The sequence below is a fragment of the Protopterus annectens genome, chromosome 11.part0 (assembly GCF_019279795.1).
Source record: "Protopterus annectens isolate FY-2018-M chromosome 11.part0, PAN1.0, whole genome shotgun sequence".
Taxonomy (NCBI): domain Eukaryota; kingdom Metazoa; phylum Chordata; order Ceratodontiformes; family Protopteridae; genus Protopterus; species Protopterus annectens.
This window is the reverse complement of record NC_056745.1, coordinates 750,050,747-750,122,835: the sequence shown is the minus strand read 5'-3', so window position 1 is coordinate 750,122,835 and position 72,089 is coordinate 750,050,747.

The following is a 72,089-nucleotide window of genomic DNA, read 5'->3' as shown; positions in this document are numbered from 1 at the left end:
CAGCAGAATAATGTAGATCCAATTGTACCAAATCAAGTGTGTCAAGAAGATAAAGAGATTAATTGGAGAGTTCTGTATGGGTTGAGTTTTTTTTGTTACTTTCAAAGAGAGGAATGCTGGGGAGGGGGCTTAGGAATGTTTGGGTCAGGTAGGTAGGACAGGTGAGAAAGTAGGCATAGAAATGCAAGACATACAAGACAGACATGGACGGTGATGTTTCAGTCATCTTGTTTCTCACTGAAGATGAATGGGGGGGGGGGGTTGTTTATATGCTTTATTACAAAGAAACACATCAGGATCGATAGCAGCAGCCAGGACAAAATATAAGCAAACTGATTAACTGAAAGACTACACAGATATACATGTTTACATCTCAACAGCTTACTATAAAATGGCAGACAGGCTCACATGTGCTCACTATTTATACACTTTGTGCAAGCCCCTAGAAAGCTTCTTAAAGGTATACACACATATTGCTCTTCATCCTCCCTCTTTAATGAATTGCCCACAATGCAATACAATTTGAAAAGAAACATACAGTTGTACAGACAATAAGAAATAAACACAACATTCATGTCCAAGTTGCTGTGTATCTGGAACATGGTCTGGAAATGCAATCTGATCTAGTAATATAGCAATCAGAACTGGGTTTAGCAACAGGGACAGTCATTGGTGAACAACTTGCTTCAGGAGTTTTGGGATTCTTCTCAGAAACAGGGATATTTACTGGAACATCCTCTGGAACTGGAATGCTGGATAACTCAGTTCGAGCTATAGAGTCTGTCTCGCAGGTACTGCAATATAGGCTGAGACACTGGGATTAAATGTTTCCAATTTAACCTAATTTCTCCTCCTTGTGATTCCACAATGTACGATCTTGGCTCTGGACATACACTTTTCCTCACACCAATACGATCAAAACCTTTGGATGTCAGCATCCTCACTATCTCCCCTTCTCATAATGGATTGAGTGGTTTGCTGGTCTTATCAAAATTGGGCTTATGGGATATGCAATTCTTTAACAGATTGGCTTTCACTGATCTGTTGTTCTTAACACATGGAACCAATAATGAATTACTAATTGATAGTTCAGTTCTAGTTTGTCTTGACAGAAGTCTCTGTGCAGGTGAATCAAGATGTTTATCATGAGGAACATTTCTGAGATTCAACAGACTCAAGAAAACATCGCTGTCACCTCGTTTCAACTTTTCTAGTAATTGTTTCACACTTTGAACTGCACATTCTGCCAAATCATTTGACTGTGGGTACTCAGGGCTACTTGTGACATGAGTAAAGTCCCCCTCTTCAGCAAATCTTTTGAACTGTTGGCTTGTAAACTGTGTACCATTGTCAGAAATAACTTTCTGCTGACCACCATGGACTGTGTCGCTTATCCCTCTCTAACTTAAGATGACAAGCAGACGGGGAATTTTATTTAGATGCTTTAATGCATATTATACCATGACCCCCCCAAAACGTGCACGCTGATTGGCCAGCGTGCCCGTTGTAAATCGAGTTATACTAATGGAAAAAGGTCCGGTCGCCCGGACTTTTTTCCATTAGTATAACTCGGTTTTTTAAAACACTGTCTCGCTATGTTAAATGGGTTTAACATAGCGAGACAGCTTTAAAATAAGCAACGGAGATCTCCGTTGCTTATTTTAAAGCTGTCTCATATGTTAAACCCATTTAACATAGCGACAGTGTTTAAAAAGCGGAGAAAGCAAGATCTCCGTTGCTTTTATCTCGCTATGTTAAATGAGTTTAACATAGCGAGACAGTTAAAATAAGCAGCGGAGATGTCCGTTGCTTATTTTAAAACTGTCTCGCTATGTTAAACTCATTTAACATAGCGAACTCAAAAAAGCAACAGAGATCTTGCTTTCTCCGTTGCTTACAACTCTGATGTACTGCGCGGCGCCCAGTACATCAGAACTGCCGCGGATGCCAGACATCTGCGGAAGGGCAGTAAACAGGCATTATACTATGCCATTATTTAAGAAAAGTAATGGTTTCTTTTCTTAAATAATGTCATGGTATAATAGCAATAACCCACTTCTGGGTGTGGGTAATGCTAAATTTACCCATGGTTGGCTTTGTTTGGTCCCTCGGGCTTCGCCCTCGGGACCAAACCACGCCAACCGTGGGTAAATTTAGCATTACCCACACCCAGGCGTGGGTTATTGCTATAGAAACACATCAGGATGGACAGCAGCATCATAAAATATAAATTAATTAACAGACAGACCTTACATACATACATGCTTATATCTCAACAGCTAACTAGAAAATGGCAGTCAGACTTGCACATGCTCTGTATTTATACACTTGTGCAAGCCCTTGGATAGCTTCTTAAAGGTACATACACATGCATTGATCTACATCTTCTCTGTTAATAAGACTGCCCTTTGTAAAAACAATATTGGAGTTAGACATTCATTGTTACAGATGTTAGAAACAAAACACAATGTTCATGTCCAAGTTGCCATGTATCTGCTACATGGTTTAGACATACGACCAATTCTTATAACATAACAATCTGAACTAAATTTAGCAACAGGGACAGTCTTCTGTGAACGGCTCATATCAGGAACTTCTGGATTTATCACATGAATGGAAATATTCTCTGGAACTTATGTCTGTAATTAGAACACCGGACAACTCACTCTGAGATAAAGAGTCTTTTTCACAGGCTATGTGGTGTGGTATAAGCTCAGATACTGGTCTCAAATGTCTCCAATTTTGCCTAAACTCTGCTCCTTGTGATTCCACAATGTATGATCTCAGCTCTGGACAAATATTCTTCACACCACCAATCCAATCATAATCTTTGGATGTTTGCATCCTTACTGCTTTCTCTTCTCATAATGTATTGAGCTGTTTGCTGGTTTTACTGTAGTAGGACTTCTGGGTTAGGCATTTCTTCAACATATTGGCTTTCATTGATCTGTTGTTCTTGACACATGGAACCTACAATTGACTACTGATTCGTAATTTGCTTCTGGTTTGTCTCGACAGACGTATCTGAGCAGGTGAACCAAGATATTTATCACAAGGAACATTTTTGAGATTCAAGCGATTCAGGAAAACATCACTATTGTCCCATTTTGACTTCTCTTGTAACTGTTTTGCACTCTGAACTCCACTTTCTGCCAAACCATTTGACTGCAGGTACTCAGGGCTACTGGTGACATGAGTAAAGTCCCATTCTTCAGTAAATCTTATGAACTGTTGGCTTGTAAACTGAGTGCCATTGTCAGAAATAACTTTGTGCAGACTGCAAAATGACGTTTCATCTTAGTAATGACTGTACTGGATGCTAGGTTAGGAAGGAGGTCAATCTCGAAGCAATTGGAGTAAGAGTCTACTAACACAAAATAATATTGACCATTCCACTCAAAGATGTCAGTAGCTACTGTCGACCAAGGTAGTTCAGGAATCTGGTTTGGCTGAAGTGGTTCCTTCTGTTGATGTGGCTTTGTACTATTACACACAGAACAAGATAAAGTGCTCTCTCAGTATCTTGTGATATAGAAGGCCAAAATACTAGTCATCTTGGCCTTCTTTGGTTAGAGTCAGTACCTGGGTGACCATAATGCAAGATTATAATGTACTCTTGTTGCAAGCACTTTGTAACAATCACTTTTGGACTTTTCATAATGATAGCATTGTCAGACAAAATCTCATCTTTGTATGGAAAATAAGGTTGCACTTCTTGAGGAAATGAGATCGCTTTGATAGCTATCCTTGATTGATAAAGTGGTTGAGCCTTTGTAAAACTGGAACTATGACTATGAGATCTCTCAACTCCTTAAGACAGGTGGAAGAAAAATGTCTTACTTCCACAACTTCAAAATCAATGTTCTCATTCTCATGCTGTTCTGTGCTGTTTCTGGGTGATCTGGATAATGTATCTGCAAGATAAAGAAGTTTGCCTTTCTTGTAGACAAAAATAAAATTATACTTTTGCAGTCACAGCATCATGTGTTGCAGTCTGGCTGGAGCGGAATGCATAGGATTTCTCACGATAGTGAGTAAAGGTTGGTGGTCTGTTTCGATCTGGATAGTCCTACCATAAGCATAACCATGGAACTTTGAACATGCAAACAAAATTGCCAAAAGCTCTTTCTCAATCTGGTCATACTGCATTTCAGTTTGGGTAAGAGTTCTCGACACATAGGCAGCAGGGTGATCCTCTTGTAGAATGATTGTACCAAGACCAAATTTTGAAGCATCACACGTAAGAGTAACTGGCTTGTGAACATCATACTATCTGAGAGCTGGTGGATTAGCAATTCTCTGTTTCAGGACATCAAATGCTCTTTGGTGTTGCTCTAACCAAGACCATGATACAGCTTTACATGTCAGCTCTCTGAGTGGTGCTGATGGGTGACTCAAATCTGAAATGAACTTGTCTAGATAGTTAACCATTGAACGAAAAACAAAAAAAAAGACAAAGCCAAACTGAGAAGTGAGGTAGCTCAAAAACGCACAATAGCCAGAATGTAAAATCCTAAACTCAAGTTTATTCTATATAACACAATACGTTTTTGTTACTGTTGCAAATAGTAACTTCTTCGATTGTATAAAAACGAAAATTCAGTTATATAAAAAAAAAAACTCAAGTCAAAATAAAAAATACATGAAGGTACATAGTAATAATAGATGTCATCTCATTGTTATAAACATACATTGAGAAGAGTATTTAAAGTAACCTAGTCCAAATTAAGTATAAATAACAAAAATACACCAACATAAAAGTAGTTTTTATACAATTGAACTTTTGCTAATATTGATGACACAGTAATTGAGGTAACCACACCTACTTCAGTTTAAATTAGGCGCGTTTTTTATGTCTCTGTGTAAAAAGTGTTCCGTGTCCTTAAGAACGTACTTATTACTGTCTAAAACAAGTCTCAAGTGTTTCTCTTCAAAAATAGAGACTGGTTCAGTGCACCAACCTCTACTAGAGACAATGGGTCTCATTGGAGGGTTGACAGCTGATTTATGCACTTTTTAAGGGATTTATATGAGTTTGTTGAAGAGTATGATTCCAACATAATGTTTGTCACATTAGATGTCGTGTCCTTATTTACTGTCATTCCGAATCCAGTAGGATTGGCAGCGGTGAAGGACTTTTTAGAGGTGTATACGGAATATACACCAGAGAAGATAAGTTTGTTACTCACATTGTTGGGGTTGGTTTTAGAGCACAATTTATTTCTATTTGATGAGCAGTTCTACAGGCAATGCAGTGGCGTAGCTATGGGCACATCTTGTGCCAATAGCTACGCCAATGCAGTTATGGTCAAATGGGAAGATTCATATATTTTGAATGGTCCTTACATTCATTTACACCCTTTTTACCGTAGATTTGTAGATGATGTTTTTATTGTGTGGGGAGGCAATGAACAGCAGCTATCTGATTTTTTAGAATTTATAAACATGAGCACATTGTTTTTACAATTTACTCATAGGTCATCAAAAAATAACATGGATTTTTTGGATGTGGAGATAGTTAAAGGTATTGAAGGTGGTGTGTATACTAAACAATACAGGAAGGACTGCCATGTAAATCATTTATTGCATAGGAGCAGCGCACATCCACCACATATTTTTAAAAATGTAATAACCAATCAAGTGATGAGAGCCTCCAGGCTCAATGTGAGAGAATAGGACTTCAGCAAGGAAGTGGAGAAAGTGATGGTGTATTTGGGAGACAGGGGATACAATGATAACACTCTTAGGAAATATGTACCGCAAGCAGTAGGTAGGAGAAAAGATCAAGCCATGCCATTTTTTTCAAGGAAGTTTAATCATGGAAGTGAAAGACAAGAGGTGACCACCAATTATAAACTTAGGATGTCCTTGAAATATACTGCTGATGTACACAAGTACACTGAAATAGTTAAGAAACATTGGCAAATTTTGCTGACTGATCATGAGGTTGCTGGCCTGGTGGACACAGTACCCAGATTTAGTTTCAGGAACAATAGATCTCTGAAGAGGAGACTCTGTTATCCGAGAGATGGGCAGATGAGCAATGGTAGAGGAGGGACGAGACCTTGTGGCAGTTGCAATTGGTGCCAATATATAGACACTAGTGATCGCTTTTACCATCCAGATTTGGATCGAGATTTTCATTTTGATATTAGAGCTGATTGTCTGAGCCGACACGTAGTTTATTTAGCCAATTGCTGTGTATGTGCCAAATTCTATATTGGGAAGACAGATAGGAGTTTAAAGGAATGTATCAGAGAGCATGTATATAACATTAGGAAGGGTAATAATGTGAATGCTTTAGCCAGACATGTTATGAACACTGATATGACTTACATTTTTAGATTCAGAGTCATAGCCCTGTTGCAGGAGAATATAAGATGGGGAGATATCTGCAACAGGACAAAAAGTGTAGAAGCCATGTGGATAACTAAATTGATGGGTACAGAAGGACATGGCCTAAATGAATGCATTCCCCTGAGACCAAAACTTAAAATGAGGCCTCTTCGCAGATAAAGTTATATGTGTTTTTATATATAGAACTTTGACATATGAATTATTTATTTGTTTTTTGTAGGTTAGTAATTGGTTATTAAAATATATTATCTGTTGATATATAGTGTTCATATATTTATATGTATTTATTTAGGTAAGGATGACAGTATATTTTTATCATTGTCTTGTATAAATATTGTTTTTTATATCTAATTTAGGTAGAACACAATTCATGTTTATTCAGTTTTAAAGGATTTGCTTTAATGATGCTTAGTCATATGACTTCAGACGTGATATGCAGTGAGTATATAGGTGTGTCTGTTTTAAGTGCTTTGTTACACCTGAAGAAGCTAGATTGTGAAAGCGCTTGTGTTTTGCACTCAGTAAAGGCCTATCCTGGATTTTACAGCTGTCTGCGTCTCTGTTTTATTTTACATCATTTCTTAAAATGTTCCCTTTTAATAAAAGAATGTGGGCCTTTTGATTTACAAAACCTTTTGAAATCATTCCATTTATTGTATTTGTGACATTGATAACCAAAAGCTAGACATTTTGCCCATTTTGATTCATCACTTCCACCACAGTTAAAACAGTTGGCAATGAAACTAGGTTGGAGCACATGCTTTGAATTTGCTGACTCACTGTTACGCTTCACTGAGACTGTGCAAACTCTGGAATTTGCTAGAATGTTCTGGGGTTTACCAGTAAGTGCTGCAGGGCTACAGTTCCTGCCATGTGCTTGGGCCTGTTTCTTTTACCTACATGCTGCATACTATCAACATGAGCTTTATCACTGTGCCTTGTAGAGCTATTCTCATTTGTACACATATCTGTGTATTTTTCTCTGAGCTCATATATCTGACAAATGCCAATGGCCTTATTCAAAGTTAAAACAATGTCACAAAGTAAACTCTTTCTCACAGCATCTGCTTTAATACCACACATAAGTCTGTCCTTCATCAATTCATCCCTTAAATCGCCAACTCTGCATGTTTTAGCCTTATTTCTCATCAGTTATATATGCTGCAAATGTTTCACCAGGCTTTTGATCCCTTGTATAAAATACAGGCCTTTCCATTATAATATTTGTCTGGGTGTTGCACATTTTCTAAATTTACATTTTAAGCACTCGGGGTCCTCCCTTGACTCAGCCGGTACAACAATATGATGGTTTTCCCCTTCTGAATCTTTTGAACTGCTGGCTTGTAAGCTGTGTACCATTGTCAGAAATAACTTTGTGCAGGCTACCATGGACTGTGTCTCTTGTCCCTCTCTAACATAGATGACAAGCAGGTGGAGTATTTTGTTTAGATGCTTTAATACATAGAAACACATCAGGATGGATAGCAGCATCATAAAATATAAATGAATTAGTTAACAGACAGACCTTACATACATACATGCTTACATCTCAACAGCTAGCTACAATATAGCAGTCAGACTTGCATGTGCTGTGTATTTATACACGTGGGCAAGCCCTTGGATAGCTTCTTAAAGGTACATACACACACATTGATCTACAGACTGCAAAATTACACTTTAACTTAATAATGACAGTACTGGATGCTAGATTAGGAAGTAGGTAAATCTCAAACCAATATGAATAAGAGTCTACTAACAGCAAGTAATGTTGACCATTCCATTCGAAAATGTCTGCAGTTACTGACAACCAAGGTAGTCCAGGAATCTGGTTTAGCTGAAGTTGTTCTTTCTGTTGATGTGACTTTGTACTATTACATACAGAACAAGATGAAAGTACATTCTCAATATCCTGTGACATAGAAGGCCAATATACTAGTGCTCTCGCCCTTCTTTTGGTATAATCAGTTACTGGATGGCCACAATACAAGACAGTAATATACTCTTGTTGCAAGGACCTTGGAGCAATCACATTTGGACCTTTCATGATGATACCATTGTCAAAATTTCATCTCTGTAAGGGAAATATGGTTGCACTTCTACTGGTAAACAAGAATGCTTTGAAGGCTATCCTCAACTGAGAAGGTAGTTGAGCTTCTGAAGAACTGGATCTGTGGAGGTATGACTTTTAAACTCCTCAAGATGTGTGGAAGAAAATTTTTCACTTTCATGACTTCAAAATCAAGTTTCTCATTTTCATGCTGTTCAGTTGTATTTCTGGGTGATCTGGATAAAGTATCAGTATGATAAAGAAGTTTGCCTTGTGTGTAAACAAGATTGAAAATATAATTTTGCAACTTCAACGTCATGCATTGCAATCTGGCAGGAGCTGTATGCATAGGCTTTCTCAAAATAATGACTCAAGGTTGGTGGTCAGTTTCAATCTGGATAGGTCTACCATAAATATAATCATGGAACTTCAAACATGCAAACACAATTGTCAAGAGTTCTTTCTCTGTCTAAGCATATTGCATTTCAGTTTGGGTCAAAGTTCTGGATGCATAGGCTACTGGCCTACTCTCTTGAAGAATGACTGCATCAAGACAAAACTTTGAAATATAACAAGAAAGAGTAACTGTTTTTTGAATATCATAGTATCTGAGAGTTGGTGGACTGGCAGTTCTCTGTTTCAGGACATGAAATGCATGCTGGTGTTGTTCTAACCATGACCAAGATACATCTTTGCGTATCAGCTCTCTAAGCAGTGCCGATAGTTGGCTCAAGTCTCCATGCCAAGAAAACATTGTGAGGCTTGAACATTGTCTGTAGCTGGCATCTCGAGAATAGCTGTTTGCTTGGAAGGATCTGGTTGTAAGCCTAAACTGGTAAACAAATGACCAAGATAAGGAACTTCTTGTAGCCTGAATTTGTACTTCTAAGAATTCAGCTTAAGATTCACTAAATGTGCTCTTTCCAGAACTTTCTTGAGTTTTATGGCATGTTTTGCTTCACCATTACCTCCTACTAGAATATCATCTAGTATAATAGCACATAGATACTCAGAAAAAAAAAGTGCTCCTTTGCACACTGGAAGACTTCACTGGCAGAATTTATCCCAAATGGCATTCTCAAAAATCTGTACCTGCCAAATGGAGTACAGAAAGTGGTTAACAATGAGTTGTTTTGGTGAAACAAAATTAGCCAAAATGAACTCTTTGCATCTAAGACAGAAAAAAACAGTGGCATTTTGCATACGAGCAGTGACTTCTTCGACTGCGCACATTGGATGGTGAGGTCTTTTCAGTGCTTTGTTCAAACCTTATGGATCAATACATATTCTGATATCATCTAAGCTTTTTCTTATTAGCTACAACCATGGAAGAAACCCATTCAGTAGGTTCATCAACTGGCCAAATCACACCTTGCTACACCATTTTATCTAGCTTGGCTTTGTCTCTATTCTGCAAAGCTGATGGAACTTTCCAGGCTGGTCTGACAACTGGGCTAACTTCAGGGTCTAACTTCATGGAGTACACAACTGGGAGTTTACCTAGTTTGTCTTTGAAAAGATCAGCACAGGTAGAGAAAATAGACTGGGTGAAATTAGAACAGTGGTCTTTTAAGCTAAAATGATGGACTTCCTTATTAAATGAAACAAGTCCCATTTTCAAACCGTCTATGTGGCCTAATAATGACTGTATGTGCTTTTTGACCATGCAAAATTGCAAGTCATACCTGTTCCCAGGAGAGTAACAGGAAAGCATTTCAGAGCCTTTGGTTTGAATTTCTTCACCACCATAAACAACAAGCTTCGCACACTTTGCCAAATCAAGCTTCTCACCAGCACATACTCTAGCAAATGTTTCTGCTGACATAACATTGCACTTTGAATCTTTGTCAGCTTTGAGCTCTATGGGTCTTCCATTCATCCGAACAGTACAAAATACTTCATTCTTTACCCATAAATTTACTGCACTGACCATTTCATTAAGCACAGGCACACCATCAATATAAAAAGTAGGGTCACAGCTTTCTAACTGATTAACTTGTCTCTTAGAATGTGCTCTTTTAATAAAAGAATGCCCCTTATTTGATTTACAAAAGCTTTTGAAATGATTCCACTTATTGCATTTGTGGCATTGCTGACCAAAAGCTAAGCACTTTTCTCTTTTGGCCTCATGAGCTGCACCACAATTATGACAGTTGACTATAAAACTGGGAAAAGGCACATGGTTTGAGTTTGCTGACTCACTCCTGTGCTTCACTGAGACTGTGCACATTCTAGAATTTGCTAGAAAAGTAGAGGGTTTCCCAGTGAGTGTTGCAGCATTTACAGCTGCTGTCATGTTCTTGGGCCTGTTTCTTTTAACCATATGCTGCATACTATCAACATGACCACTAGAAGATACTGAAAGCATGCATTTCTCATTTGTAAGCATATTTGTATGCTTTTTTGTAAATTCATATATCTGACAAATCCCAATGGCCTTATTGAAAGTTAAATCACTGTCATGAAGCAAAATCTTTCTCACAGCATCATCTTTAATACCACACACAAATCCGTCTTTTATTAACTCATCCCTTAAATCATCAAACCTGCACATTTTAGCTTTGTTTCTCAAGTCAGTTGTGTATGCTGCAAAAGTTTCCCCAGGCTTTTGATCTCTTGTGTAAAATAAGTGCCTTTCCATTGTAATATTCATTTGCGGGTTACACATTTCCCTGAATTTACATTTTAAGCACTCAGGTTCTTCCCTTGACTCAGCTGATACCATTATATGGTGGTTTTCCCCTCCCCTGCAAACACAGCAGGTGCATACACAAATGAATGCTCTCTTTCTCTGGCTTCTGACCCAGCTAAATTAAGCAGAATAAATGCCTTTGTACAGTCATCTTTATCAGAAAATGCAGCTTGTATGAAAATATCTTACTCTTGCTCAAACACTGTCCAATTCTCTGCAATATTATTGACAAAGGCAAGTGGAGCTGGTTTGGGAAAGCTGTCTGCCATGCCAACAAAGTATGTCCAAACACACTGTAAAAATGGCCCTTGTAATTATGTACAAACATGCATGCATAGCCAGTACTTGTAATAGCATTCAAATGTACAATAAACTCTTTGAAATACTATACTTTATGAAATGTGCTTTCAAATAGCTGTATTTGGTGAAATAACTGCACTGTAATAATGCACAAACAAGCAAACTCAATATATACTTTGGGTATCTTGAACAGCTTTACAAAATGCAAAAAAAGTATGTGGTATGAGCGAGCTATATCTAAAAAAATCCAGTTGTTTGCCTTATTTTATTCATTTGAAGTGATTTGGAGTTTATTTCAAACATTTGTGTAGTTATTTGAATATTTTTTCAATGTCACAGTTTTGGACATTTCATTTACTTAAAAATTCATTTACAGTGTTCTGAGTGCTTTGTTTTGTATTTTGTGAATAAGAAATCATTTAAGTAAGCTTAGGTACCTGAAGTGCATTTCTGACCTGATTTTTGCGAGTTAAACGTGCAGTAGGGATGATCCATTTCTCTATATTCCTTCACTTTTAACTGAGTGCCTTCTCAGTCCTGAATCTACATTTCTGGATCCAATTCTGACACTGTCACTTGTCATGTTTGTCATTGAAGATGAACAGGCAGGGTAGTTCATTTACATGCGTTATTACAAAGAAACACATCAGGATGGATAGCAGCAGTACAAAATATAAACAAACTGATTAACTGACAGACTACACAGACATACATGCTTACATTTCAACAGCTTACTACAAAATGGCAGACAGGCTCACACGTGCTCAGTATTTATACACTTGTGCAAGCCTCGAGAAAGCTTCTTAAAAGCTATACATACATATTGATCTACATGATGGGCACAAAAGTTTTGGGGTTACCATGATTGGAGATAGGTACAGGACATCGGGGCACACCCACGTCAAGTCTGAGAACACTGAGAATCTAGTCCTCACCCTTAGAACTGTTATCATTGTCTCCTGTCTCGGTTTCCTGTATCAGTGCTTGACATGACATTGTCTTTACAATATGACAAAGCACCTTTTCTACATGACTAGTTTGGACACTGAGGCCCATTTCCATGATATCCTCCACTCACCTTGTCAGCTGTTGTCAAGAAACAAAAACATCACCTCCGGTACTAATACTATTACAACTACCAGAGAGTACTGGTGCACCAGCAGCTGGGGCAGATGGAGCAGGCAGGGCAGAGGTCGTGCAGGTGCTGGGTGTTGCTGCTGCAACTTATGGAAGGATGGCTGACCAATCTGCAGCAGTCGGTCTACATTTCTGTGTGCTGAGTGTCAGGTTTTATAAACAAAAATGTATGACAACAGGACATTTTTAAGCCATATAACATATTCAAAAAAGATTTTGAGAGAGATAGTTTGAGTGAGACAGAACAGAGAGAGAGAATTAAATCCATGGCATGTCACATGGCTATATAATTTCAGAAAAATACACATTTATGACTATTTAGTCTATATACCTTTGCAACATCCGGGTATGATGGGAAGGTCTTACTCGGTCATATCATTAATCAATTGCACTGCTATGATATCATATATATCACTATTTATTTCAGTATTGCCATACTGCATATAATTACAACAGTTATTAGGCTTACAGTATTATCTGATGCATATGTATCCAATATCTCTCTGAGGTGATTTATCCTCTCTTGTTGCACCTCCCTATTTGTTGCAATGTCTTCAGCAGATGTACAATAGAGAAGAATAAAAGAAGGGGCATGAAAGCATGATAAATACCAGACTTGCTTGTCTACTGCATTTTTTATAATTTTAATGCTGATGAGTCAGTATACTTACACAACTGAGGTGTATCAGCAGTTTTAAACTCATCCTCCCATTGGCTAAGGAGGTCCTTCTTTCACTGCTTAAGGTCACTGTAGTTGTGACAACATTGCTTCCTAGTGCATGGCTTAGCTGTTCTAATTCTCAGTCTTATACTGAGACTCAGTATAGTCCCCCTGCAGCAGCTTATTTCATTGGTTCATAAGGAGTGCCATACAAATCCTGTACTCCTCAACCCCCCATCCCCATACTCTAAAGTTAGCACCATAAGCTCCCATACCGGCTATGTCTGCAGAAGTTAAGCAACTAGTCTACCTCTGAATTGGTGCCATATTCCTATATCAAGTTTAACAGCCAATGTGCAAACATGCACACTCATGCTAAGTGCATTTATGTGATGAAAAGCAGAAAGATTCATTGCCAAACAAAGAGGCAGGGATTTTATCAAACAGCAATGAAGGTGTAAAATATGGCAGTGAGATTTGTCATATGTGATCTGCAACTTATTCACACTTTTTCCAGTGGTCAACACTGACATGCTTAATGGCTTGGCTTGCAAGCCTTGGTCTTTGGAAGGTTAAATAGGATAACTTGGAACACCATTTTTTGAGACTTGTACACTGTAAAAAGTTAGTTTTACAAGGTGGAAATCAAACATGTGGAATAAATAATGCATACATTTCAAGCAAAAACTCCTTTTCAACCATGGTCATTACAGATATACTGTATTCAGTATGAATGGATATATACTTCAGATAGGTTTATATGTGTGTTACTTTATGAAGTCCTAGGAACTGCATTCCCATGAATGAGGCAGTATTACGGTTTGTAAATATATGTTTATGTAAATATATGCTGGATTATCTTCATCTTTCCCTCAAGAGACTATAATTCTAGGAGACTTTAATATTGATTGGAAAATCTGCACACATAATCAGCCAACTTCACATATTAACCTACACGGATTTTCACAAATGATCAACTTCCCAATCAGAATTAACAAACCCAATAATAAAGAGAGTATATTAGATTGGATACTCATAAACAATCACCAACAAATGTATAAGGCTGGAACCCTTCCTGCAGATGTAAGTGACCACTCACTTATTTTTATCATTAGGCATAAAACAACTACTCCTAACACAACCACTCTTAGAACAATTAGAACCAATAAAAACTTTAATCCTGACTATTTCCAAAGTGAACTTAGAGCATGTGATTGGGCACCCATAAAACACCTCCCTCTAGACGATGCAGTGAATTACTTTAATTCAAACATCTTAACAATCCTAGACTATCATGCACCTAAGTGTACTATCAGAACTAAGTCTACGCCAGCCCCATGGCTCACTAAGGAAACCAGACAGAAAATCCTACTTAGAAACAAATTCTGGGCTCTATGGAGATCTAGTAAGCAACCCGCAGACCAACTTAAATTTAAACAAATGAGAAATGATACAAAAAAAGCTATTCTCTTGGACAAAAAAAAACTTTTACTGTCATCTCCAGCAAACAAATCAAAGGAATCCACAAAAGTTCTGGGCCAGCATTAACAAACTTCTTCACCCTGGTCACTCCACTACAACACCCCCCCTACAGGAGCCAACCCCAAAAATCCCAAACAAACAGCAAACGCCTTTAATACCTTCTTCACAGAGGCCATCCAATCACTGGCCAATCAAATAACAACTTAGGATTCTAGTCACCCAAATTCTGGAACAAATTCACTCCCTATATTTCACTGGCTGTCCCAACTCACCTTATCTGTAATCTTCTACAAAAACTTAAGCCATCAACCCCATCAGCCATAAACTACCAGCAGAATATCTCCAAAAAGCTGCCAAAGCTATAGCCTATCCAATATCAATCCTGATAAATAGAACCTTAAAAGAAGGAAATATTCCTGCCATTTGGAAAATCTTCCACTTCATCCCCCTACACAAAGGTGGCAATTCTAATCAATACTCTAACTACTGCCCAATAGCATTACTTTCTCCTTTAGCTAAAATAATGGAAAATGTATCCATAAACAGCTACTAGATCACTTACTGCAAAACAGTCTACTTGCAAATTGCCAACATGGCTTTAGACCATTTCATAGTACTACCACTGCTCTCCTATCCTTCTCTGATAGTATCAATCATAACAAAAATAACAACATCCTCTCCTCAGCACTCCTTAGTGACCTTTCCAAAGCTTTTGATATGGTCAACCACCATTTACTTATAAATGTATTAAGATCTCTTTCCCTAGATTCACTGGTTATTCAATGGTTCCAATCGTACCTTAACAACAGACAACAAGCTGTGCTTTGGGACAATAACCTATCTTCACATCTCCCCGTTACACTAGGTGTCCCTCAGGGCTCAATTCCTTGTCCCCTCCTATCAATCTATATAAATGACCTTCACCTAGCAATTACTCAAGCTACCTGTATTCAATATGCAGATGATTCTACAATCATCTGCTCAGCTAAATCCTCATCTGAACTACAGTCCTTAACCCAGAAAATGTTTACTATAGTAGAAAACTGGTTTTTACAACGATGCCTCCTCTTGAACCCCAAAAGACAAAACTATTGCTCTTAACACCCACCTGCAAGTCCAGCCCAATAAACTTCTCAGTCCTATCCAATAACGGTACCATTATATCTCCAGACCTAACCATTAAACTTCTAGGTATAACAATAGGTAACAACCTTACCTATGAAACTCACCTTAACAATACTATAAAAACTGTAAATAGGAAACTGGGCTCTCTTTATAGGATAAAGCCATTCCTTACTCCACAAGCCAGAACTTCTATTGCCCATACCCATGTAATCTCCACACTCTTCTATGCTTCATCCATATACACAAATCTGACTAAAAACAACCTCAACAAGCTGTCAAACTCTTATAATAACATAGCTAGATTTGCCACATCTTCCTCTTTCAGGACCCACCACTGTCATAATCTGAAACAACTAGGCTGGCTTGAGCTACAAAATCAACTCCATTATAACCAACTTACCATTGTCCATAAAACCCTCTTCCAACCAACTAGAACTCCAATACTACCAAACCTTTTTACCCCATATAAAAACCTTAATGCCTTACGCTCATCCAAGAAATTACTATTATCCACAAGTATATCCAACAATATCTCTGGTGACTCTGTTCTCTAATGCTGTTGGAAAATACTGGAACCAACTTCCAAATGAACTGACATCACTGTCCTCTTTATCACTATTTAAACAAAAATTGAAACTTTACCTGAAAACACACTGGTTATGCCCCTGTACAAACCCAGACTAATCGAAAATGGCATTGCTATCATCATCATCATCACTGCTGACCCAATATTTCTCAACCATTACTTTTACTTTCATGGACTAATCCATATCTGTTCCTTATTCTATCCACACAAAAAAAAAAAAAAAATTCCTTGAGAATAGAGTTTCTAGCAAATTTATCTAATGTCCTGTAATAATTTTTGTATTCAACAATTGAAATGTTATGTAATAATCTGCAAATCATTTCTGTACATGCATGTATATGCTAATCATTTTATGTTAATCTTTTTGTTAATCTTTTCAAGTGGAGCTTATCTCCCCGGGCCTCTGCTGAAAATGGACATGCATCCAGTTAGACTAGCCCAGTCAACAAATGTAAAATAAAATAATAAATAAATAAAATGTTAGATGGATAGACTTTCATGAGTTGAGTAATTCAGGTTGGGGTATGATACATACATACTTCACAACAAATACTGTCCTAAACATAGAGTTGGGCTATGTGAAGAGTCAAGATGATTTTAACTAAAGTAATGTGCCCATCATATATATATATGCACTTACATTTTAGATTGATTATTATAATTGTCAGGCTTTAACAATTTCACAGTCAATGGGTTTCAAAGTAAGTCATTAATGAGATATTCTACCTAGAAATGTATATTTATCAGACCAATACTGATACATTTCTTGCAATCAACTTATTTATGATACCCATTTGTATGTAGTTTTACCTTCTCAATCAAAGTGTTGTGAGAAATGGCATTCTTACAGCCTTTGTAAAAATAAGTGTTATCTGCATTTGAATGCTGGATTATCCATGCTCTGCTCTGTAAAGTCACTACACTTATACTCTGTGCCAAAGAAACAATTACAAAGCAAGTAAATGTTCTCCACTCAGTATTGTATAGAGTCCTGGTGTCCTCACATTGCTCCTAAGCCTGATTGCAATGCAGAATGCTGCCCAAATAAAAATGTTCACACTTATTCCTAAGCAGGTAGACTTGATTTCACACCATTCAGCAGCAAGCAAGTGCATAAGGCAAAAAACAGAAAAAAAAGAATCTGAAGTTGTAAATGCCCATTTTCAGTAATAATTTCAGCATTGCCTTCACACAGTATGGCTCTGAACACCACAGGAACTCTGTTATTTGTCCAAAGTCACTGATTTTTCAGCTTGTGCCAAAGACAGAGGTATATATCAAATGCACTTCACTCATTCAGTACAAATACTGTGCAACAGTGCCAGGAGTGCCCATGCTAATAAAAACTACAGAAATTAAGGCACATGCAGCATTTTCACATCTACTGCAAACATTACAGGCAGCCTGTAAGCTACACATCATCAGCATATCATGTAGTGCCAATGACTCAGAAAGGGGACATACACACAATGACTTGAGATCATGCTTGGCATACTACAACTAGTAAGGATGCAAAGTATGCCATTAAGAAATACTTCTTACTATGATGGGGCATGATTCTGAGAGTTTATACAGCATAAGTTACCAGTCTGTCCACAGTACCTGCGTTAATCCTTTTCTGTATAATACTTGACAAGCTGTCATTTGATACAACATTCCTTGCTACTGTTACAATTAACTCATTTACTCCAATGGAGCTTAGAAAGTTTGCACTGTAACTTCCAATGGACGGAGCCTAAGCCTTTTTGCACAATCAAATTATGTCTTCACATTTCAAGCAAATGTTCATATCTCTGGAACTGTACGGGTTATGAAAGAAGTATAAATGGCAAACTCTACAGCACAAGCTATTTTTATAGTGGTACTATTCTTTAGCTTATAGAGCTTAAACTGAATTTTATAAGTCACATTAAACACAGTAACTATTATATTTGTAGCATTTTGTAAACAATTTACAATATCTCAGCAACCATTCAAGTTACACACATACTGTTAGCAGCATTTTATTCATCCAGCTGAGAGCTTTCATATGAGGCTAATGAGTTCTGTCGGTATTACTTAGATGTTGAGATATTTAGAATGTGAGAATTATATATATATATATATATATATATATATATATATATATATATATATATATATGAATTAATATCATAAAAATAACAGTTGATATCTATTTAACTGCTCTAGACAGAGGTAAAATATTAATGCAGTTCACTTTGCTATTTCTAAGCTTTAATATGAAATATTTTTAAACCTTCTACATAGCACTTTTTTGTAATTATTGATGCAAATGTAAATAAGCAATATTTGACGCCTAGAGGCATCAGTAGGAGTTAAATGCAGATGCACCTGGAGGCTTCACTCGGATGTAATGAGTTAATAAGAACAACAGGTGCCTAGACTACAGCAACACCTTTGCAAACTCAACTCGCATTAACTACAGGTAAGATATGAAACTTTTATCACATATATTAGCATATGCATTTCATATACAACAAATTATTATTATATGGTTATTCTATATCTAGTTAGAAATCATCTTTCCTGTTTCTTTAAATTAATTGCATTTACATTGTGTGCTACAATGATACTGTGGCTAGATATAGAATGTATTCACTTACTGCTGTTCAGAGTGCTTATCAAAGTGCATCTCTGCCCCTCCAAAATGCGATAATGATGGCATTGTTTTCAGCCATTTTGATTGCAACAACACATATACAGAACCAGTACAGCTGTCTTCTGAAAGCAATTGCAGTGATTTTCATTTGCATTAATAGAGAACAATTTAGAAATGCAAGACATGTCTGATCCTTATACCTGGTAATCTTTTTGTTTTTTTTTTAATATTTTTTTTATTAATTTAACATATTAACAATATGTGCACAGAAAGAAAGAAAGAAATTCAGTTTCACATATTGTTATATAATGATATGAATAAACTGAATCATCAAGGTAATCTTATAAATTAACACATTAAGAATCTTGGCATTTCAATAGCATCATTTCTGGGTTATCCCAACCACAGTCTTAGTATGATTTAGAGATCTTACCCTGCTCACTTATTTTTCAGTTTTACATAGTATTGATGTTAAATTTAAAAATTCTTTGAATGTAGGAACTGAGTTTGATTTACCTTTCTTGTAATAACTTTTCTAGCAACTGCCAAGAGTGCCCAAACCATTGTCTTCTCTTTGGCTTTTACAGATACAGGAAGTGGAACATTCATTAGCATTTCTGATCTAATTAAAGAACAATTATCACACCATAAACCCTTAAAAACACAATTTCCCAATATACATTTAATTTTTCACAATCCATAAATATTCATCCAATCAGCTTTTACATATTTACTACATCTTCAACAAACCGAAGAAGTCACTTTACTAAACTCGGAGATTTTATAGGGAGTAACAAAAATTCTATTTATATATTTACACTTAAAAATTTCCATTATAAACTTGAAGAACTTTGACAAACTGATTTAAGTAACAAAGTTTTATTCTTGCCATCTATTGGGTCACACAATCCACTATTATCTAAAAAGTTCCAGAATTTTGCATAAAATTATTATTATTTATAATTAACTTATAGAGCTTGTACAAGCTTTCTTTGTATACCAATCTACCTTCCATAATAGCAGTCATATATTCGTATAATGGGGAATAGTGTTTTGTTCCTCTTCACTCATCCCACAAGTTAATTTAATTTCTTACTGATGGATACCATTAAGTGGTTAGCAGATTCATCCAAGTTATGTTCTTTTATTAAATAATGTAGGAACTTAGCTTTTCCTTTTTCAAACCAATCAGGCCATAATACTAATCCATTCCTTTTTAGTAAATTCATTTTAACATTGTCCATATTTCCATAAATCTAGAAGTTTGTGCAATGGGAAAGCACACTAATTTCCATTTTGATATTAATGGAGTTTTAAAAACATATTTCTTAACTGTTTTAAGAATTGATTTCATATATCCAGAGTCTAAAGATTGAAATCAATTTCCTACTAAGGTAAATTTGGTTAACCAGATGAAAAGATTTTTACATATTTCTAATGTATCATCTTTAATAAACTTATAATAATTTAGTATAATCTGATTCTGAATGGTTTTCCATTGACTAGTGTAAGTTGAGTCTATCCAGAGTATAATAGAGTTAAAACTTGCAACAATAGAATAAGATTCTACATCTGAGAACCTAATATCACCATACTCCCATAATCTTATATGATTTCTATAAGCAGTTCTCAGCTTTTTAGTAAACCATACAGATTAATTTAATGTTTTTTTTTTCCATTTCCTTTAAAAGTTTTTTTTGTCAGGTATTAAACTACTAATTGTAATATATATGGATCTAGGACTTTTGCACGAAAGTGCAAAAGCCCGAATGCATTATCATCGAACACACTTTAACGAAAGCGCTTTTCACCAAAAAGCGCTTTCATTAAAGTGGGTTAAAAAAAGAAAAAAAAATCTACGTTTATGCAGGGGGGCAAGCCCCACTGCACCCCCCATGTGGAGGGCTGTGCCCCCCACACCCCTACTTTAATAGTCTCACTCCGAGATCGCACTACAGTGGGGAAAAGGGAATTTTCCCTTACCCGCACTGTAGTACGATCACCGGAACAGGCATACTTATGTGAAAGTCCTTTTTTTGGTGAAAAGCACTTTCGCATAAATATGCCCCACCGATAATCATTCGGTGGAAAGTGCATTCGATGATCTGTACGGATCCCATATAAATATATATATATATATATATATATATATATATATATACTCTTGAATAATAAAGTGGAAAAAACATTCATTCATTTTTTTAATAAGAAGTAACACTTTTTCAATTGCTTTTTCAAAATAATTATGAATACTCTTACTTACACCTTGATAGATTTGATTCCTAAAAGTCTTCATTATTTTCCTTCCTAATTATATTTGTATTATATGTATAATATTAATTAGATTTACATTTATCTTTAACTTATGATCTAGTAATCAATTTAACACTAAAGTTTAAGTTATATTATTATTAAATTTCAGCAGCAATACTTCTTGAAACTTTTCAATTTCCTCATCTCTTGCTTCAATCGAATAATTAAAATCTCCCATAGTTAGTAAAATATCATCTGCAAAAAGCTATAGTTTAGATTTGGCAATCTCTATTAATTAAGAATCAATTAAATTTTTCATTGCTTCTTATACTATTAGATAAGGGTTTGATAATTAATGCAAATATTTGTTATGTGCCTTTTTTAAAGTGAATTCTTGAGAAATGTAAGATCCAATTTTAACATATGCTTTGGAGTCTCTATACATTTTTAATAATTACAAAAACAGCATGTGTTCATGCAGCAAATCAAACTACCAACCGAAAAACCAAGTGCTCACATAATGCTCCCACTAAATCAAGTAGAATTTGAAACCATAAAGGTTGCCTATTAAATACTTGCTGAGTTTTTTGGATGAAACCAGTAAAAACAAATACAAGAAACAGTTTACTGCTTCAAAAATATATATTGGTTAAGTGCTTTCATTATGTGTATATCTGGATTTCATCAGAACCATATCATTTTCAAAAATGTCTTCTAATAAAAGTTCATTTAGGTATCATATGCTAAAAATCATTCTATCACAACATTTTCATCATAATAACCATGCTGACAACCTATGTTAAATTAAACATTATTTACATATAATATTATATTAAATAGAGAACATTAAAAATATATCATAATTTTATAAAATATTGTAAAAAGCTTAAGAACTTAAATACATTTTCTGGTACACTATATCAGTGAAACATTATTTCATAAAAATAAGTCTTATCATTAACAAAACCTTTAGAAATGTCAAAGTTAAACAATGATACTTGTTGTACATATTAACACATATTAGAATTAGAGCAACTAAAACCAATAAAATTTAACCCAGAAAAAACATGTGAACATAAAAACAATGCAAAACCAAGTAATACTATCATAATTGTTAAACTTAAAGCTTGCCACTCTTTATTTTTAATGTAGGAGTAATAGAAATAAAGTCATTAAGTCTTGATGAAGTGCTGGCATTCAACTTTAACTGCCACTTAAGTTCTTTGTATTCAATAAGGTTTTCTCATTGCCCATCTATCATGAGAACTATTTCTAAAATTCCAAATAAAATATTTTGAAACCTACACGTCTAGAAATATTTATACACTGCATTATTAACATTATCATGCTTTATATCTTAATTCTGTTCATATATCCTTTTAGGAAGGACATGTTTGTTTTTCCCCACGTAAAAAGCAGGGCAATTCAGACACTTTCATATATAAGCCACTACTTTGGTTGAACAGTTTCCCTTCACAAGTCAAATTACAAAATGAATATAAAGATCCAATTTAATGTCACTTGCTTCCAAGATAAAATTACATTAGTTGCATGAACCACATTTTTGTACCTTGGCCTGTGTTTTGACTAATGATGTAATTTTATTCTAGGTGTATTTTTTAATATTCTTCCCTGTTTTGAATATAAGGTTTGGTGTTTCCCCCACCTTCTTGTAGATCTTTTGATGTACTTTAAATATACTCCAGTTATTTCTTATAGTGTTTTGATCAGTTGTTCTTGGTCATTAAATTGAATAACTAGAGCCTGGTTATGTTATCTCCAGCTGTTGTACGACTGTGAATAATAAACTTTGAGTCAATAAGTGGTGGATACTTTTCCCCCCAAACATTTAATACTTCTTTAGCTATTGTAGCAAGCAAATTTACAGGGTAACATCTCTGTAAAAACATATAGTCAGTCTTATATTCTGATTTTAGAAATTAGAACACACTTTCACTGCTCTAACTGACCCTTAAATAGATTTTTGTTTATATGGTAAGAGTGACTACTACTGAAGTGTAAACATGTGTTTGAAAAGGTAGGTTTCCAGTATATTATTGATTCAAAACATGTTGAGCTTGAAGTCTTAAAAATAGTCTCATCTAAGTAGTTTGCCATCTTATACCCCACTTGCTGGGCAAACTTTAACAATTCTGTTGTTTTATTAATATAAGTAAAAAGTCAATAATCATATTAAACTGCCTGTCCAAAAAATAAAAATGTCTAGTCAGACTATATAATTCCATATTAAAACAATCTAACCCTGGAGATTTGCAATGCTTACTGTATTTTAAGCTTCTTTAACTACTGTCAGGGTAATATGATTACTCAATGGCGATATCTGTTGGTCATTCAGTTTATTAATAACATTTTTCTTTAAAAAATGTCAATTTTGTAATCATCAGGATTATTATTTTCATCTTTATTAAGATCCTCATTTTTTTAAATATTAAGCATTTCCTCTGTATCTGAAGTAAGCTTATTAGCATGAGGATTTCAGATATTATTGATTCATGCCTTTTTGCTTAACAGCTTACTCTTATTAGTTAATCTATGAAGTTTTTCTGAAGCCATTGCAAAACTATACATTTTTATTTTTTTCTAAAGCTATGTCCACTTTATGGGTTAAAACTTTTTGATATGTTGTTATTATTTTTAATGACTTCAGTATCATCTAATTTCTTTGTTTGTTGTTCAAACCTCACTTTATGTATTTCAACTTGTATTTCTAACAAATCTTTATCCAACTATATCATTTTATTACTAGCCCATCTTCCCATTCTATATTTAATATGCATTTTAAGGAGTCCCACATCATGACTTTGCTAATCAGGTGATTATCATTCAAAGATAAAAAAAATTCTCAATTTGTTCCTTAAGGTAAGTATTAAACTCTTTTTATTGCATCATATATACTGGGATTCTGTAAATAATCTAAAATGTCCTTAAATCCATTACAATATTAGTACTTAGTGCACTATGATCAGATAAAGGACAATGAATAGTTTTAGAATATTCACTCTATTAAGTAACTCTATAAATGCATAAATCCTATCAATTTTAGTTTGCATCCCATGTGCATAAGAATAATGAGTGAAGAAAAATGTCTTTTCTGCTTTTACTAGTAAATCAACTAAATGATTACGAATCCCTCTATTTAGTGCTTTAGCTGATGCCAGTATTTTAGCTTTCTTCTCTTTATTTCTATCTACTATACTAGATATGCAGTTAAAATCTCCTGCTAAAATTAAACTACCATTCCAATTACTCTATAGTATGTTTAAGTGATCTTTAACCACTCTTGCACCTATTCCAGGGATCCAGTAAAAATTAGCAAGTGTATCCATTTGCCATTATATTTAATTATTACAAATGTATACATTCTTTTGGGGTCATTAATATATTCCGTGACCTTAGGCATTGCAGTGGATTTTCTCCAAAGTATAGCAGTTCCTCTCCTGTTTTTGTAAAAAGGAGCAGATGATAACATTTCATAACCTGTGTTATTTAAGTATCATATATTTTTATCTATCAAGTGAGTCTCTTGCAAGAATATAATGACTCCTGCATTAAATTTTAGATATCTCATTAATGATTTATTTTTGTTGCCATTATTTAATTTATTTACATTAATAAGTAACAGATTAAAACTATCCATACTGTGTATTTAAAAAGATTTTTAAAAGATAATATGACACATTTATCCACCATATTAATTTAATTATATATAAGACTCCAATGCATTCCTCCAACACTATCTTAACATTCCAGATATTTTTAATTATTCCTTTCTACAAACTAAACTACTAAATCTCAAAAACAAAAACAAAGACAAGTCTACAACTATAACTGCATCTTATTCTAATAAAACACAACCTACCATGGATAATAAAGTTCCTAGTTTGCCTACTGAGCAGTCAAACTACTATACTGTCGCTCTACTTACCAACACCTAAAAGTCATCAAAAAACTAGCCAAAAAATATTTTGACTTATGAATAATTAATATAATGGCATACATAAATAATAAGAGACTATCAATTTGGTTATATATTTTGCCAAGTAAAACTATTCACTCATTACTATATAAAGCTTTAATAATCTTCTTCTATTAATCACAAATATTAAATAATCCAACAAATAGTATATTAAATACATATTTATGTTATAGTGCTATAAATTACCCATTAAATATTCCTGAATTATTTGTTTATTCAACATTACTATATCTAGATCCTTAAATAAATAAGTATAATAGAGTGGGACCTGAAGAGATAAAGACATCTGTAACCTTATAGGTCACATGTAATCTTATCATTCTAAACTATAATAAAAAACAAAAATCAATACACACACACACACACACACACACACACACACACACACACACACACACACACACACACACACACACACACACACACACACACACACACACACACACACACACACACACACACACACACACACATATATGTGTGGGTATATAGATATATATATATATATATATATATATATATATATATATATATATATATCATGTCAAAAGACACACACATATCTATAGCTCTAAGAAGAAGCTCTGAATTAGTTTTTAAAGTACAAGTGTCTATATCTCAAATTTCTGTAAATAATTAAAAATCCTTAACTTATAAAACAACTTCATAAAATACGTATATTACTGAATATGAAGAGAATATCTTGCTATTTCTATAGGGTTCAAAAATTTGGAGTCTATATTGTATTACAAAGCATTTAATTCAAATCCCACTCTCCCTTCACAAATTCAAACATATTGAAAAATCAGCTTTACTTTCCATCAAAATGGATGTACTGATTCAACAATAAAACACTCAAGTTTCAGAGAAATATGGAAATCAAGAAAAGATACAAATGGAAATGTTTATGGATGAATTAAATATACCAGTATTAGAAGTAGATGAGACTCAATTACTAATGGTTAAGATAGGAGATGAGCTAAAAATTGTAATGAATAACCAATCTACAGGAAAGTTCCCAAGAATAGATGGTATTTCTGTGGAAGGTTGGAAGTTTGGAGGGAAAACCTGATAAATATCTGGATGGTTTTGTTTAACAATACTTTAAGAGGGGGAGAAGAATCAACATCCTGGAAGAATGCAGTGGTAGCTATAATACATAAAGAGGGTAAAGATCCAGCAGACCCAGATGCATACAGGCCCATTTCAATACTAAACCATGATTATAAAGTGTTCACGTTTATAATGGTTAAAAGAATGACAAAGGTAATATCAAAACTGATAGATGTAGATCAACGTGGTTCTGTGGCGAGGAGGAAAACATTTGACAAGATTAACAGAACATTGATGATTTGGACAAAAGCAAAGTGTAAGAAAATACCATTGTTGTTGGTGGATCTTGATGCAGAGAAATAATTTGACAGAGTAACCTGGGACTTTAGGGGCAGAGCAAGGGAAACATTTGCATTTTCTGAAAAAAATTATAAAGTTGATTAGGAGGATATGCTAGCCACAAAGTTTGAGAAATCATTTTATGCTCAACTTCTGAGAGACTTGCTTGACTGTAATCACCTGCATTAGAAGCTGAAGTTAAGTACAAACTTGCAGTTTTAAAAGTACTGTTTTTCATTTTTTTCTGTACCTAATTATGTGTTTCACTGAATAGTGTGTGTGCTGTGTCTCTCTCTGCTATAAGAGGGGGTGGTGGTCTTCTCACTTCTTTTTATCTGATATTTAACTGTTAGTCTAGAGGGATTTCTCTGTACTTTAAGTGCTAGCCACAAAGTTTGAGAAATCATTTTATGCTCAACTTCTGAGAGACTTGCTTGGCTATAATCACATGCATTAGAAGCTGAAGTTAAGTACAAACTTGCAGTTTTAAAAGTACTGTTTTTCATTTTCTCTGTACCTAATTGTGTGTTTCACTGAATAGTGTATGTGCTGTGTCTCTCTCTACTATAAGAAGGCATGGTGGTCTTCTCACTTCTTATCTGATATTTAACTGTTAGCCTAGAGGGGTTCCTCTGTACTTTAAGTGCTAGCCACAAAGTTTGAGAAATCATTTTATGCTCAACTTCTGAGAGACTTGCTTGGCTATAATCACCTGCATTAGAAGCTGAAGTTAAGTACAAACTTGCAGTTTTAAAAGTACTGTTTTTCATTTTTTCTGTACCTAATTGTGTGTTTCACTGAACAGTGTGTGTGCTGTGTGTCTCTCTGCAGTTTGTTCCTACCCACCCTCCCTGTTCTTGTTTTGGTGTTAGTACATCCTTCTAAGCTGGGAATTGCTGATTGAAGACTCAGTGTCTGCTATTCTAAAAGTCTTTTAATTCTGGTTTAAGCAATTGGGCTTCAGGCCAGTTATCCTACATTAAGGTTTGTGGTCTGCGCTCTTGTGGGAGGAGAGGCTGTATTCTGCCCTTTTGAGCTGGGAATTTCTGGTCACATGCTTATTGTGCCTGCTTATTTGAACTGTTTCTTTCTGAAATCGGTGTGCCTTGTTGCTGTAGCATAGGACCAGATTCAGGCCTGCTGAATCAAGCTTTGTTTGTATAACCTGAGCACTGATCCAGGCCATCTTTTTTTTTGAGAAGGTTCCCCTGCACCCTAGTAGCAGGAGTGTGCAGTTAGAACTTGTGTGATGGAAGACTGCTGGATCGCAGCTCAGTTTTGAGCTTTTTTCTTGTTAATTGGACAACTTATTTAAATCAGTTTGTTTATTTTCTATTGTTGTGTATATATATATCTATATATATATATATCTATATATATATATATATATATATATATATATATATATATATATATTCCACTTTATTCATCAGCTTTTACTGTATTTGTGTTTCTTCCTACTTTATTACTAGGGGCATTGACTCCAACTCTGAAATGAGATATATAACAATAAGCATCGTTTTCTGTGCATTTAAAGTGTTTTTTTATTGTATCTGCTTTATTTTCTGAAAAAAAATATACTTGTTTCCTGCCTGTCTAAGCTAGTATAGTCCAGTTTTCAGGTTAGTGCTGAATTCAGGGCTGTGTTACAAATCTCTGTGTTTGCCCATACCTTACTTGGATAGAAGGAAGTTTCTCTGTTCACCTGTGGAGAGGGAAGCTTTGAGCAGCCTATCTGTCCCTAGAGGAGTGGTTTCAGCCCAGAAATTACTAGTTTATTGGCCATTTTGGGCTAATTTCTATCTCTTTCATTTCCCTGCTATAAAAACTGCATTTGCCCTTTTTTGCATGCCAGGCAGCACCAGTTAGCTAGGGTATAACTATTCCCAGCTCCAAAAAGTCTCCTCTTCAATTTTTCCCCTGGAATTAGAAAAACTTTCAACTTAAGCACTCAAGCCATTCATTTCTCAGCCAAGCACTTGCTCAAAACTCATAGCAAGCACTAATAAACCCTAGCACTAGACCCCCCTATATTTTACAGAAGGACAAGGCTCTATATGAGACCTTACCAGCTATTCAGTAAAACAGTTCACTGTACCTATCCAGGCATGTCCAAAGGGCAGTTTCAGGTGTACTCTCCAGTCCAACTGGTGAATCTGGGCAGTTTGAGACAATTTTACAACTGCCTCATGTACACAGACAATCCTGTCCTTGTACCACCAAACACTAATACGTGCAAGAGATGGAATTATACAGCCAAACTGAGGCTAAGCTCTCCCAACCCAAGACTGGATCAGACATTAAAGTGGAGAAGGGAAATACTGGCATAACACCACCAGTCTCACACAGGCCCATTAAACGAGCACCGGCAAAAAACACACATAAATACATGAAAACATACTCGGAGGCTCTAAATAAAAATCTCCAAAAGCAATACAGACCTCCAAAGCAGACATCCAAGCAATCTCCACCCCCAACACAAACCATGAAACACATACTTCACAAAACCAGCGTGCCACACAATCACAGCCCTTAAGGCAAAATAACATACCCAACATACTAGTAGTAGGTGACTCACACTGACGTCACACTCACTAGGCTGAATAAGGAAAAGGTTACTGTTAGCTGCCTGTCAGGTGCCAGGATCTGCCACATAACACAAGCACTCAGGTCACTCCAGAACAAGTACAAATATGACTCTGTCATTGTCCATTTTGGTATGAATGACCTAAGCCATACCTCCCTGGACTACATGAAAACAGACATGGAAGAGCTCTCTGATCAAGTAGCCCAGGCTGGTATGACCCTGACCCTGAGTAGCATCCTGCCCTCACCAAGAATGATACAATGGTATAAAGAAAGAAATATCAGTTTCAACAACTGGCTAAGTTTCTGGTGTTATTAAAAGGGGATCCAGTGTGTGTCCACCTGGGATGACATGCTCGACAAGCCATGTTGCTTCACTAGAGACAGCTTGCACCTGTCACCTTTAGGCTTTCGAATACTGGCCAAGGTTCTTGCCATCCCCATGGTGCCTTTTTTAGGCAAGGCTCAAAAGACAAACCCACCGCCGTAAATAGTGCAAATATCAAAAATCTGAGGGTAATGTTACTCAATGACAGAACTCTAAACCTCAAAATGCACGCACTTGAGGCACTCTTCAGTATAGAGAAAATCATTATATGTGCAGTAACAGAAACCTGGTTTAAGGCTCCAGAGAGCACCCCAGCACCACCAGGCTACAACTCATACCATACATTTTGGCCACAGAACCCAGACTGAAATACAAAAGGCAGGGGAGTATCCATATTCATCAAGGTTACCCACACCTCCAGGTTACTGGCATAGCACGATGCTTCAGAGATCATCCATGTGCAACTAACAGTGGGCAAAACTGCAATTCAAATTGTAGCTTGCTACAGATCACCCACCATGTCCCAGGACCCCCATTCCATGTTTCTGGAAACACTGGGAAATATAAAGGTCCTACTAAACACCCTAATATTGGGTGATTTCAACTACCCAAACATTAACTGGGAGAACTACTCAAGTACTAACTCCATTACCCAACATTTCCTAGAATTTATAAACTCAAATGCCCTGGATCATCTGGTCAACACTCCCACCAGAGGTGACAACATATTGGACCTGGTCAACACAACATGGGTGACCGGTGTTCCACATCAGAGATCAAGCCCTCACTGGTTAGATCTGACCATAAACAAATCACTTTGGACATCCACATTCTGCCCCCACCCCCGGACAAGGAAACCACTGTGAAAAACTTTTCAAAAGCAAAATTTACATTACTTAAGACCGAGGTCTCAAGTTTCAAAGCAACCATGCTAAAGGATAACGCTGTCCAAGCTGCAAAATCTTTTACTAATGCATTCTGTGGGCACCTACAAGAATGCATGGATCATGCTATCCCAAGCAAAACCAAGACTCACTCCTCCAAGAAAAAGAAACCAGTCTGGTGGACCCCTGCCATAAACAAGCTATACAATAGAAGGAGGAAACTAGTACAGAAAAGAGTAAAATCCCAAGAAGGGAATATATCTCTGATCAGTATCAGCAAGAAACTACGATCCCGCATAAAATTGTCCAAGGCGAGCTTCGAAAGAAAAATTGCCAAAGACTCCAAAGACAACCACAAGACATTCTTTAGCTATGTCAAGAATCTAAGTGGCAATGCTCATTTCTGCTCGGAGTTAATGTGAAATGGCACAAAATACACTGAACCAAACAATATTGCCAACATCCTGGCAGACAGGTTCAGTGCAAACTTCACCCCCCCTCTCACCCTCAAAAGGGCCCATAACCATACCAGAAGAATGTAGAGCCCCTGAAATCACAGACAATCAGGTTAAAACAGCCCTCTCCAAAGCCAAAAACACAGCATCAATGGGATCAGATGGGTCCCAGGCTGCATCCTACACAAGCTCAAAGATGAACTAACCCCTCACCTAAACACACTGTTCAAACTCAGCCTCTCCACAGGCTACATACCCATAGAGTGGTGTACAGCAACAGTTATTCCGCTCCACAAAGGTGGAGCCACAATAGACCCTGCAAACTATCACCGTATAAGCCTGACTAGCTTGGTCTGCAAGGCTATGGAGTGCATCATCATGGAACTCATTAACAGAGACACTTGGAACCTCCAAACACTGGACCCTACCCAGTTCGGCTTTGTTAAGGGCAGATCATGCCTCCTAAACCTGGTGGACTTTTTTGAGACAGTTACCAATGATATAGATGAGGGAAAGGTGGTATACACAGCATACCTAGACCTCACTAAGGCCTTCGACATCATTTCCCATTCTGGCATTATAGACAAGCTCACCAGACTGAACATAAACCCCTATGTCACAAGATGGGTTGCCAATTGGCTCACAGATAGAACCCACATGGTGAGAGTTGCGGGAGCTAGGTCTGACTCTAAACCGGTTACAAGTGGCATTCCCCAGGGCTCAGTCCTAGAACCCCTCCTGTTCGGCATATACTTCTCAGAGGTACAGGCAAGCACGGTAGGACTATGGCTGACCAAGCTCACAGATGACTGGAATCTAGGGGCTATAATTGACTCTCTGGCTGACACAGACATCCTCCAAAAGGGTTTCACTGAGACAGATTCCTGGTGTTAAACTCATGGCCTCAAGCTAAATGCCAAAAATTGCATAGTCATCCCCTTTGGAAAAAACAAAGTACACACAAACTACCACATAGATGGTAGCCCACTAAATACAGAAAATGTAATAAGGGATCTGGGGACCCAAGTAGATAGTAATCTCTCCTTTGATAATCACATTGCCAAAGTGGTTAGAAAATCCTTCTCTGTGGCCCACCTAATCACAAAAGGGTCTGCATCCAGATCAAAAGACGTCATTGTGCCCCTCTACTCATCACTCATCAGACCCATCATAGAGTACAATGCCCCATTTGGGATGTACCTTACAAGACACCTGCAACAGCTGGAAAGACCACAGAAATACCTCACCAAGAGGATTACTGGCCTCAAACAGATGTCCTATGCAGTTCAACTGCAGAAACTCCAGCTGTACTCCATTGCATACCGTCTACTCAGAGGTGATCTCTGCCTGACATACAAGGCCATGTCCAACCCAGAATTGATGGATATTCTCCACCTAAAGAAAACCTTATCTCCTCAAGCCATACGCTCTAGGGATCTAAACCTCACCACAACAATAAATAGGACATGCTTGAGGGATAGATTCCTGTCCCAGAGACTTCCCATGCTTTGGAACAATATTCCAATCTACATTAGGCAGAGCTCCTTGCTAACACTCTTCACGAGAAACCTTGATGAGTGGATGGGAAACAGAAAGTTTACCCCGAGGATTACTTCAGTGGCTTTGCTGGACAAAGGCACAAGGAACTAATCTAAGGGGGTGGTGAAAGCCAACACATTCTGGCTAGGCTTATGAGTGCCTTCAGGCAGATAGCCTAGTACCTACCTATGAACCTATGAACCTATATATGAGGGTTGGAGGTAAAAATTAATGTAGGTGAGGTCCTCTCTGATAATTTCTGCTTTAGCAGAGGAACAAGGCAAGGCGTTCCTTTTTCCCCTATATTATGTGCATTGTATTTAAAACAACTGACAAAAAATAAGAGACTCAGACATTCAAGGATATAATTGATATGTTAGTCAATATAGGCTGGTTCTATTTGCAGATGATATTATTTTATACCTGACAAAACCAGAAAGAGACATTACAGTGTTGTGGAACATTCTGAGACAATTTCAAATCATTTTGGGTTACAAAATTAATGAAGCTAAAACAAAGGCAATAGCACTAGGTTATGTACCCATGTAGAAATTGGTTCAACAATAACCATATTTGTGGGTACATGATAAAATGAGGTATTTAGGAGCATGGATTAAAATTGATTCTGGTGTGGCAACTAAGGATATGTGGGAAGAGACTAAACAAAAGATAATACAAAAACTGAGAAAATGGAAGCTTTGTTATATGGATATGGATAGTAAGATACAAGTAGACAAAATGTTTTTAGTCCTGTTACTCCTTTACACAGTTCAGGCATATTTTTATCAACTAGAAGAAAAGTTGTGGATAGCAAATAATCAAGAGCCGAGGGACTCTATCTGGGAGTGGAAGACAGCAAGAGTCAAGTAGAATAAGTTGATTCTTCCAGTAGAACAGGGTGGATTGGGATTACCCAATTTGAAGGGGCATTTCAGAGCTACACAGTTAAGGCTCCTGTACATAGCACAAGCAGAAAACTAGAATTCAAAGTGGAAAGGGCTGATATTGAAATAGGGTGGAAGCTCAAGAAACAAGAAGAGACTGGGATTTTGGATGCACACATTTAATGAGATTAACAATAATAATACAGAATATTCTATCCATAAAATAGCAGAACGTATTCTAAGAGCTAAGCCATCATAGGAATGGGAATACCCAATTTGAAGGGGCATTTCAGAGCTAAACAGTTAAGGCTCCTGTACATAGCACAAGCAGAAAACTAGAATTCAAAGTGGAAAGGGCTGATGTTGAAATAGAGTGGAAGCTCAAGAAACAAGGAGAGACTGGGATTTTGGATGCACACATTTAATGAGATTAACAATAATAAGGCAGAATATTCTATCCATAAAATAGCAGAAAGTATTCTAAGAGCTAAGCCATCATAGGAATGGAGAAAGGAGAATCTGCCAATAGGTAAGACTGCAATTAGGGATACAAACAACATGCAAGTGGGGGATTGAATTTATTGGAGAAATCTGGTAAATGAACCAAGGTATTGGGAGCAAATAACTAGAGAGGGGGAGGTAATAGAACGGGAAGAGGTCAAGAATTTATTTAGACTGCGGGTAAGAGATTACCTTCCCTATCATGGATTGATATCAGAGTATGGACAAAGATAAATAAATAGGTGGTCCTAAATGAAAGACCAGCACTGGTTGATTTTTTAGTAGAATCTACAAGAGAAGCTGCCATTAAAAAGGGAATAATTAGTAGAGAATATAAAATGTTGCATGATAACTATAAGAATCAATCAGAGGAGATTAGAAAGGATGTGGAAGAGTGAATGAATAAGCAATTCACAAACAAATAATGGGAGTATATATGTATGTCACCCAAATATGCAAGAAAATCTAGAAGATTTAGGAAGTTTGCCTGGAAATGTTTGCATAGCTATTTTTATACCCCAAGTAGACTCCAGATAATTTTTCTTCAGGTAGACAGCAAATGTTGGAGGTGTGACAGGGAAGAAAGAGATACTTGGGAACATATTTTCTGGGAGTCTGGAGGGTTGGTGGTCTTTAAGAATTCCCTGCAGGATGCAGTGTCAGACATGCTGGACAGGCAGATTGGTGTGACAATAGAGATGATTTTTCTGCGCTATGATACAGAGTCAGAATTACCTAGACATGGTAAGGGCTTGCTGTGTCTAATTATGGTGGTTGCCAAAAAAGTAATTATTAGAAAAGGAAATCAAACGCTAAACCAGCTATATTACTAGTAGTGAATATAGTAAGAGAGATACAACAACTGGAATTGAGATATTTAGAAAAGGCTAGGAGCAAAATACATAGAAAAAAGGGAATTGTGGAAAATACACATATGGGGGAATGAAGTCTAAAAGAAGACAGGACTTAAATGAGCTATGTAATGTTTGACTGAAAATGATTGAGCAGATTATAGGTGATGTACAATGTTTGCAACTGGGACTGTGGCAGTATGGTTTATGATGTATAATGCTTGCAGCTAGGATTGTGTCAGTATGGTTTGTTTCCATTTATATAAATGTATGATTGCTTATGTAATAAGTGATGGGTTAATAAAGATGTTTCTTGGTTAAAAAAAGGGAGGCAGGAATTGAATAAAATATGTAATGTTGCTTAGGTTATGTGATATATAACAATATATGACGTATAATATTTGTTAGTGTTAATTTGTTAATAGTTTGATTACTTTTGTATAAATGTAAATTTGCCTATGTCACGTGATAATTCAATAAAGGTGTTTAAAAAAACAGGTTTCAGCTTTGACTTATGAAATGAGTTATTTCAGGTAGTCTTAGTGAATCCAATAACATTCAACATGTAAAAAGTTTAAAGTTCACATGCACATGCTGCAAATTTCAGCTTTCAGATTATTTTCAAATATGTATATGATTTTCTATGTAAATTATATGAGCCTTGTGCATTCACATTTCTGCCATATGCAAGGATATGTAGTAGACATCTTTCTTAAAACCAGTTTGTTATTTAAATATATCATTTGTTATTTAAATATATATTCTGTCTCATTTTTCCTACTGATATTCGACCTTATTCTATATATTTTGTATTTTTAAAATCTCTTATCAAAAGCTATTTAATCATCAGCTCTCTGTCAAAGATTACAGTATGTGAACATAAATCTCAATTTACTGATACTGCTCTTTTATTATTCTTACATAGTAGGTATTGCATTCCTTGTGCATATGCATGCTATTCATAAGATGTTTAGTCATATTAATTATAGTATTGCAAGCAATCTAGACTGTATATAAAGGAATTTCTGTTTATTTAATCTGAACGTGTTTTCAACTGTTGTGAACTGCTGTTCTGATCTACACTTGATATGCTGACATCAGTATTTGACTACAGCATGTAAAAATGACAACTCACAGCACACAGTAGCTGCTAATTTTCCCTGTAGTCACTCATTCTTCTTAATTATTTTAAGCTATTCTAATCAATACCAAACATCTAAATTTACTTCAATTGATATGTACAGTTAATATGTATACAATAAATGGCAATACATTACTAGCTATTAATGTGTAAAATGTAAGCAATCTATATGTTACAATTTCTCAGTATTAAACATTACTATAGATTTTGACTTACCAATTCTTCATTTCTAAGAAAAGAAAATAGATGATATTTTGAGTAGATTTCTCACATATATACTTGAAATAAAAAAAATAGAAAGTTCTTTTCTTCTTTCACGGACATCATTGATAAACTTTGACCTAGAGTTTCTTTAGGACAGCTCAAGATTGGAAGATTCAGCATTCTGAATAAATAGAACATTCTTTTGTACTCAAGCTTTCTCTCTATCAGTTGTTTCATAAATGACCTGTGACTGGAGGGTGTTACACAGGAACAAAGAAAGCAAAATCACCACCACTTTAATACTTCTATATAGCATTTTACTTAGTGCTAACATTCAGCTAACCCAGCAATGCACATATTAAGCAAAGTTAAATAAATGTAAAAGAATTCTTAACTTATATAGCTTTAAAGTTACTAATTCTATTGCTTATAATATAATGACATCTTACAGAAAGTATTGTTTGACATTTAGAAAAACACTTATATGTTTAGTTAAATCAAATATATTGAGTCGTATTCTGTAAATATAGTAAAACAGTAAAATTACCCATTTACATTCCTCATTATACAAAATATTTTAGCTTAAAATATAAATGCATGCTTACATATGTTTTGAAGCATAAAGTCCAGTACAAACAGTTTACTTAAAGGGCAAATCTTTTGTTTCAGAAAATAATAATAATTCGGCAAACAGAGAATGACAGTTACTTGTTTTTAGGCTTTTTAGTTTTAGAAGCACTTTTGGAAGAATTCATCTAACTGTCTCCTTATGGATATACTGCTCTACTCTATTTCTTCAGTATTATAAAGAATTGCACTTTTGTTATCAAAAGTGGATGCCTCTCCCTAGGGTGTTAAATACTTTGGCTTCTTCAAAAAGAAATAATTTGATCTTTGCAGGAAACACCACAGTGGCTTTAATATTGTTCTTTTTAAGTTCCTTGATCAGTGGTAAACAGGATTTTCATCTACTGGAATAATCACTGTCAACTCTGATTATGTGTTCACCTATATTAATAGGTGGGCTGGACCATGCTGCTTTTAATATCTGATCTTTTTCTAAGCTAGACATGAACTTGAGTATAATTGAGTGTGGCTGTAAGTTTCCTTCTTAGAAAGTACTCTCAGGTATCTATGTACTCTTTGAATTCCAAAAGATAAAGTTTCAGGTAGATTTAATGTTTTATGTAACCAGGTAACTAAGCAATAGATTGTCTCTCTCATACTTTTTAGGTATACCATAAATTTAATGTTATTTTGTCTCAGACTATTTTCTAAATCATTATGTTTTCTATAAGCCAGTTATTTTGTTTTAAAATAAATTCAGTTTGAGACTCACCTTCAGTATTTCTTCTTTCTTGATCATTCAAAGGCTCTTCCTTACTACTGATTTGTGCACCTTGTTGTTTCAAAAGAATTTAAAAATATTCCATCCTCATTCTGGTCTCTTCTTTGAAACTTTCAAGTTTGGTATCCAGTTTGTCTATTTTTTTAGGAATATATCCTTCATACTAGATAGTACTCACTGGATGTCTGTTTTAACATAAGAATCTTCATTACCATTTCTTGAGTCAGTCATGTTGAAGTTTCTTCTCTCTTAACCAAGCAATTGAAGTTCTGACAGAAAAATTACAACTTTTGAAAAACCTGAAGGAATAAATCTTTTCTCTAACTATTAATGAATAAAATTAGTTAACAAGTATCTCCAAAATTTAATTTTTTAGTTACATATATTGTCACAGAATTTTTTTCAGTCACAGGGCTTTCGCCATTTGCTGGTCTCAGTTAGGCGTCTTGGCCATGCCCCCTCTGGTATTCCTTTTCACTGCTAACACAACAAACACTGAATCAGTTTGAGTAGCTGCAAGACTTCATTCTATACATTGTAAAGGTATAACAATTTCAATTTCTTTTTCAGTTTGAAAGTTCCCTCTCATATGCAAAATTCTTTTAAAACAGACTTTTCATTAGCAGGTTATAAAACTTTCCCAGCAGTACTTCACATTTCAGTCAATGTAAGACAGAAATATTACTGGGCTTACTTCTGGGCAGCAGTACCTTTGAACTGTTTCAGAAATGCCACACCACTGAATAAATTTAATAGTTCTTCGGAACTGTTTAATAAATAAGATATTAACTTCAGTAACTCATTTAGTCTATTTAAAGCATACAGTCTATTTAACATTTTCATTCACACATTTCATAACTGCATATGTTTTGCTATAAAAAGTGTACTACTTTACCTCAGGATACCACTACATATGATCCATAACTGTCTGACGTCTAAGAAAAGCCAGTGCAATGATTCTTGCCAATGCTCTAGAAGATGCAGACTTTGAACTGCTACATTTTCACAACACTCTGTATATATTAATGACTTCACTTTTTAATCACACTATTTTCCACACTTTGCATTTACTAAGTGAATTCCTGTAGCTTTTTTCCTATGTCACATGATCTAAGAACATGGGATATCATTTGAGATTGTAGCTTATTGATTTCAATTCCACATTTAAAATGCAATAAACAATTTTTTTGCCATTTGGAAAAACAAAAATAGTTTTGCCAAAATTGATACTTCTTGATGACATGATTCATACTGCGATGATTTTATTTTTAAATTGCTTCAACAGCTTTGTATATTCATTGTGCATGGAGCACATCTTCTCACTTCCAATCAGCAAATTTTCATAAAATCCATATCAGTTTACCAAAGAACTTAATAACACTTGCCATTCTGCCACTGTCTGACAGATTTTTTTAACAGAACATTCTTTTTCAAACTTGGTTTGTCAAATAAGTTTACTTACTTCTGTCTCACTTCCTCTCTCTGTCTCAAAGATGCTGTGTGCTGCTTTGAGCTTTTGTGACACTTTGCTTTTGTCACCATAGAGGAAACTCTCAATTTGTTTTAGTATTCAAATAAGAATTCACTCAACAATACACATTGAATTTCATTTTTGTTTGACTCACAATAATTCAGGAATATTCCACTGTTTCTCTTTACAGTAATCACATTTTCTCAAAAGAAAATAATTAGCAATTCCTCACACAACACACACACACACACACACACACACACACACACACACACACACACACTCACAATCATCTCTTTCTGATGTTTGGGAAATTAAATCACAGTGAGTCTGTACTTGCAGGCAGTGATGCAATGATTAAAATATAGTTCAGTTTGGTGTGTTTAGACTAAATGTTGCCCACCAAAAAAAAAAACACAAGTGTTGTATTTAACAAAGCAAAGGACATCAATGTATGGCCTTGTTGTACTTTATTCACATTGACTTAGTGCAGATCAGGTTATTTGTAGTACCACTTAACAATGTCCATCGCATTGTACAGGGTACTCAAACTTAATTTAAGTAATTGATTCAAAATTAATTCAAAATTCATCTTAGGTGTTCAACTCGCACTTTAATTCCACATTACAAAAGATAAATGTCTCTGTCTCTGTACAAGCACGTTCAGAGTCTTTACTTTAATCTCAATCTCACTTACAAGATGATGTCTCTGGTACTTAGACTCACTTTCAACAGGCTACAGACCGTGTACATAGCCACATTATATCCTTTTTCTTCCTGAGATGCAAACATCACTACCTTGCCCTCTCTCTCTCTTTCTTCCTCTTTCTGACTCTTACTTTTATATGCACGAGTCTATAGCATCCTCCAGTTGGGTAAGTTGTAAATTCCTCTCCCTGACTGTCCTAAAACTGCAGGTAATATCTCTCAGCTGTACAGATTTTTGCAGTGTCCTGAATTTTGCCTCATGTTTTTCATTTGTTCCTCATACAATTCTTGGTTTTCTGGCAAATCATTGAGGGTTAAAGTCAGAAAATAATGACAGACATTTAAGGTTCAGACATCATACCATTCAGAAAATTCATACTAATACAAAACTTGTTATTCTATCAATTATCTGAGTTTATAAGAGTAATGTTTAAAAATTGTTCTTCTACTCCCAGCCCTGTCCCAATAGCTCTGCCATAGATACAGCCACCTTTGTAAATTCCTTCTTCATTGACTATATTCAAAATTTGGCTAAAAAAGACAATATACCCCATGCCCCACTATTGATCCTACTCCTTCTACCCCTACTCCCCTCTATTGTTTTAAACCCTCCCCAACATCATATATTAGATCACTTCAAAGCACAAAAATATGTCACTAATGACGCTAAGCTTTCTCAAGCTCAGGAATTTCTTCTGCTCACCCTATTATATGCTGCATCTGTCCTCATTAACATACAGTCCAATCTATCAGCTAAAGTTGAAACCACTCATAATAGAATTGCTAGATTTGCTGCCAATCTTCCCTACTGCTCCCACCACTGCACAGCATTAAAGAACCTGCACTAGCTTGAATTCCACCAACAAATCCTTCTTTCTTAGCTCCACCTCACTCACTCTGTTTTAAATAAACCCTCCATCTGTCCTACTCTCTCTACACTCATTTCTGCCTACACACTAAAACATATGGTACTCTGCATAGTGCTGATCAACATCTCTTAGAAAATGACAAGCCTACATAGGTAAACATCTATACAACTACAATGCTTAGAAAAAACTCCCCCTGTCCTTAAGAACTATTACTAAGACTTATAGCTTTGAAAAAACTTCTAAAACACAGCTTGCTTAATTCTTGGTCATGCCCTTGCCCTGCTCCAACCTAAACTATTTCCTTTGTTTCCCCTCACTTCTTCCTGGGATCTCTTTTTACTTTGAGGTACTACTAGATTCATATGGTCTTTGAATACTTTGTCACTCTCAACCTTGAATGTTACCAGTGTTAATTTCTAATATGTTATTTGATTACAAATAATTATTATTCTCTGACTCTTCTGTTATTGTAAAGTTTACTGTATTCTTCATGGTACTATATATTGTATTTTTGTATATACTGGAGCTTTTCTCCTCTGGCCTCCACTGAAAAAGGGCTACTTGGCTAGTCAGACTAACCTGATTAATTAATGTCAAATAGATAAATAAAAAATAAAATTGTCACTATTTTTGGGCCTTTGTCCCCCCATTATTCATGTTTTTGTCCAGATTTCTTGCAGTAAGAGGATGAGAGGTATGCTGCACATACACATACATCAAATGTATACATGTAAGTGTATAGATAAAATCCAGGAAGCAGGTGTAGAACAGCTAAACGTACTGGTGAACCAACTAAAAATTAAACCCAGTAGTTTTAATGTACTGATTCATTCTTGAAAAAGAGTTTCAACTCAAAAGCTTGAAGTAATAAACCTTGTTTTACATGGATGGTTGTACTGTGCCTTTTTTGTTACTGTATAGACAGATAGATAGATAGATAGATACATACATACATACATAAATGTAACACAACATACACAGGTGTGTGTGTGTGTGTGTGTGTGTGTGTGTGTGTGTGTGTGTGTGTGTGCATGTATATATATATATATATATATATATATATATATATATATACACACACACACACACACACACACACACACACACACACACCTATATAAATATATATATATATATATATATATATAAACACACACACACACACACACACACACACACACACACACACACACACACACACACACACACACACACACACCACACACACACACTTGTCCCATATTTATTGATGGCTTAGTCCAGATGTCTTCCTCTAACAGGTTGAGAGGTATGAAGGAAGAGAATTCTGGAGTATTTTCTGAAGTTGCACAATCTTCTGGTACCTGTATTTTATCTGTGTTCTGGGTACTTTTCTGAATATTAATTGTTTGTGTCTTTCAGCTTTTCCCGGTTAGGGGTCGCCACAGCGGAACTCCGGTCCGCTAATGATTGGCAGTTGATTTTTACGTAACGGCTTGCCAGGCCTGACGGACAACCTTCAACGAAGGTATGCCCATTCAAGCATGTCTCCACATGGAAGATGCTCTAGTTGAGAATCGAACCGGACAGCGTCTTACTGTGAGGCAACAACGATAACGCAGCACCATGATGCATCCAAAATATTATTCCTGAACTTTAAAGAACCTGCATTTCAATTGCTTATCTTTGAGACAATAAGTATCAGTTTACTGAATAGTCTTGGGTATAATACACATTTCTATGCTTTGAATGCTTCACCTTGGAATCTGAAGATCAGATATGTTAGCTGTACCACAATATATTTTAGCCATGCTCACAATCTTATCTCATACTCAATAATTAATTATTCTTTCCTCCAAGTCACTACAATTGTGATGTAAAAGCCATGATTCAGTCCCTTCAGACATTTGTTTTTAAACTTCTGTCAGACAGTAATCTGAGACTGTTATATGCAGCTGTTTAACAAATATAGTAATGCTGTTATATGCAGCTGTTTAACAAATACAGTAATGCTGGAGCATACAACATATAGCAGCATTGGCCAGGCATTACATTACAGTACCCCTTCATAATTCAATTCAGTGATACATACAAGTGCCTAGAAAGGCTGGTCAAGGAACACTTAACATCAAGATTTCTGTCATCCTTGGACCCACTACAATTTGTGTACAAACCAAATTGATCCACAGTAGATGCTATTTCACTGGCACTCCATCTATCATTAGCCCACCTGGAAACAACAGCAGCTATGTGTGCATGTTATTCATTGATTTCATTTTGGCATTCAACACAGTCATACCTCAGCAACTGATAGAGAAGCTAACTCAACCAGGTGTCAACACTCCAATGTGCAATTGGATTCTGGACATCCCTACTGAAAGGCCACAAATAGTATAGGCAGGAAAGAACACCTCAAATAGTATCACCTTGAGCATTGGTGCATCTCAAGGCTGTGTTCTGACCCCTCTGCTATTCACTCTGCTAACATACAACTTAACTGCCAAGTACAGGTCCAATCATATAATTACATTTGTAGTTGATACCACAGTTGTGGGTCTCATTGGCAATGAAGAGGAAACAGCCTATAGGTGAGACATCTGATAACTTGGTGCAGTAATAATAATCTGGCACTCAGTGTGAATAAGATGAAGGAGGTAATCATGGATAAGAAACATTCCCCACTCACAATCAATGGGGAAATAGTGGGGAGGATAAAAAGCACCAAGTTTCTTGGGGTGCACATCTTGGAGGACTTGACTTGGTCTGTGAACACAAATGCCACTGTCAAGAAAGTACAGCAATGCCTTTGGTTTCTGCAAAGGTTGAGAAGTGCAAATCTACCAGCCCCTGTTCTCGCAACCTTCTATAGGGACACAGTTGAGGGCATCCTGACAAACGGTTTTACAGTTTGGAAAGGCAACTGCTCCACCACAGACCGCAAGGCAAGTCCCTCCAAACAGTGGTAAAAGCAGGAGAAAAGATTACCAGGATCACTCTACCATCTAGTCAAGATTTGCACTAGTCTCATTGTCTCACTGATCCTGGAAAATAGTCAAGGACTGCACTCACCCTCATACAGACGGTTCCTGCACCTTACATCTGGGAGGCGTTATCATTGCATACATTGCAAAATGGTCAGATTTAGCAGAAGCTTCTATCCCCTGGCCATCAGACTCCTGAACTCCAATAGCAACTTACATCTTGCTTGACATCTTAAATACACTGTGCACTTAATCTAACACAGTATAACCTTATTTCTGTGCAATATCCACTGATGCTTAAACAGGATAATGTGCAATAAGTAACAGCTGTGAAATGTTTGTGCAATAAATATTGTGTTTTCTTAAACTAGTACCGACAGAATCCTGTGCAATAAGACGTAGCTGGGGAATTCCATACAATAAATACTGTGTCTCTTTAGCTTAGTAAATGTCTTTGGATATATAAAACAGTAAATATTATATAGCAGGAATGCCTAAATGTAGTAATGTGAATTGTTGTATGTGTTAGATGTTTGCACATAAAGCCTGGAGTAATATAATTTCATTCAGGTGCATGTATTATGGAGCCTTAATGACAATAACGTTTACTTTTTGACTTTCCTCTGTCAGGATGAAGGTCCTTGGTGCGAGGTGAAATCCAGACAGCATTCAAATTAATTAATGTGCTCTCATGCCTGTTAGGAAGCTAACAATTTTATAGACATGAGGATTTACTTCTTCCACCAAGTACCCACTGACAAAATCTAAGATGGAAAAAAGGACAAACTACCTTTGGTCATGACAGAGGTGTACCTCACTAGCTGTAACATTGGTTAGCTTATTATCATTCACAGACATTATAATGTCTTCCTCAATATCATGATGGGTGTTTCTCTGGGAATGCAACTGTCTGATTTAAATCTGAACAACTTCATATCAGTAGCCCTTTCAGGAAATGACTACCATGCACCTAAACAAAATAAATGAAATACAGATATATACTTCATGGCAGTCACCTTTTCAAATCAGTGACATGTTGAAAAAAGGACAGCATTACCTCTGACACATTCTAGCTGCTTAGAAATAGAAGTAATAGAAGCCAAATCCATATTTTATATCTGTCCTTCTTGCTCTGCTTGAAATGAAGTACATAGCTTGCTGACTCCAGCTACCTGCAGATAGAATGGTCAAGTTATGTACCTATGATATGTCTGATGGAGTGAATGAAAGAGAATCATATTTTTCAAATCTGTTGGTCAGAGAAAGCAGCTGGAAGAACTGCAGACCCTGCCATATGGCAAGGGATTCATACACATCATGCTGCCAAGAAAATACAACCAAATAAGAGATGATAGCACCACAGAGTACACTGCATTCCCTTGCAGATGTGATTTCAGACAGGTTTTAGCAAGGATGATTTGGTGAGTCACTCCTCAGCTTGGTTTACTTCTATCAGAACAAACTCTTGCCCATGAATTATGCTTTTTCCTACTGAATCAGTCAGAATAACAGCTGATTCTGACAGAAAAAAGCAATTATGCTTCAAAATATCTGTTTAACTGATATTCTTTATTTATTTATTTTAAATGTTTTTTACTAAGAAAGTCCAACTGGGCGAGATGCCCCTTTTCAGCAGTGGCCCGGGAGAAAAGCTCCATACAGTTAACAAAGTAATAAGTAGAAATTGTACTTACATAGCATGATAGGTAATGACATAGCTTAAAACTATTTCAGCGGAAAATAGAAATTGTACAAACACAAACATAACAGATTGCAACATAGCTTATTCTGTTTTATTTTTATACAAGACGCAAATGAAGAAGTAGATAAGGTGATCACATATGTCACTTAGACAAGTATGATATTGGCTATAGTTGTTGTAGGAGACAGAGATACACTGAGGTAAGCTGAGCAGGAGACAGCATCCAGCAACTGGAAGACCAGTTGGAAGAGGCATAAAAGAGGGTAGATGGTATGGGTGTGGGGGACAGAGCAAGTCTAGATCATCCCTGGGTAGTGCAAGAGCACAGCCACTTGTTGGTCGAATGATCTGAGAGAAGAAGTTTGAATTTAGAAAAGTCAGTGGTGTTTAGTATATGCTGGGGAATGGAGTTCCAGGTTTTTATTTGGTTAACGAACAGAGAGTCTTCCAAACTATTGTTGGCTTTAGTGACTTTTAGTAAAAGCTTGTTGGATGTTCGTAGGGTTTGGCTGGATGAGTAAGGATGAACTACTTTTTTAAGGCAGGGCAGGTATCAGGTTGGTGTATAATTGTGTGGGCAATTGTAAGTTTGCTGAATGATAGCAGATTTGGTAAGTTGATCCATTTTAGTTGTTGGAGAGCTAAACAGTGGTGCGTTCTGGGATCTACCTGACAACATCGACAGTGCATAACACCGACAACGACATCACCAACACCACATAATCGACAGTTCACAAAAACGACACCTCATACACTCAACACATAACAACAACCAACAAACAAAACAAATCCCCTGTCCAAAAACCACACACATAACACAAGCACACCAAAATCCTAACAAACAATCACAAAACCTTACATACACAACTATCCACAACCCTAACCAAAACCCTAACCCTAAGGTCCTTCACTATTTCACACTCACCTAACCCGCCGCCTAACCCTAACTACTTTACCCTAAAAAACAAAAAAAAATAACCTTACCTAACCCCCCCTAACCCTAACTAAACCCTAACTCACTTAACACCCCCCCTATCTCAACATACATCTTACACTGCACCATTTTACACTTCGCTACAAGACCACTACATCCTCCATACCTTCTACATCACCTCGGTTTGCTGAATGATAGCAGATTTGGTAAGTTGATCCATTTTAGTTGTTGGACAGCTAAACAGTGGTGTGTTCTGTCAGAGAGATTAGTAACAAATGTAGCTATTTTATGGTAACAGGCTTCTAACTTGGTTAGGTCTGATATTCTAAGATTTGTGAACATATGAGAAGCATGTAACAGAGTAGATGACAGATGTGTTCTGGCTATAGAATGTCTGGAGGTGTGAGTGAGGAATGGTTTGTCGTCTCTGTACAGTGAACCAAGTTTAGTGTGGACCTTCTCAATGGATAGAGCTATGAGTTTATCATATTTTAGTGAGCTATCTGTTGTGACTCCTAGAAGCTTGGTATTGTCAGCAGGCTCAATTTTGGTGTTGTTAGAGAAATGGATGAAAAAAGGGAAAGGAGTCTCAAGAGTTTTAGATTTTGAGAAAAGCATGAGTTTTGTCTTGTCTGGGTTAAGTATGAGTTGGTTGGTTTTCATTAACACATTGTTCTATGTTTGTGAAGGCTTTGTTGGTTCTGTTCAGGAGTTCAGGGAGGGAGGAAGCTGTGCAGGTGAGTGAGGATCATCTGCATATTGTATAACTGTTGCTAGTTGGGATGTAGAACTTTGTTGATGAAGATGGTGAGAAGCAGTGGTGCAAGAATTAAGCCTTACGGGACACCTACTATGACAGGCAGCAGTGCTGACATCTCATTTTTCCACTTGACTGCTTGGTGGCATTTTGACAAGTAGTTGTGAATTGATCAGATAGCTGATTGGGAGAGATGTATCATGGATAGTTTATTTAGTAGTTTTTGATGGGAAACTATGTCAAAAGTTTTTGACATGTCAAGGAAAATGGAGGATACAATTTACCACTGTTCTTGTTTATTTATGTATTTATTTATTTATTATTTGTTATATTATTATTTGTTGAATGGAAAAGTCCAACTAGGACAGACCCTATTTCAGTGGAAGCCTGGGTAGAAATGATCCAGATGCATGTCTTTGGAATAGGCTGTATCTGTGAAGGTTAAAAGAGCTGCTTTGGTGCTGTGGTTTGGTCGAAAACCATGCTTAGAGCTCTTGTGGGAGGAGAGGCTGCATTCTGCCCTTCTGAGCTCAGAATTTCTGGTCACAGGCTTATTGTGCCTGCTTATTTGAACTGTTTCTTTCTGAAATCGGTGTGCCTTGTTGCTGTAGCATAGGACCAGATTCAGGTCTGCTGAATCTAGCTTTGTTTGTATAACTTGAGCACTGATCCAGACCATCTTTTTTTGGAGAAGGTTCCCCTGCACCCTAGTAGCAGGAGTGTGCAGTTAGAACTTGTCTGATGGAAGACTGCTGGATCACAGCTCAGTTTTGAGCTTTTTTCTGGTTAATTGGGCAACTTATTTAAATCAGTTTGTTTATTTTCTATTGTTATGTATGTATATATATATATATATATATATATATATATATATATATAAATTCCACTTTATTCATCTGCTTTTACTGCATTGTGTTTCTTCCTACTTTATTACTAGGGGCATTGACTCCAACTCTGAAATGAGATATATAAAATAAGCATCCTTTTCTGTGCATTTAAAGTGTTTTTTTATTGTATCTGCTTTATTTTCTGAAAAAAAAGATATTTGTTTCCCGCCTTTCTAAGCTAGTATAGTCCAGTTTTCAGGTTAGTGCTGAATTCAGGGCTGTGTTACAAATCTCTGTGTTTGCCCATACCTTACTTGGATAGAAGGAAGTTTCTCTGTTCACCTTTGAGAGAGGGAAGCTTTGAGCAGCCTATTTGTCCCTAGAGGAGTGGTTTCAGCCCAGAAATTACTAGTTTATTGGCCATTTTGGGCTAATTTCTATCTCTTTCATTTCCCTGCTATAAAAACAGCATTTGCCCTGGTTTGCATGCCGGGCAGCACCAGTTAGCTAAGGTATAACTATTCCCAGCTCCACAAAGTCTCCTCTTCAATTTTTCCCTTGGAACTAGAAAAACTTTCAACTTAAGCACTCAAGCCATTCATTTCTCAGCCCGGCACTTGCTCAAAACTCATAGCAAGCACTAATAAACCCTAACACTAGACTCCCCTATATTGTACAGAAGGACAAGGCTCTCTATGAGACCTTACCAGCTATTCAGTAAAACAGTTCACTGTACCTATCCAGGCATGTCCAAAGGGCAGTTTCAGGTGTACTCTCCAGTCCAACTTGTGAATCTGGGCTGTTTGAGGCAATTTTACAACTGCCTCATGTACACAGACAATCCTCTCCTTGTACCACCAAACACTAATACATGCAAGAGATGCAATTATACAGCCAAACTGAGGCTAAGCTCTCCCAACCCAAGACTGGATCAGACATTCAAGTGGAGAAGGCAAATACTGGCATAACACCACCAGTCTCACATAGGCCCATTAAACCAGCACCGGCAAAAAACACACATAAATACACAAAAACATACTCGGAGGCTCTAAATAAAAATCTGCAAAAGCAATAGAGACCTCCAAAGCAGACATCCAAGCAATCTCCACCCCCAACACAAACCATGAAACACATACTTCACAAAACCAGCGTGCCACACAATCACAGCCCTTAAGGCAAAATAACATACCCAACATACTAGTAATAGGTGACTCTATAGTCAGGCACACTGACGTCACACTCACTAGGCTGAATAAGGAAAAGGTTACTGTTAGCTGCCTGTCAGGTGCCAGGATCTGCCACATAACACAAGCACTCAGGTCACTCCAGAACAAGTACAAATATGACTCTGTCATTGTCCATTTTGTTGTGAATGACCTGAGCCATACCTCCCTGGACTACATGAAAAGAGACATGGAAGAGCTCTCTGATCACATAGCCCAGGCTGGTATGACCCTGACCCTGAGTAGCATCCTGCCCTCACCAAGAATGATACAATGGTATAAAGAAAAATTATCAGTTTCAACAGTTGGCTAAGTTTCTGGTGTTATTCAAAGGGGATCCAGTGTCTGTCCACCTGGGATGACATGCTCGACAAGCCATGCTGCTTCACTAGAGACAGCTTGCACCTGTCACCTTTAGGCTTTCGAATACTGGCCAAGGTTCTTGCCATCCCCATGGTGCCTTTTTTAGGCAAGGCTCAAAAGACAAACCCACTGCCGTAAATAGCGCAAATAACAAAAATCTGAGGGTAATGCTACTCGATGCCAGAACTCTAAACCTCAAAATGCACGCACTTGAGGCACTCCTCAGTATGGAGAAAATCGATATATGTGCAGTAACAGAAACCTGGTTTAAGGCTCCAGAGAGCACCCCAGCACTACCAGGCTACAACTCATACCATACATTTCGGCCACAGAACCCAGACCGAAATACAAAAGGCAGGGGAGTATCCATATTCATCAAGGATACCCACACCTCAAGGTTAGTGGCATAGCACGATGCTTCAGAGATCATCCATGTGCAACTAACAATGGGCAAAACTGCAATTCAAATTGTAGCTTGCTACAGATCACCCACCATGTCCCAGGACCCCATTCCATGTTTCTGGAAACACTGGGAAATATAAAGGTCCTACTAAACACCCTAATATTGGGTGATTTCAACTACCCAAACATTAACTGGGAGAACTACTCAAGTACTAACTCCCTTGCCCAACATTTCCTAGAATTTATAAACTCAAATGCCCTGGATCATCTGGTCAACACTCCCACCAGAGGTGACAACATATTGGACCTGGTCAACACCAACATGGGTGACTGGTGTTCCACATCAGAGGTCAACCCCTCACTGGTTAGATCTGACCATAAACAAATCACTTTGGATATTCACATTCTGCCCCCACCCCCGACAAGGAAACCGCTGTGAAAAACTTTTCAAAAGCAAACTTCACATTATTTAAGACCGAGGTGGAAAGTTTCAAAGCCCCCATGCTAAAGGATAATGCTGTTCAAGCTGCAAAATATTTTACTAATGCATTCTGTGGGCACCTACAAGAATGCATGGATCATGCTATCCCAAGCAAAACCAAGACTCACTCCTCCAAGAAAAGGAAACCAGTCTGGTGGACCCCTGCCATAAACAAGCTATACAATAGAAGGAGGAAACTAGTACAGAAAAGAGTAAAATCCCAAGAAGGGAAGACATCCCTGATCAGTATCAGCAAGAAACTATGATCCCTCATAAAATTGTCCAAGGCGAGCTTCGAAAGAAAAATTGCCAAGGACTCCAAAGATAACCACAAGGCATTCTTTAGCTATGTCAAGAATCTAAGTGGCAATGCTCAGATCTGCTCGGAGTTAATGCGGAATGGCACAAAATACACTGAACCAACCAATATTGCCAACATCCTGGCAGACAGGTTCAGTGCAAACTTCACCCCCCTCTCACCCTCAAAAGGGCCCATAACCATACCAGAAGAATGTAGAGCCCCTGAAATCACAGACAATCAGGTTAAAACAGCCCTCTCCAAAGCCAAAAACACAGCATCAATGGGACCAGACGGGTCCCAGGCTGTGTCCTACACAAGCTCAAAGATGAACTATCCCCTCACCTAAACACACTGTTCAAACTCAGCCTCTCCACAGGCTACATACCCATAGAGTGGTGTACAGCAATGGTTATTCCGCTCCACAAAGGTGGAGCCACAATAGACCCTGCAAACTATCGCCCTATAAGCCTGACTAGCTTGGTCTGCAAGGCTATGGAGTGCATCATCATGGAACTCATTAACAGAGACACTTGGAACCTCCAAACACTGGACCCTACCCAGTTCGGTTTTGTTAAGGGCAGATCATGCCTTCTAAACCTGGTGGACTTTTTTGAGACAGTTACCAACGATATAGATGAGGGAAAGGTGGTATACACAGCATACCTAGACCTCACTAAGGCCTTCGACATCATTCCCCATTCTGACATTATAGACAAGCTCACCAGACTGAACATAAACCCTTATGTCACAAGATGGGTTGCCAATTGGCTCACAGATAGAACCCATGTGGTGAGAGTTGCGGGAGCTTGGTCTGACTCTAAACCGGTTACAAGTGGCATTCCCCAGGGCTCAGTCCTAGGACCCCTCCTGTTCGGCATATACTTCTCAGAGGTACAGGCAAGCACAGGAGGACTATGGCTGACCAAGCTCACAGATGACTGGAAACTAGGGGCTATAATTGACTCTCTGGCTGACACAGAAGTCCTCCAAAATGGTCTCACTGAGACAGATACCTGGTGTCAAAATCATGGCCTCAAGCTAAATGCCAAAAATTGCATAGTCATCCCCTTTGGAAAAAACAAAGTACACACAAACTACCACATAGATGGTAGCCCCCTAAATATGGAAAACGTTATAAGGGATCTGGGGACCCAAGTAGATAGCAATCTCTCCTTTGATAATCACATTGCCAAAGTGGTTAGAAAATCTTTCTCTGTGGCCCACCTAATCACAAAAGGGTTTGCATCCAGATCAAAAGACATCATTGTGCCCCTCTACTCATCACTCATCAGACCCATCATAGAGTACAACGCCCCATTTGGGATGTACCTTACAAGACACCTGCAACAGCTGGAAAGACCACAGAAGTACCTCACCAAGAGGATTACTGGCCTCAAACAGATGTCCTATGCAGTTCGACTGAAGAAACTCCAGCTGTACTCCATTGCATACCGCCTACTCAGAGGTGATCTCTGTCTGACATACAAGGCCATGTCCAACCCAGAATTGATGGACATTCTCCACCTAAAGAAAACCTTATCTCCTTGAGCCACACGCTCTAGGGATCTAAACCTCACCACAGCAATAAATAGGACATTCTGTAGGGATAGATTCCTGTCCCAGAGACTTCCCATGCTTTGGAACAAGATTCCAATCTAATAAAAAAGTACAAAAGTAATCCGTAAACTGGTAACACCGTTTATTTCAAATTTTATAGTAACACACTAAGCGCTTTCACCCAGCCAATCCGTGGGTTTCATCAGAGTAAGAAACATTTGAGACCTTTTATATTTTATACAAATTCAAACCTGTCTCTACCCAATCAGATATCTACTTCAATTAATATGTAATTTAAACCATCAATTAATACATTTCTTAATTACATTTGTTAAATTAATATAATATCATAACGCCTCAATATTGATGAATAAAATCACTGTTGCATAAAAAATACATCAACCCTGATTCCCCAATACAGCCTATTATGTACAAAAATAAAATTCATACCAAAACTATATTTGTGTAATTAATATTTAATAAATATATCCATCTAAAATATATGCATGTAAATATAAAAAAACTTCTTATGCTAAGAATAATATGTATGTATATTCAATCATAATTTTAAATCTAAATTTTAAATTCTAAATATGTGAATAAATAATGAATAAAAATGCTATTTATACTTAATTTATGTACTTTTTGTTATGTGTATACTCTTTTTGTAATGGAATAACTTCCTTCATGTAATAAATTTACAACTTGTTAGATACAATATGATTTGTATTTTAAAACACTAGAAATGGAAATATGCTCGTTGATGCCAGGTACATTACTGGCATTAAGTCTGAGTTGCCATAAACATTCCTTAGTTTCTAGTAAATTGTTCAAGTCTCCTTCCTTATTAATATTGTCTGGAATCCTATCAATTACAAAAAATATAAACCTTTTGAAATCCAGACATTTTGTACTATGTAGGTATAGGGAACTTGTTGCCTTCTTGTTTTTTATATCTCTATTGATTTATTTTCATTAAAAGATTCCAATCTACATTAGGCAGAGCTCCTCACTAACACTCTTCACGTGAAACCTTGATGAGTGGATGGGAAACAGAAAGTTTACCCCGAGGATCACTTCAGTGGCTCTGCTGGACAGAGGCACAAGGAACTAATCTAAGGGGGTGGCGAAAGCCAACACATTCTGGCTAGGCTTATAAGTGCCTTCAGGCAGATAGCCTAGTACCTACCTATGAACCTATATATGAGGGCTGAAGGTAAAAATTAATGTAGGTGAGGTCCTCTCTGATAATTTCTGCTTTAGCAGAGGAACAAGGCAGGGCGTTCCTTTTTCCCCTATATTATGTGCATTGTATTTAAAACAACTGGCAAAAAATAAGAGACTCAGAAATTCAAGGATATAGTTGATATGTTAGTCAATATAGGCTGGTTCTATTTGCAGATGATATTATTCTATACCTGACAAAACCAGAAAGAGACATTACAGTGTTGTGGAACATTCTGAGACAATTTCAAATCTTTTTGGTTTACAAAATTAATGAAGCTAAAACAAAGGCAATAGCGCTAGGTTATGTACCCATGTAGAAATTGGTTCAACAATAACCATATTTGTGGGTACATGATAAAATGAGGTATTTAGGAGCATGGATTAAAATTGATTCTGGTGTGGCAGCTAAGGATATGTGGGAAGAGACTAAACAAAAGATAATACAAAAACTGAGAAAATGGAAGCTTTGTTATATGGATATGGATAGTAAGATATAAGCATACAAAATGTTTTTAGTCCTGTTACTCCTTTACACAGTTCAGGCATATTTTTATCAACTAGAAGAAAAGTTGTGGATAGCAAATAATCAAGAGCTGAGGGACTCTATCTGGGAGTGGAAGACAGCAAGAGTCAAGTAGAATAAGTTGATTCTTCCAGTAGAACAGGGTGGATTGGGATTACCCAATTTGAAGGGGCATTTCAGAGATACACAGTTAAGGCTCCTGTACATAGCACAAGCAGAAAACTAGAATTCAAAGTGGAAAGGGCTGATGTTGAAATAGGGTGGAAGCTCAAGAAACAAGGAGAGACTGGGATTTTGGATGCACACATTTAATGTGATTAACAATAATAATGCAGAATATTCTATCCATAAAATAGCAGAAAGTATTCTAAGAACTAAGCCATCATAGGAATGGGAATACCCAATCTGAAGGGGCATTTCAGAGCTAAACAGTTAAGGCTCCTGTACATAGCACAAGCAGAAAACTAGAATTCAAAGTGGAAAGGGCTGATGTTGAAATAGGGTGGAAGCTCAAGAAACAAGGAGAGACTGGGATTTTGGATGCACACATTTAATGAGATTAACAATAATAAGGTGGAATATTCTATCCATAAAATAGCAGAAAGTATTCTAAGAGCTAAGCCATCATAGGAATGGAGAAATGAGAATCTGCCAATAGGTAAGACTGCAATTAGGGATATAAATGACATGCAAGTGGGGGATTGAATTCATTGGAGAAATCTGGTAAATGAACCAAGGTATTGGGAGCAAATAACTAGAGAGGGGGAGGTAATAGAACGGGAAGAGGTCAAGAATTTATTTAGACTGCAGGCAAGAGATTACCTTCCCTATCATGGATTGATGTCAGAGTATGGACAAAGATAAATAAATAGGTGGTCCTAAATGAAAGACCAGCACTGGTTGATTTTTTAGTAGAATCTACAAGAGAAGCTGCCATTAAAAAAGGAATAATTAGTAGAGAATATAAAATGCTGCATGATAACTATAAGAATCAATCAGAGGAGATTAGAAAGGATTTGGAAGAGAGAACAAATAAGCAATTCACAAACAAATAATGGGAGTATATATGTATGCCACCCAAATATGCAACAAAATCTAGAAGATTTAGGAATTTTGCCTGGAAATTGTTGCATAGCTATTTTTATACCCCAAGTAGACTCCAGAGAATTTTTCTTCAGGTAGACAGCAAATGTTGGAGGTGTGACAGGGAAGAAAGAGGTACTTGGGAACATATTTTCTGGGAGTCTGGAGTGTTGGTGGTCTTTAAGAATTCCCTGCAGGATGCAGTGTCAGACATGCTGGACAGGCAGATTGGTGTGAAAATATAGATGATTTTTCTGAGCTATGATACAGAATCAGAATTACCTAGACATGGTAAGGCCTTGCTGTGTCTAATTATGGTGGTTGCCAAAAAAGTAATTATTAGAAAAGGAAATCAAACTCTAAACCAACTATATTACTAGTAGAGAATATAGTAAGAGAGATAAAACAACTGGAATTGAGATATTTAGAAAAGACTAGGAGCAAAATACATAGAAATGATTGAGCAGATTATAGGTGATCTACAATGTTTGCAACTGGGACTGTGGCGGTATGGTTTATGATGTATAATGCTTGCAGCTAGGATTGTGTAAGTGTGGTTTGTTTCCATTTATATAAATGTATGATTGCTTATGTAATAAGTGATGGGTTAATAAAGATGTTTCTTGTTTAAAAAAAGGGAGGCAGGAATTGAATAATGTATGTAATGTTGCTTAGGTTATGTGATATATAACAATATATGAAGTATAATGTTTGTTAGTGTTAATTTGTTAATATTTTGATTACTTTTGTATAAATGTAAATTTGCCTATGTCATGTGATAATTCAATAAAGGTGTTTAAAAAAACAGGTTTCAGCTTTGACTTATGAAATGAGTTATTTCAGGTAGTCTTAGTGAATCCAATAACATTCAACATGTAAAAAGTTTAAAGTTCACATGCTCATGCTTCAAATTTCAGCTTTCAGATTATTTTCAAATATTTATATGATTTTCTATGTAAATTATATGAGCCTTGTGCATTCACATTTCTGCCATATGCAAGGATATGTAGTAGACATCCTTCTTAAAACCAGTTTGTTATTTAAATATATAATTTGTTATTTAAATATATATTCTGTCTCATTTTCCCACTGATATTCTACCTTATTCTATATATTTTGTATTTTTAAAATATCTTATCAAAAAGCTATTTAATCATCAGCTCTCTGTTAAAGATTATAGTATGTGTACATAAATCTCAATTTACTGATACTGCTCTTTTATTAATCTTACATAGTAGGTATTGCATTCCTTGTGCATATGCATGCTTTTCATAAGATGTTTAGTCATATTAATTATAGTATTGCAAGCAATCTAGACTGTATATAAAGGAATTTCTGTTTATTTAATTTGAATGTGTTTTCAACTGTTGTGAACTGCTGTTCTGATCTACACTTGATATGCTGACATCAGTATTTGACTACAGCATGTAAAAATGACAACTCACAGCACATAGTAGCTGCTAATTTCCCCTGTAGTCACTCATTCTTCTTAATTATTTTAAGCTATTCTAATCAGTACCAAACATCTAAATTTACTTCAATTGATATGTACAGTTAATATGTATACAGTAAATAGCAATACATTACTAGCTATTAACGTGTAAAATGTAAGCAATCTATATGTTACAATTTCTCAGTATTAAATATTACTATAGATTTTGTCTTACCAATGCTTCATTTCTAAGAAAAGAAAATAGATGTTATTTTGAGTAGATTTCTCACATATATACTTGAAATAAAAAATAGAAAGTTATTTTCTTCTTTCACAGACATCATTGATAAACTTTGACCTAGAGTTTCTTTAGGACAGCTCAAGGTGGGAAGACTCAGCATTCTGAATAAATAGAACATTATTTTGTACTCAAGCTTTCTCTCTATCAGTTGTTTCATAAATGACCTGTGAATGGAGGGTGTTACACAGGAACAAAGAAAGCAAAATCACCACCACTTTAATACTTCTATATAGCATATTACTTAGAGCTAACATTCAGCTAACCCAGCAATGCACATATTAAGCAAAGTTGAATAAATGAAATAGAATTCTTAACTTATATAGCTTTAAAGTTACTAATTCTATTGCTTATAATATAATGACATCTTACAGGAAGCATTGTTTGACATTTAGAAAAACACTTATATGTTTAGTTAAATAAAATATATTGAGTCTTATTCTGTAAATATAGTAAAACAGTAAAATTACCCATTTACATTCCTCATTATACAAAATATTTTAGTTTAAAATATAAATACATACTTACATATGTTTTGAAGCATAAAGTCCAGTACAAACATTTTACTTAAAGGGCAAATCTTTTGTTTCAGAAAATAATAATAATCCGGCAAACAGAGAATGACAGTTACTTGTTTTTAGGCTTTTTAGTTTTAGAAGCACTTTTGCAAGAATTCATCTCGCTGTCTCTTTATGGATATACTGCTCTACTCTATTTCTTCAGTATTAAAAATAATTGCACTTTTGTTATCCAAAGTGGATGCCTCTCCCTAGGGTGTTAAATACTTTGGCTTCTTCAAAAAGAAATAATTTGATCTTTGCAGGAAACACCACAGTGGCTTTAATATTGTTCTTTTTAAGTTCCTTGATCAGTGGTAAACAGGATTTTCATCTACTGGAATAATCACTGTCAACTCTGATTATGTGTTCACCTATATTAATAGGTGGGCTGGACCATGCTACTGTTAATATCTGCTTTTTTTCTAAGCTAGACATGAACTTGAGTATAATTGAGTGTGGCGGTGAGTTTCCTTCTTAGAAAGTACTCTCAGGGATCTATGTACTCTTTGAATTCCAAAAGATAAAGTTTCAGGTAGATTTAATGTTTTATGTAACCAGATAGCTAAGCAATAGATTGTATGTCTCATACTTTTTAGGTATACCATAAATTTAATGTTATTTTGTCTCAGACTATTTTCTAAATCATTATGTTTTCTATAAGCCAGTTATTTTGTTTTAAAATAAATTCAGTTTGAGACTCACCTTCAGTATTTCTTCCTTCTTGATCATTCAAAGGCTCTTCCTTACTACTGATTTGTGCACCTTGTTGTTTCAAAAGAATTTAAAAATATTCCATCCTCATTCTGGTCTCTTCTTTGAAACTTTCAAGTTTGGTATCCAGTTTGTCTATGTTTTAGGAATATATCCTTCATACTAGATAGTACTGACAGGATGTCTGTTTTAACACAAGAATCTTCATTACCATTTCTTGAGTCAGTCATGTTGAAGTTTCTTCTCGCTTAACCAAGCAATTGAAGTTCTGACAGAAAAATTATAACTTTTAAAAAACCTGAAGGAATAAATCTTTTCTCTAACTATTAATGAATAAAATTAGTTAACAAGTATCTCCAAAATTTAATTTTTTAGTTACATATATTGTCACAGAATTTTTTTCAGTCACAGGGCTTTCGCCATTTGCTGGTCTCAGTTAGGCATCTTGGCCATGCCCCCTCTGGTACTCCTTTTCATTGCTAACACAACAAACACTGAATCAGTTTGAGTAGCTGCAAGACTTCATTCTATACATTGTAAAAGTATAACAATTTCAATTTCTTTTTCAGTTTGAAAGTTCCCTCTCATATGCAAAATTATTTTAAAACAGACTTTTCATTAGCAGGTTATAAAATTTCCCAAGCAGTACTTCACATTTCAGTCAGTGTAAGACAGAAATATTACGGGCTTACTTCTGGGCAGCAGTACAATTGAACTGTTTCAGAAATGCCACACCACTGAATAAATGTAATAGTTCTTCGGAAATGTTTAATAAATAAGATATTAACTTCAGTAACTCATTTAGTCTATTTAAAGCATACAGTCTATTTAACATTTTCATTCACACATTTCATAACTGCATATGTATTGCTATAAAAAGTGTACTACTTTACGTCAGGATACCACTACATATGATCCATAACTGTCTGACTTCTCAAAAAAGTCAGTGCAATGATTCTTGCCAAAGCTGTAGAAGATGCAGACTTTGAACTGCTACATTTTCACAACACTCTGTATATATTAATGACTTCACTTTTTAATCACACTATTTTCCACACTTTGCATTTACTAAGTGAATTCCTGTAGCTTTTTTCCTATGTCACATGATCTAAGAACATGGGTTATCATTTGAGACCACAGTGCTTTATAGCTTATTGATTTCAGTTCCACATTTAAAATGCAATAAACAATTTGTTGCCATTCGGAAAAACAAAAATAGTTTTGCCAAAATTGATACTTCTCTTAGTAAATTCTTTCTTGATGACATGATTAATACTGCAATGATTTTTTTTAAATTGCTTCAACAGCTTTGTCCATTCATTGTGCACAGAGCACATCTTCTCACTTCTAATCAGCAAATTTTCATAAAATCCATATCAGTTTACCAAAGAACTTAATAACACTTGCGATTCTGCCACTGTCTGTCAGATTTTTTTAACAGAACATTCTTTTTCAAACTTGGTTTGTCAAATAAGTTTACTTACTTCTGTCTCACTTCCTCTCTCTGTCTCAAAGATGTTATGTGCTGCTTTGAGCTTTTGTGACACTTTGCTTTTGTCACCATAGAGGAAACTCTCAATTTGTTTTAGTATTCAAATAAGAATTCACTCAACAATGCACATTGAATTTCATTTTTGTTTGACGCACAATAATTCAGAAATATTCCACACTCTTTCTCATTACAGTAATCACATTTTCTCAAAAGAAAATAATTAGCAATTCCTCACACAACACACACACACACACACACACACACACACACACACACACACACACACACACACACACACACACACACACAAAAAGAGAGATGATATAACTATTAATTTATATATAGGTAATATGTACATTTTATATATATATATATATATATATATATATATATATATATATATATATATATATATATATATATATATATATATATATATATATATATATGGGTCTACCTGAGATGGTCGACAGGCCATATGATCGAAACTCATTTGGTCGACAGTTCATTCGGTCGACAGGCAGATTTGCCCCCCTCCCCAATATTGTGCGACCCTGGAGTTGATCTATATAGTTAGGGGGTTGTGGGGGGCACAGTCCCCCACATTGGGGGGTGTGGGGGGTGAACCCCTCCACTTAACATGCTTGTTGACCAAATGAACTGTCAACCAAATGAGATTCGATCATATGGCCTGTCGACCATCTCAGGTAGATCCATATATATATATATATATATATATATATATATATATATATATATATAGAGAGAGAGAGAGAGAGAGAGAGAGAGATTTATCTATTTCTATATATTAGCATTGCCACCTATCCCTTTTTTCCATACTATCTGGAAATCAAACTGATTATCTGGTAGTCCAGAAAAACACTATACAAACTCTGGATATTCGCCTCCAAAAAAAGAAGAGACTATTAGAATTTGTTAAATCGGCAGATTTACTATTTTACTGGCAGCAAAAAAAGCATTGCAAATGAAAAAAAGGACATTCCTCCTCCACCATGACAGTGATCTCACAAAATGGGCAGAAAGTAGATGGGGAGAGGGGAGGAGATAAGTAGGTACGCATTTCACTTAAACAAATTTCCGCATAATCAGGTTTTAAAATAGAGGTTTTTCAGAAAAGTCATCTCTGTTATTTGAAGTTCATTGAAATGTAAATTTGACAAATGAAATGAGACCCACCTATATACACACACACACACACACACACACACACACACACACACACACACACACACACACACACACACACACACACACACACACACACACACACACACACACACACACACACACACACACATACACACATATATTTATATATATATATATATATATATATATATATATATATATATATATATATATTTAGGTTCACTTCAAAATTTCAAAATTTCAAAACATCAAACCTCTAAATCCCAACATTCAGAAGTTTTAAGTTTTAGAATCTCAAAATGTATCACTGGAGATTGCCATATAGTGCGGAATGGAAACTTTACCATTCTCTGCACTATAATGTAATCTCAGAGTTGGTATATTTAAGTTGCAGGAGGTGTGGGGGAGCAATCCTATATGAGGTTTTGTTCTTGTAGGTGTTTTTTATTTTCACTTTCGATATTTCAAAACTTCGAACTTCTGAATGTCAGGATTTAGAAGTTTGAGAAGTTTGAGGTTTTGGATTTTGAAATTTAGAAGTGAATCCATATATATATATATATATATATATATATATATATATATATATATATATATATATATATATATATATATATATATATATATATATATAAATATATATATACACCTAGGAACCTATTGAACACATTCTTGCAAGTCACTTCTTCTGAGTAGTTATTACATTTGACTGATCTTTTTGTTCTTATTGTTTTTATGTTAATGTCAATGAAATTGCTGCTAGCTCATAATCCTTGATCTTGGATGTCACAGTGCACACAGCATTATTGTCAACTCTGGCTTTCTTGATCTAGAGAGAAAGCCGCAGGGTAAAAGGAAGCAGGAGCATGTGTGGGAAAACAAAAAGGGGGAAAGATGGAAAATGATTTGTCCCATGGTCCTTTTTTATCTAGGTTCATCCTTCTGGATAAGCTCTTTACTCTGGTCATCAGATGAAACCCTCCTTTATTTCATCAGACATAAGGCAGTGATCTGAGTTAAATGTCTCCCATAGTGACATAAGGGATAAGGGAAGACTGAGTAACCTGAGCAAAGTTCACCCACACTGATATCCATAGGACGGCCTATGCAAGTGGTATGTACAATTACAAGATTTGATTTTTTTCTGTCAGCATCCTTTTTCTGAAGTTCTTTGGCATGTATCATTTTAAAACAGCCTGGCATTGTTCAGATTACCTGCTTCAGTTTCTGATGCCACAGATTAAGTACCCTTAAAATACATCACTTCACAGTTAGAAATTCTGGAGAAGCTAGCAGAAAACTCTTTCTATAAGCAGTGCATTCACGGTTAGTGAATATTTCCTTCTCTTGTCAGACAATGCCATATTGTATGAAGAAACAGATTGACAAGAGCAGACATAAATGTATAATCATCCATAGATACATTTTCTTATTATTCCTTAGTCTTCTTTTTAGATAATCATCTGACTTCTACCATGTAAATATTGGACATGCAAATTATGTAGTTCTGCTAATAATTTTGTGTGCAATGTTGACTAGGCATGATTCATTAAAATGCCTATTTTGAGTTCTCCTTTAAGAACTGTTGGAAAAGAGGTTTAAATCAATCATCTTTCACTAATTAATAATTCTTCAGCAGTCATATATTTTATTTTTCTTTGTTAAGGGTTGGTGGGCTAGTCCAGGAACCTCATTCAGGCACAACCATGGCCTCACATCTATGCTAGGATAACAGAAACAATGCAAGAAGCATGAAATGATAATGTCAACAAGAACATGTTATGCAACTCAAAAGGCAAGACACAGCACTTGCATTAAAAATAAAATGCAAAAAAAATCAAGGCTTTGTACAGGAAGTGACATGATAGTTGAAAATCTATTTGTCAGTATTTACATCTGGTAAAATGAAATCTTCTGTGCTGTGGGTACTGCAGAAGACTTAATTTTCAAAAAGATATACACTAAATAGATACAGTAAAAAAGAAGGCAAAAATAGACTGGTATCTTCCCCAGTTACCATGGAAACATATTAATGGAGTTTACAGACTTGAAGAAAATAGAGAAAAGAAATAAGGTAAAATCATCATGTAACTCAGGAAACACCAAAGACCGACTGTATATTTCAAATAAGACATAGACAAGAACAAGGGAAGTCTAATTTATAATACATAGTGGAATCTTAAGGGAAGCTATGCGGATGTCATTCTGTCACTAAAAGTACATTGGTAGAAAATACTTCCTGTGGAGGTGGCAGCAAAAAAAAAATACTGACAGAATTCAAGAATATAAGTAATATAAATTATATAATTCTTATGCTGTTATACAAAGCAGAAAAGAAAAAAAAACATTTTTTTGACAAGTAGGACCGAGACCTTATCAAAAAGGTTGGAAAATGGGGGGGGGGCGTGGCCAAGGATGAACACAGGATAGCAGCAGATTTCCTCAGCTCCACCAACATAACTGCTCTGACAGGAAATAATTACTTTTAAATTCAGCTAATGTAAAAATTTTCTTTCTAAATACGTTTGGAATATCAGTTTCTTGAATAATATCAAAAAAAGAATGAAAATTTAAATAATTTTCCTGTCAGAAATCATCTTGGAAATTTCTCTTTCATCACCTCTGTTCAGAATGAGTTCCAGTAAGGCTAACAGTTAGGATTCCAGCATCAAGAAAGAGCTTCAGTCTTTACTATTAACAATTCAACAACTAACAACTAAAATGGACAGACTGGATACTAAAATTGATAACTTTATAGAAAAAACTACAAAACAAATGGATTTGTTACATCAAGACTAACAACTTCAGAAAGCTCAGATTACTGATATAGAAGAGACTCTTAATGATATGGACAACAGAATTCAAGAAGAAGAAATTAACATTGATTTTTTACTGAAACAGAACACACAACTACAATCCAAACTTGATGACCTGGAAAACAGATCCAGATGCAATAATATTAGGATTTTTGGACTGCCAGAAAATATAGAAGGTAACAACATTACTTCCTTTTTAAATACTTGGCTTCCCAAAACTTTAGATTTGTCAGAAGCATTTTCTTTTGGTATTGAAAGAGCCCATAGGTCTTTATCTAATTTTAACTCTAATAGAAAATATCCTAGATCAGTTATTGTAAGATTTTTATCATCTTATGACAAGGAGATTGTATTAAAAAATGCATGGGCTAAAGAACCTATAAAAATTAATGAGGCAACTGTGCGTTTTGACAATGACTATTCTTCCTTGGTAATTACTAAAAGAAAACTTGTTTTGCCATTAATGAGAGCTTAAGAAAGCACAATTCAAAACTCACCTTTTGTTTCCTGCCAAACTAAAAATCTTTTTACCTGATGGCCCTAGAATTTTTGAAGACTTGGACTCTGCTTTGCTGTATATTAAAAAAAATAAAATATTAGATAAAATAGAAGATATGGAATGGGCAAGTCCTTCGCTAAAGAGGATGGCAACAGGAACTTCTTGGAAGACTTCGGAGAAGCAAAAAAGACTAAAAAACAAATGACATGTTCTATATTTTTTTCTTCTCTTGTGAACTCTTCAATTACAGTTACTACATTTTCAGAAAGCCACAAATGTTTTAAAGATATATTCAAAGTTACTTTTTTGTGTGCAAAGAACTGTTTTGTTTTATAAATAATCAAACTTTCTGAGGAACAAATAACATGCTATGAATCAACTTGTTTCTCTTTGTGATAAAGAGACCTAAGGTTAGTAATTTGATACATTTCCTTTCTCTTCTTGTTTTAAATAATGGCATTCTTTCTAAACTATGCATTTACTGAGGGGTGGGGGAGGGTAGGGAGAGAAGTTTGATGAAAAATATGGAATAAGTGAAATAATAACTTATTAGCTCTTTAAAATTATTTATGCTGTTTAAACACTGTTGCTAAATATTATACCATGACTTAATTGCTTATACATGATTTCAAATAACATGTCATGATATAATTGCAAATAATTAGAACTAAAATAGTTGTAAATAATAAGTCTCATGTTTAGCATTATTAAAACAAACAGCAAATAATATATCTTTGTAGATACTCTTTGTAGCTTCTTTTTTTTCTTTCTTTCTTTCTTCGCTCTCTCTCTCTCTTTTTTTTCTCTCTTTTTTCTTTCTTTCTTTCTCTCTCTCTCTTATATATATAGTTATATACTTCTGATAATATTGATATATGTATATAATAAGATCTGTATGAGAAAATGAAATGGGGCATATAAAAATAAGTTGTATAATATGTTAAATAACTGTAGGCTTGGTTTCACTGTCATAGAGACTGTAATGACTTGTAAAATACTTTGCGAAGGTTTTGCACTGTTTAGATTCATTTGTATTACTAAATGAATGTCAGTCACTTACTTTTACTAAAATTCCCGCCAGAATGTTATGGGAGACAATCTGGGATGTGGGTTTCCTCGTGAATAGTGTCCTCGAGTTGTTTTAAAAGCTTCAACACTCAGAATACACGCAGAGAAGCTGAAAGCAGTCATTTTGAACTTTGACCCCTGATTTCACACTGACACATCGCAGATTCATGTAGAATGCTGTTTCAGGAAGTAGAACTGCTGTAAATGCAACTTTGTGATGAAAAACAAACTTTATGACACCTAAATGTGAGTTATTCCTTATAACAACTTATTTATTTAAGATGTATTTTATAAAATATAAAAGTTATAATGATTTTAAATTATTTAGTATGCCATAGTAAACAAGTGAGATATTTTAGAAGGCATAGAAGGTAAATCACATATACACTTGTTTTTGAAAGCTTACATGACTGCAGCACACTAATGTATATAAATACTTATGATTTAAACATATATAATGTTATAAATCATTTGCCTTGACTAACTGACAAGCATAAGTATCATTATGATTATATTCAAGAAGAAATTGTCAGGTGACATATTTTAAAGCTGCAGTTCAGATATATAAAATACACAAGGCTTTCATCACAATGATTTATGTATAACTAGGAATTAACATTGCTGTGCAGTATGATTTTTTTAACCTATGTATGAGAATAAATATTTTATTTAATTGGCAATAATAAGTATGAGAAGTAAGCTTTTGGTGCAAGTAATTTAAAGTTTTTAAAACTGTTAATTGCATTTCTATGGCAGAAAGTAGGAATATTCTAATATACGTAATGTTTGAACCATAATAGCCTAAGATATTGAATTCAAATGAACATAAGAACTTATTCTTACAAACTTTTAATAAACTAACATATAGATATGCCCCCCCTTTCTCTCTCTCTCTCTCTTTCTCTCTCTCTTCTCTGTTCCCATTATCAAGATTGTTAGAATACTATTTTGTTTATGAGTGTATTATACAGAATAGATGTACATAGTAATATGAGCTGTTTCTAAATGTTCTTACTTGTTTATATGAAGCTGATTTATAAATTGTTTAACTTTGTCATAACAGATAATCTAATTAAATGAGGTTAACTTTAGTTAATAATAGTTAGTATTGAATTAATTTGGTGGCAGCTGAGGTACTGCTGCTTAGGATTGGGGGATAACTTGAGTGGTATGAGCTACTCGAAGTTGGAGTTCTTAACTCCAGGCTGGGTGCAATGTTTAATCCTAACATTATTTTCACCTGATCATTGTTGTATGTATATAGTTCTGACATCCACATTACATTTTATAAACTCATTGTCACTATGAACAAAAGTGAAACTTACACAAAATTCCATAAGATTTTCATTAAATACAGTTATAATGAATGGAACACCTAAAGGAGAAGATATAATATCACTTATTTTGTTAATTGTTATTCTGATTATATATCTTATATGTTTATAAAAGATAAATTATATCTCTAAAAGGAATTTCTTTAAACATTAATGGATTGAATAACCCATGTAAAAGGGCAAGTTTAATGAGATATATTAATTTGCATAGAGCCAACTTAATATTCCTTCAAGAAACACATCTCCTGAAAAAGGATATAGATAAATTAGCCACTAATAAATATACAGTCTTGGTTAGTTCAGAACACACACAGAAAAAGAGAGGAGTGGCTATTTTATGGAATAAAAATATGCCCATACCTAAAACTATTAAGTCTTATAAAGATGATAAAGGAATGTTCTGTATGGTTACAATACAGATTAATGGGAAGATATACACATTAATCAATGTATATTGGATACCAGGAATCGGCATTAATACAGTGAAACACCATCTCGATAAGATCATATCATTTTCTATAGGAGATATTATTTTAGCAGGTGACTTTAATTGTATCCTACATGAAAAAGATACTACTACTATAGGAAAAAGGAAAATTACATCTAATGCAAAACATTTAAAGGATTTTATTAATTTATATCATTTGAATGATATTAATAATCAGATAGATTCAAAATCATTACCATACACTTTTTTTCTAACAGATATAAAACTTATTCAAGAATAGATAGAGTCTTTATTTCTAACCAGATGGTAACAGACTTAATTAATTCCAAAATCATTTCGTGTCCTATATCAGATCATAATTCAATTGTCTTTGAATTTATGGTAAAAAGTACTTATAATGTTCAGATCAAAAGAATACCAGCATACTTAACTCAACTAAAAGACTATAAAGATTATATACTTTCAGAGGTGCAACATTTCTTAGACTTAAACACTACACCTGATGTCTCCATTGTTTACATTTGGGATGTTTTAAAATCATATTTATATGGACAAAGTATCAGATGGTATAATAATAAAAGGAAATCTTGGGACAAGGAATTACTAGATATTCAAAGCAAATTAGACTCATACAAACATAATAATAAAGAAAATATTATGGACAAAAAAGTCATTGAGGAAATAAATAAATTAAATGAGAAATACAAAGAAATTTTAACTCATAAAGTCAAAATAACATTAGAGAAATATAAGTTTTTGTCTTACTCAATAAGTCCCAAATACTTACATAAACTTAAAAATAAAACAAAAAGGTTGAATAAACAAAATCATATTAAAGAAATTTTCTCTCCAGGGAAAAAGAAGAATGTTTCTAGTTTACCAGAAATTTTAGATGAATTTAGAAATCACTTTCACAAAATTAATCATAACATTAACATGGATCCTAAAGATAAAATAAAGAAATTTATAACTACAAATATGAACAAAAAACTTAACAAACAACAGACTAAACTAATAGATAAAAATATTTCATATGCAGAGGTTATTACACAAATAAACAAACTTAAATCAAACAAAGCACCAGGTAATGATGGTATTATACCAGAGATTTATAAAATTCTTCATAAAAGTACTTACTCATTGATACATAAGGTTTTTATTTTGGCTCATAATGAGTTAACAACTCCCCCTTCTTGGCAATACACATTTATTTCACCAATTTTAAAACCCAATAAAGACCCAACCAGATGCACTTCATATAGACCTATTTCATTACTTAATGTTGACTATAAAATGTTTATGAGTATTTTTGCTGATAGATTAAAGACAATCATCCCAGGCATAATAGATATAGATCAGACAGGCTTTATTATAAATAGAAATACTTTTGATAATATAAGGAGAACGTTAACATTAATTGATTTTGCAAACAGGAAAAAGAAAGATTTAACACTTATTAGTCTTGATATAAGTTCAGCATTTGATTCAGTAAGTTGGGACTACTTGTTTATCTTACTAAAGTGCACAAATTTCTCTGATGCATTTGTAAATCTAATTGAACATCTATATAAAGGAGCACTGGCTTATATTAAGATAGGAACATATGTCTCACAAAAAATACCCAGTTTTAAAGGTACAAAACAAGGGTGTCCACTCTCACCACTATTATTTACTTTAATAATGGAGCCTTGGGCAAATTTGATCAGAAATAGTACTGATATAGAAGGATTTGATATAGATGAAAATACAATATCTAAAATTCAACTTTTTGCAGATGATGTTCTAATTATGTCATCAGGAACTAACTCTTCTATGCAGTCCTTATTTGATAAAATGCTGGATTTTAAAAATATCTCTGGTTTGATATTTAATGAAGAAAAAACTAAAATATTACCAATATACACACGAAAAAATGTCCTCATTAATGATTTTAACAAATATATACCCAACTCAGCTCAGATAACTTACTTAGGTATAATATTAACTAAAGATATTAAATCCGTTATACATAATAATTATAGTAACTATCTTCTTAATATACAAAATCTTTTCAATAGCTGGAACAATATGTTTTTTACCATGGAAGAAAGACTCACAATTATTAAAATGATAATATTCCCCAAGATATTATATTTAATACAATCAATAATACTCCCACCTACAAAAATAATTATTAAGAAACTGAATTCATTAATGTTAAATTTCTTATGGGCACCTAATAGACCTAGGATTGCATTAAAGAAACATACTAATAGCTGGTCTCAAGGGGGCATTTCATTTCCAGACTTTAATTTATATACTATCTCTTCTATTATAAAAGTTATTACTTTGTTAATAGATCAGTCATATGTTGCAAGATGGAAAGATTACTGGGAACTAATTAGCATTCACTTCATGAAAATCTCTTTAATACATAAAAATATTATTGTAAATAACCCCATGTTATGGTTACTAAAAGAATTTTGTACTTCATCTATTACGCCAAAATATATAGTTAGTTACCCATTAAACATTATTATTAGTTATCGTAATTTTATATTTATGCATCCTAGGTATAAGGAATGGAATTTTATCCTATTCCCTATAATGTATACACAAGGTATTCTTTTGTCAACCACCTCTGAAAGAACTCTTTTAATCACTGAGAATGATTTAAAGTATTGGTATCAGTTGCTGTCTGACAACAAAGTAAAAAATTTAGACTTCTTAAAGCAAGAATTTGATTTGAGAGAAACATGTTGGTTAGAAATTCAGACTTTTAGACAACATCTTATTAATAAAATTGATTTAATGTCTTTAACAGTTAAAGAATCTGTTCCAATTCTGATTGATTACTTAATATTAAATTTACAACATAGAGTTTCTGATAAAGGTAAGCTTTCACACATACATAAAATTATCAGAGAAGAAACTCATTACAGGTCAGATACCTTTTGGAATTATTTCATTTCCATTAATGGTGAATCACCAAAACAACAAGATAAACAATATATATTGGAATCTGCTTATAAAACTACTTCTTCCATTAATTGGAGACTTTTTACTTGGAAATTTTTACATAGATCTTTCTATACACCTTTAATGATGAATAAAATAAATAATAAAGATAACTTATGTAAAAGATGTAATGTAGAAATAAATGCTGATTGGGCACATATGTTTTATGGCTGTATAAAATTGAAGGAATATTGGAAGTTAATCAATGATTTTTTGCAGGCCCTTTTCACAGATAATTTCATTGTTTCTAAATCACTTATATTATTTAACACTCCTGTTCCTAAAAGTGCTAAAAAAGTTAAATTTCCCTTCTATTCTAGTAGTGGCTAGAAAAATAATAACCAGAAAGTGGATTTCAGATGCTCCTCCTTCATTTAATGAATTTAAAAATGTTATGACTGAAGTGTGTCATATGGAATTGATGATAATAAAATCAAGAATTACTAGAAAAATGTCTCACTATATTATATGGGATACTTTACAAAACCTGTTAAAAAAATCTTAGTTTCAATAATAAGACATTACAGTTTAATCATTTGATTTGATTTGTAGTGGATGTCTCTGTAAATACTTTGGTTATTTTATTAAATGTTATAACTATTTATATTTTAACTGCTTGTATAAGATTGTTATGATATTTATTTTGTATGTTAAAAACAATAAACTTGTTTAAAAAAAAAAAAAAGGTTGGAAAATGACTTTTACGCAGACTAGGTAGATGGTGTTATCCTTATATTCTATAAAAAAATCTTTGTTTCTATTTGTTTGTTATTAAAAATTGGCTTGAGCAATGTCAGCAAATGCTTGTAGGAAAGAGGAAGCATCGAGTCATTCTAATTCAATTCATTTATCTTCTCATTCATCTACATGTGGTGACTAGGTTATGGTATCAGTGTGAGCACATAATTTACCAATACGTTCCTGGATCAACAATATTAATGAAATGTTGGCAAGAACCACCATTACTCCTTTGATTACAGTTTGGTCCTGTTCATTGAAACACATAGAATATTATTCATGAGCAAACAGGTGGTCATCAAATGTTACTAAACTTTAATTTAAAGACATAATTAAAAAAAAGATTAACTTAATAAACTTGTAATGGTGTTCTCTTGGGAGTTTTCAGGTGCTTGGTATATGTGAGTCTTCTAATCTTTTTGGCCAAAAGAATGAATGTCTACCATGTTTTTGTTGCTAGAGCCATCAGCATTTAATTTAAAGAGTATGGTATAATCCAGATAAAGTACAACTGAACATTTTAATACACATTTCCAAATCAATATTACTCTTTACACTGTTCATGTCCTGACTGCACAGGGCCATTTTAAGAGGCAATGGGTTTATTTGCATAACAAATACAGGAACATACCTCTCAATTGTACAGATTTTTGCAGAATGTCAAGATTTTTGCCACATAGTTTTGGTCTGTTTTTTTTATTTTTTTATTTTTTGTAAAATTGCATTTTTCTGGGAAATTAATGGCAAATCATTAAAAAATTAAGTTAGAAAACAATGACAGACATTTGAGTTTCACACTTCCTACCCTTCAGAAAATTCATGTTAATGCAAAACCTGTCATTCTACTACCTTTCTAAGTTTGTAAGAGCAATATTTAAAAATTGTCACTACTTTTGGGCCTTTGTCCCACTTTTATTGATGGCTTAGTCCAGATTTCTTCCTCTAACAGGTTGAGAGGTATGAAGGAAGAGAATTCTGGAGTATTTTCTGAAGTTGCTCAATCTTCTGGTACCTGTATTTTATCTGAGTTCTGGGTACTTTTCTGAGTATTAATTGTTTGTGTCTTTCAGCTTTTCCCGGTTAGGGGTCGCCACAGCGGAACTCCGGTCCGCTAATGATTGGCAGTTGATTTTTACATACCGGCTTGCCAGGCCTGACGCACAACCTTCAACGAAGGTACACCCATTCATGCATGTCTCCACACAGAAGACGCTCTAGCTGAGAATCGAACCGGACAGCGTCTTACTGTGAGGCGACAACGATACCGCAGCGCCATGATGCATCCAAAATATTATACCTGAACTTTAAAGAACCTGCATTTCAGTTGCTTATCTTTTAGACAATAAGTATCAGGTTACTGAATATCCTTGGGTATAATACACATTTCTATGCTTCGAATGCTTCACCTTGGAATCTGAAGACCAGATATGTTAGCTGTACCACAATACATTTTAGCCATGCTCACAATCTTATCTCATACTCAATAATTAATTATTCTTTCCTCCAAGTCACAACAATTGTGATGTAAAAGCCATGATTCTGTCCCTTCAGACATTTGTTTTTAAACTTCTGTCAGACAGTAATCTGTGACTGTTATATGCAGCTGTTTAACAAATATAGTAATGCTGTTATATGCAGCTGTTTAACAAATACAGTAATGCTGGAGCATAGGTTCATAGATTAGTACTAAGCTAACTGCCCTTGTGAGCCATTTTAAGCCTAGCCAATTATCCCTTGTGAGACTCAAACCCTTCACCTTGTGTTTGTG